Here is a 72,089-nt window from a genome sequence, read left to right as displayed (position 1 = left end):
GGGACAGTGTCTTGCAATGTGTCCCCAAATTCCACAGTCAAAGCATTGTGGACCGGGGGTTCCGGGGCTCGTAGGTCTCCAGGTCCGTGGCTTTGGTATGTCTTCTTGACGCGGCGGTTTCCTCTCAGGCTTGGGAGCCGGGCGGGAATTCTTCTCCTGTTCCCATCCTGGGTTTCGAGGCTGAGCCCGCGCAAACGAGGAGGCCATTTCAATGGCCTGGGCGGCCGTAAGATTATGATGCTGCCTTAGCCACCTCTGGGTGGCATAGGGCAGGGCCTCTAAATACTGCTCCAGATAAATACGGTCCATTATGTCCTCCTTGGAGCTGGTGGAGGGGGTTAGCCATTTGTCTGTGGCCGTCAATTGCTGCTCGGCAACCCATTCGAGCCTTTCCTGACCCTTGGTGAGCTGTTCGATTACTGTTTCCATCTTCTGTACACAGATGGGGTCTATGCCCGCATTCTCCACCACTGTAACCGGGGCGGTTATCACAGGGACAGAGGTGAAAGGCAACAGACGGGTTCGAGTTACAACGGGCTTTATTGATGCCAAAAGGTGATCTAAACAAGTCTTTCGGTTCAGGGTAGAGCGGCGGGGAGATCGACTTCGGGACCTTCTCCTATGTCTGGGCTCGACCTGCAGGTTCCTCCGATAGCCGGTCCGGCTTCGTCGGGGGTTGGTGTCTTCCGGGTCCGTCTTGACTCCTCCTCTCCCCGGGGCCGCCAAGAAAACAAAAGAAAGGCAGAACGTGAGGTGGGGGTCCTGCTAGTAAGGCTAAGACCGGGAAAGGGAGTGAGGGACAAACCAACACGTGCTCCGACTCTATTTACAAGTGTGGGGAGCGAGGGGTGGGTGCACAGGGTAGGTAAACCGGGAACCAGGGACTCCGCTATATTACAACGGGACCGCCCTTTCTTCCCACCCAGCCCCGGATCTTAGTACGCACCTGGGCAAGCCACGCACCTCCCCTGGGTAAGTGGCTGGGCGGTTCGTGGGAACGGTGGCCTCCAGGCTTCTCCTCCACGTACGGGACCTCTTCAGCGGTTTGCAGCTCCTCACTCCAACCTGCTTCCTTCCTTCGCCGTCCTCTCTCCTCGTCTCCAGCTCGGGTGTACAAGCACACCTTGGTTTCCGGTCCTGGGAATTAAAGGGCCAGTCCTTGTCCTCACCTCGGCATGAAGCAGTCTCAGATCCAACCCCTCGATAGTCCATCTGCTGAGGGAGACAAGAGGGGGTGAGTGAAGCATGTCCATCAGTCATGGGGGCGTCACTATGTCCAACGCCGGTAACGGGGAGCATTGTCGGGGAGGCCCCGTTACAGGTGACCTGTTTGTAGAAGGGGTTATGCTATCCTGGGAACATTTAGTAAGCAAAGTGGGCCCCAATCTTTCTAGACTGAAGTACTTACAAATTTCAAGCTGGGCACAAGCACTATCCTCTCGGACGTCTCGCCGCGTCCATTTGCCCATAGGTGGTAGCAGTTATTTGGAATCTTCTCTACTAGATAAAACATCAGGACCAAAGGAGGTTTCTTTCTTCTATAATTTAATCTTGGAGGAAATAGACGGTGAATTCCATCTCCCGGATCAACTTTGGGGTTCCCTGTTGCCATCTGCTAATCTACACGTATTATGGTTAACATCCTGTAATGTTCTCTGGGACTTAGTGAAACCGGCTTGGCTTCGCAGAAATCATCTTTTTACTCTGCATAGGGCATATTACTCCCCCCAAAGATTGTCTAAATTCACAAGAGCGGAGCCGGTTGCGTGTGCCCGATGTGGCCTAGTGGAGGCTTCAGACACACATATGTTCTATGAATGTCCACAGTTAACATCATATTGGCAATCAATAGGTAACAAATTAACATCTCTTACAGGCTCCACCGTAGTAATAGATCTTCGGTTGGTAATATTCGGAGTTGTGGAGCAGAAACGCAGCCTAAATAATAACCTATTGTTCTATTCCATGCTGTTGGCCCAACGAGAAATATGCAAGCGGTGGAAAGAGGCTTCTCCCCCGACTTTCTATGATTGGTGCTCCTCAATGTTACAAACATCAAAGATGGACATGTCCAGGACTGGAAAAACAAATAAAAGGGCATTTTGGCAGATACTAGTCCTATGAGTTTGAGCTGGGGTTTTTTTTTTCCCCCAGTTCCAATGATTACGAAGCCATGATACACTTCTTCTGCTAACACATCTTCGCTCCTTATTCAGCGATCTGGTGGCAAAAGCAATGGTGGTAACTGGCTATTTGTAAATATCTGTCTAACGCAAACATAATGGGGTGTTAAGGTGGAATAGTTTGAGTGACATTGCTGAGGGGTGCTGACGGAATCGTACATCGAATACGGCCCCTTCCAGCCTTTGGCTGAGGCAGCGTGTCAGTTATACTATGAGCCAGACTACCCTGTCCGAATATCTTGACAGATTAGTGCCATGGTGGAGATGAGGAACAAAAAAAAAATGCAAAGGTTGCTTACAAGGGTCTTTATCCCGTTCAGGTTGAGGATTTCTATGGACCATATTCATGTGAATTTGGCAATGAGGATGGCTTTTACTTCCTTTTTAAATGAGGCAGTGGAAGGATTTAGTCTGGTTTCTGAGGGTAAGGCATTCCAGATTCTAGGTGCCATCCCAGAGAAGGTTTGGTTATATGTTTTTTTCCTATTGAATTTTTGTGGTTTCAGTAGTAGTTTTTCTGCATTTCTTGAGGGTCTGATCCCATCTGAGATCGTCAGCTTCTGTTCCAAGTAGCTGGGCGCATTGTGATGCATGGCTTTATGCGTCATGCAAGCTATTTTCAGATGAATTCTGGCTTCCAAGGGTAGCCAGTTCAAGGATTGTAAGTCCGAGGAAATGTGGGAACTTCATTTAGAACCAGTTATGAGTCTTGCTGCTGCATTGATTGAGGCTCGTAATTGAGCCGTCGAAGCTTTGGGTAGGCCGCATAGAGAGACACATCCGTGTTCTACTCTAGGAATAATTAGAGCTTGTACTGCTTGCTTGAAGTCATTGTGTGGTAGGAAGGGTGTCAGTTTCCGCAGTGTGTGTATCTGGAAGTTTGCTCCCCTTGTAGCACTGCTGATATGTTTTTGCATGTTAAGGTTGCTGTCCAATGTTATTCCTAGTGGCCTCGCTGGGTCCACAATGGTGGGTTGAACGTTGAGTGCTGTAATGTGTTTGATCCAATCTTGCATTTTGGGGATTTGTGCAGGTGGAGCTATTAGAAGGAATTCAGTTTTTAGGGCATTCAGTTTGAGAAGATTTTCTGCCAGCCAGGCTTGGGTATTTCTAAGCGTTGTATTAAGCAATTTGATGTCCTCTAGGGTATGGATCTTAAGGTATAGTTATGTGTTGTCTGCGTACATGTGATATTGCACGTTAGAGACTTGTAGAATTTTGGTGAGTGGTTCCATGAAAAGATTAAACAGTGTAGGGGATAGTGAGGACCCTCATGGGACTCCCAAAGTCACTGGGACTGGCTTGGACAGGGATTTATTGACTTTGAATATTTGTGTCCGATTTTGGAGAAATTAGGTAAACCAACTTAGTACTGCCCCTGAAAGACCCATTCTGTGTTCCAGGAGGTTTAACAGGTTCTCATGTTTGACGGTATCAAATGCTGAGGAGAGGTTTAGAAGGATGAGTAAACAGGAACCATTTTGATCGAGGATTTGCTGTGCGTCGTCAATTATGTGTGTCATGGCTGATTCAGTGCTATGACCTGCCCGGAAGCCTGATTGGTGTTTGTTAAGGAGGTCAAAGTGATCAATATGCTTTGTTAGTTGTAGATGCACACATTTTTCCAGGAGCTTGGCCAAGGTGGGAATATTGGAGATAGGGCGATAGTTGTTTAGGTCCGTAGGGTCGGCCGTGGGCTTTTTTAGTATGGGTGATACTTGGCCTACTTTGAGGCAATGTGGAATGCAACCTTGTTGAAGTGAACTGTTTATGATCTTGGACCAGAGAGGTAGAAGCAGAGGAGTTAGGTATTTGACTGCATTTGCAGGAAGCGGGTCAGTGAAGTGATTGGCCGGGTTCAGGGCATTGAGAATTTTTCCAATGTTTTCTTCGGAGTAGGTGGTAAATGAAGACCAGGCTGCAACGTTTTTTTCAGTTAGGCTGTGATGTGAGTTGGCATGGTGCAGTTGGGAGTGCTGGGAGGGTTTGTGGATGCGGTCTCGCCTGTAAGGTTAGATCAATTAGGAGGTCGTTCTTGAGGGTGTCGGTCTTCAGAGTGAAGAAGGTGGAGAACTCTTCGCAGTTTGGCTGCGGGCACGTTATGTCTTGTGGACGATAAGGTGCCTCCTTAGATTGGGTTTTGATAAGTTTGAAAAGTTTTTGGGGACGATTTCTTGCCTGGTCAAGTTGTAGGGTCAAAAGGTCGGCTTTGGTGCGCTTAATCTTTCGGAAATATGCATTTGTCTTTGTTCTGAGAATCTTGAGGTGATTGGCGGATGGCAACGATCTCCAAGCACGTTCAGAAGTTCTGAGTGAACGCCTGTCCTCATTGAGTATTCGGTTGTACCATGGTTTGGAATCTTTTATATAGGGTCTTTTTAATTGAAGAGGAGCGACTGTAGGAAGGTGAATACCTGACTATGGTTACCCCAGATTTTTTGCCTAGTGTTTAGCTGGTTTTTGACTTAGTTGACCTGGGATCCTGCTAATCAGGGCTGCAGGCTATCTGCTCTCTCTTTAAAATGGACTCCATGTACCCTAGGTACATTATCAATTGGATACTGGGTCACCTTATAAGTCCCTGTACAGTGTACTATAGGTACCCAGGGCATAGGTGCATCGAAGGCCTACCAGGGGCTGCAGCATGTATTATGCTACCACTGGCTGGCCATTCACATTGACACAACTGGCTGATCACTCAGCTGTGGCAAGGTCATGTAATCACCCCTTGCTTAGATATAGTATACCTATATCTAACCTTATATCTAGACACATATACACCTATAAGTCACTCCTATGGCAGGCCTTAACATTCCTGGAGGCAGAGTGCTTGGTTTTATGTGAGATGGTGCTCTAGCACGAGCTGAGCCTGTCTGCAGCTTTCGGAACCATGTCCTTATAGCTGTTCTAGGATATTGCCATATCATATACTCTTCAGTGCATTATGAACCTCCCGGTTAAAGGTGCACAGACATAATATCGAGTCCAAAATATCGTTTGGACATAATATCGTGTATTTAATATCGAGTGAACAAAATATCGACAGGACAGAATATCGACTACAAAAATATCGTTATTAAGGTAAGTGAAGTAATATCGACTGTAAAAAATATAGATAGTAAAATATATCGAATTTTTATTAATATATAATTTTTTATAGTGTATTTTTATGTTATCATATGTGTGAACATTGTGTATTTATGTTATAACTAATTATATTTAAAGAATTTTCTTTTAATAATTTTTGCGTAATTTTAATCTGTAGCGGGTTGTGGGTTTATAGGGGAATAGGGTGGGAAGTAATTTAATTATAATTAATTAAACATGTAAATTAATTTATTGATAGTAATTAATTGCTAATTATTTATATTTGTTAATTAATTTAAATAAAATTGTTAATTAATTTAGAGTAATAGATTAATTGTTAATTATGTAAATTAAACTAATTTAATTCTGTAGCGGGTTATGGGTTTATAGGGGAATAGGGTGGGAAGTAATTTATTTATAATTAATTAAATATGTACATTTATTTATTGATAGTAAATAGTAATTAATTGTTAATTAATTTATATTTGTTAATTAATTAATTTAAAATAGTTAATTAATTTATATTAATTGATTAATTGGTAATTATGTAGATGTAACTAATTTAATTTATGTAGCGGGTAGTGGGTTTATAGGGGCATAGGGTGGAAATTAAAATATTAATTAATAATTAAATAATAAAACTAATTACAATTTATTTATTTGGAAATAATTGTAATATTTGTTTAAGTTATAAAATATTTATTTGTTAATGTTTAATTAATTAGTATTAATAGGTGATTAATTTAAATAATTATTGATAATTATTATTTTTTTTTTTTTGTAAATTTTTTTATTTTGCAGACAATAAAAAGAACATCAAACAAAGGGTACCACATTCGGCACACAGATGGGCCCACACAGTGGGAAAGCGTTAAAGTAAGATGAGGCAATGCTGCAACTCCAGAAAGCTAGCGAAGGAGAGGCTTCAGCAATTGTAAATGTCAGTAGTCTCATTCTTATCCCCCAACCGGGGTAGCTCGCAGCCGACAAGGAGTCCAGAATCGCCCTGCCTTCCAAGTAAGCCTCATCTCACCGATACCACTGTGCCAAAGTAGCCCCCAACCCCAGACCCCCCCAACTCCCCCCTCCCTCCCGGGACGGTGCCTCATTCCTCACTCATTCATCCAGCAGGCACACTCTAGAGCTGAAATAGATGTAAATTCCTCAGTGAAGCAGGGCAAACTGCCGAGGGCAAACCTTTAGACAGAAAGGACACCAAGGGACCCCACACGTGTTTGAAATTTTTGTAGTTGCCTAGGAATATGTCCGCCATTCTCTCGAAACTTAGGAGCCTCCACAATCTAGCGTGCCAAAGGGAGATCGCCGGGGCCTCCTTCCGTTTCCAGGCCGAAGCCACCGTGAGCTTGGCCGCGCCGAGACACAGCCACAGGATCTTTTTGTCCGCTCGTGTCTGGTGTTCAAGGCCAGGATCTCTCAAGCCCAGTAGCACGAACTCCGGGGCGACGTCGACCGGGTACTTCAGGATGTCTTTAATATGGGATAAGATCTCGACCCAGAAGGGTTTGATAATTGGGCAGTCCCACCAGATGTGGCGGAAGTCCCCCAGGAGACCGCAGCCCCTCCAGCACCTGTCCGTGACAGCCGGATAAATGCGATGAAGGCGAGCCGGGACCATGTACCACTGCGTAAGGGTTTTAAGATGTGCCTCCCTCAGGAGTACGGAGTGATTGAATTGTGCCATGTCTTTCCAAAGTGCTGACCACTCTCCGTCAGTGATATCCCTCCCTACCATCTCCTCCCATTGCTCCATGTAGCGCGGTCTGGGTGAAAGGGCCGAACGCAGCAGCAATTGGTAGAGAAAGGAGATGGCCCCCTTCATGGTGGATGTCTTCAGGAGAAATGCCTCAAAATCGGACGGAGGTCGCGTCGCAGCCTCCCGCACACCCGGTGACGTGGCCCAATGAAGCAATTGTAAATGCCTGTAGCGTTCCACCGGTTGCACTTGGTAGTCCCGCATGCAGTTCCCAAATGTCAGGGGATCGGGGCCGTGGAACAGGTGAAGTAGCGCCCGGCATCCCCCCTCCCTCCAGGCGTCAAAGGGGCCCTCGGTGAGTGCCGGTGGAAACTCCGGATTGAAATGTAACGGAGTGAATGGGGACGGAAAGGTCGTCCACCTCTCGTCGCCCGCCAGTGTATCCCAGACTTTTAGCGTAGTCCCCGTGGGGGTACTAATATATGCGTTTGCCGGGCGGTCCCTCTTCGGCTTCCAGGCCAGATCCCAAATGGACCGGCCCGCCACACTCCGGTCCATATGCAGCCAGTGTTTGTCGGAAAACTGCTGAGACCATTCCACCATGACTCTGAGTTGGGCAGCCTTGTAATAGAGGTGGAAATCCGGAAGACCGACCCCCCCTTCATTCCGCGGGCGTCGCAAGAGTGCAAACGAAAGGTGCGCTCGACCCCCCTGCCAGACAAATTTCAACATCATGGACTTAAGGTGGCTAAAAAAGGAGGAGTTCAGTGGGATCGGTAGGGCCTGGAAGAGGTACAGATACTTGGGGAGAAGGACCATTTTGACCGCGTGTACCCACCCTAGCCAGGATAGGAATTTCGGTTTCCATTTCTCCAGATCGGCCCGCGACTTGGCCAAGAGGGGCGGGAAGTTGGCCGCGAATAAGCCGCCCACCGTAGGGGTGAGACGGACTCCCAGGTATAGAATGGAGCCCGAGGCCCAGGCCAGTGGTGTCGTGGCTTTCACTCGTGCCACATCGGCCTGAGGCAGGGTCAGGTTCAGGACGTATGACTTGCCGTAATTTACTTTGAAACCGGCCACTGCCTCAAACTCCAGCAATATGTCCCGAACACACGGGAGAGAGGTAGCGGGGTCGGCCACCGATAGTAGGACGTCATCCGCAAAAAGGGTGATTTTGTGCTGGTCTCCTGAGAAGGGGATGCCCTTCACCCCCTCGTGCTCCCGAACCGCCATCGCCAGGGGCTCAATGCTGAGCGCAAACAACAAGGGCGAGAGGGGACATCCCTGCCTGGTGCCTCGTGAGTGCTGGAAGAAGGTCGATAGGTGGCCGTTCACCGCCACCCTCGATCGTGGGCCGCAGAAGTTGGCTCTCACCATAGCGATAAATCGCTCGGAGAAGCCAAACGCCTGTAACGTGTGGAATAAGACGCCCCAGTCCACCCGATCGAAGGCCTTCTCGGCGTCTAGACCCACCAAGACCGCTGGGATGCGGAACTTGTCCGCCTTCTCAATAAGGTGGATCACCCTCCTAGTATTATCGTGCGTCTGGCGGCCTTTAATGAAGCCGGATTGGTCCGCGTGGATAATCGTCGGGAGCAAATCCTGTAGACGACTCGCCAAAATAGCCGAGTAAAGCTTCGCGTCGATGTTGAGAAGGGCTATGGGGCGGTAGGAAGCACATTGCTCCGGATCCTTCCCTGGCTTTGGCAGGACTGCGATCACCGCCTCCGCGAGGGTCCCGGAATTGACCCCAGGGCCAGCCATATCGTTAAAGAGGGCGACCAGAAAGTCACACACCTCAGTCGCATAGGTCTGATAAAAAACTGCAGTGAACCCATCGGGTCCGGGGGCTTTGTGTAATTTCAGGTTTTTGATGGTGGAGAGGACCTCCTCCCTCGTGATCGGTGCGTCGAGTACATCATTCCAGGCCCCGGAGACTTGCGGAAGTGATAGGCGCTGCAGGAACTCCCGTTGTTTAGCAGTATCCAGCTCATCCCCCTTGTACAAAGCGGCGTAAAAGCGGCCAAAGACGTCCGCCTTCTCCCCGTCGCAATGATGGAGCGCACCCGCGAGATCTCTAATCCCCCCTATGTACTCGCGCTCCCTCTTGTCCCTCAGCTGTCGGGCCAAGTGCCTGCCAATCTTGTTGCCACTGGAGTAGGAGTGCCGTCCCAGCCTCAGGAGGGTGAGCTCGGCCCTATTCGTATAGTGTGCCTTCAGCTTGCCCCTCACCGCCGTCAGCGGACGCAGGGTTATTCTCGAGGGATTAGCCTTGTGCTCCCTCTCAAGCGTAAGCACCTCGGCTTCTAGCGCCTCCCTCTCCTTCCTGCGTAGAGCGTTCAATTGCGAGTTGAGGCCCAGACATGTCCCCCTGATCGTCGCCTTGAAGGCGTCCCATGTTGTCATCAGGGACGTGTCCGACGGGGGGTTGCAAGCAAAAAAGTCACGAATGGCCAAACGTAAAGCTTGATGGGACACCTCGTCCCTGGCCACCGAAGCCGGGAAGTACCACTTCCGGTGTGCGGTGTTAGGAGGCGACCAACGAAGCGTGAGCACCATGAGGCTGTGGTCCGACACAGAAATCGGGAGAATGGCGGCATCTAGAACGTTCCCTCTAAGTGATTGACTAAGGAAAACATAGTCTAGCCGGGAGTAGGAGTGGTGCACATGGGAAAAGAACGTGTAGTCTTTCATATCAGGGTGAAAAAACCTCCATCCATCAACTAGTCCCATCTCCTCCACCCCACGCTGCGTAGCCTCAGAAAAGACCCCCGTGTCCGCCCGCCTCCCCCCCGAACTATCCATATCTCTGTCCCAGACCAAATTACAGTCACCCATCATGAACACGAGACCTTCAGCAAAGTCCCCCACCTTAACCAATATTTCCTGCATAAACTTATTCTGACCAGCGTTAGGCAGGTAGAGTACAACAAACGTACAGAGCCTACCCTGAATGTGTCCTTTGACCATCAGCCATCGGCCCTCCCTGTCGCTGCGGACCCCCACTGGTTGAAAATGCAACGCTGCTTTGAACATTAAAGCCACCCCACGATGCTTCGTGGCAGCTGAGGACCTGTATACAATGGGGTACGCCCTATGGCGGAGCCGCATTTCATCCTTTCTCGCCAAGTGAGTTTCTTGCAGCCCTACCACATCAAGGTGATGGTCCACCACGTATTTCAGGACCTTCTGTCGCTTCTGAGGAGAGTTCAAGCCCTTGACGTTCCATGTGCCTATACTAATAGGCATGGCAAGCACAAAACACCATCCCCGCCATCAGTAACACAATTGGCGCCCATTCCACATTCCCCCCCTCCCCCCGGCAATGTGCGCCCAGACGTTTCCAGAACGGTCGCTGAATCATCCCCCCTGCAGCAATGTACTCACTCAACCACACACACTCCGCATGCATCCCCAACGGTCTCCCGTCACGGGCCCCCCCCCCCAACCCCAAGACCCCCCAACCGAACCCCCCCCTAAACAATACAGAACATCGTACAAAAACAGAAAGAAAAGTGCAGTAACAATACTCATCGAGATCAGTAGGCCGAAGTCCGTAGGAGACCACCGATCAAGAGACAGGCCGGAGGAATGAAACCACTATTCCCCTTGACCACAACCGAGGTCGTCTCCTACCAGAGTACTTTCACAACCCTCGATCAGATGGCCCGAGTCTCTCCAGCGCCGATCCGCTATTCCTCGGGGGTCACGCCGCCCCAGAGCTATGCTGCGATTCGGCCAACGTGGCCGAGGCCACCGAAGCGACTGCTGCTCCCCGTTCCTGTAGGCTGGTAGAAAGGTCCGGGCGCTGTCTGGTAGGGGAACCGGTGGGGGAGCGCCCTACCCTGTGCCATGAGTTCGAACGGCGGCGCCGATGAGACGGGGAGGCCGCCGCGGCCTGCGAGGACGGCACATCCTCCAGTCCCAAAAGCTCTTTTGCCGCCTGGAGCGTGCGGATTTGTGCTAGGCGGTTCTGCCACCTAAAGATAATCCTGAAGGGGTGCCCCCAGGAATAGGCGATGCCCTTCTCTCTCAGAAACGATGTAACAGGTCGGAATTCCCTCCGCTTTTGCAGGGTGGAGGCAGCCAAGTCCTGAAACAGTTGTGGTCAGTGTCCCCGGAATTGCAGCTGCTCGATGGTCCGGGCCTTCCGGAGAATCCTCTCCTTAAGCTGGAAATCGTGGACGCACACCAAGATGTCAGGGGGAGGTCCCCCCCCGCGGCGCGGCAATCCCACCCGGTGCACTCTGTCCATCTGTACCTCCTTCGTGTCTGCTTCATCAAGGACCTGGAGAAAGAGCTCCTGGACGTACCCCCGTAGATCCCCCGCCTCACCGTCCCACGGCACCGCCCGTATTCGGATGTTGTTTCTATGGGAGCGGTTTTCAAGGTCCTCCGTGTGTAGTTGGAGGTCCAAATTCTGCTCGGTGAGGCGGACGATGTCCTGCTGGAGCATATGAATATCGGTGGCCACACTCAAATCCTTGTCTTCCAGGGTCGCCACCCTCTCACCAATGCTGTCCATGTCTCTCCGCACCTCTCGCAAGTCGGAGGCTAGTTGTGCCCTGAGTTCGGATATGTCCTCCTTAATTGAGGCAAACAACTCCGACATGAAAGCCTTCGTCGCTGGGGCGTCGTCATCCGAGGACTTCGACGATCCACTCGCCCCAGGGGAGGCCGGCTGCTGAGAGGATTTCGAGGCGTTGTCCTTCCCCTGGTTCCGTTTGCGCTGCACAGTAGACATGGTGGCTCACAGTGCCTTGGGCCGGCGCACGAGGCCGCCTAAAGGAGCGAGGTCTGCAGACGGTCCACGCGCTCGGGAGGGCGCTCGCCGGCGCTACCGAGTACGCCCAGGCACCCGCACACAGGCTCGATCCGCGGGAGTCTCCGGTGCCCGAGGCGGGAACCCCAGGCCGGTGTCCGTATGCCTCAGCTCCCCAGGCCTCCACCCAACACGTATCACAGCACCAGCCGACGGGAGAGTCACTCATTTGTTCCGTCGCAGCCGCGGCTATGCACAGCACCCAGGGGCCGCACTTCGCTGAGCGGTGTGATGGCGGGCCTCGAAAGTCCAACAGGCCGCAGGCGCCAACCGTTAAAGGAGGTACGGGCGGCGTAGAAAGCGGAAATTGCTGCTAGTCCGAACGCCACTGCAGAGCCAAGGGCCGGTGCCCCACCTCTCCCAGGTGCGGTGGGGTATAAGCTGGGTTTCACCGCCAGGACCTCCGCCGCCCAAGCGTAGTTCCGATCAGCCTCCGTTTACTCCAACGCCTGCGTGCGGAGTCAGAGCCCCGCCCTTCGACCGCGCCAGGCCTCGATGTCCGGAGAGCCTGGGGTCTCACAGGCCGCTGGTACGATCGATCCCCAAGGCGCTCCCGGGCCTCAGCGACCCCACCAAAGTCGGCCTCGCCGTCAGGCGGTCCTCCCCACCGCTGTCGGGGCGCGTGGGCACCCCCAAGATCGTGCTTTTAGATGCTTTGCTGGATCAGCGCCGGAGCGGCACGGAAAGGCGTCCTACTCCGCCTCCATCTTGGCCACGCCCCCCGATAATTATTTTTTTTTAATTAATTATTATTAGATATTTTTTTGTAGATTTTTGAATAATATATGAATTAGTTACTTTCCCTAATGTTGTATTCTCTGGAGTGGGAATAGTAATTTTAACCCCTACGCTATCCAACGCTTTCCCTACTGTTGCACCCACTGGAGTGGGAATAGTAATTTTTACCCCTACGCTATCCAATGCTTTCCCTACTGTTGCACCCAATGGAGTGGGAATAGTAATTTTAACCCCTACGCTATCCAACACTTTCCCTACTGTTGCACCCACTGGAGTGGGAATAGTAATTTTTACCCCTACGCTTTCCAACGCTTTCCCTACTGTTGCACCCACTGGAGTTGGATTTCAGAAGTGTACCTGAATTTCCAAGAATTTCCGTAGAAGCAGATGACTTGAAAGAAGGTTCTCGAGGATAATTTCCAAATTCCCCCACTCCCCTGGACCCAGATTTCTCTAAGGCCAGGAGTGAAAGGGAAAGGGGAAGTGGAAGACAAGAGAGATGGCCACACTGGTGTCTTCTGAATCTTCTATTCAGGGAGGTAGCACCTTTTACTTGTGTGGCTTTAGCTTCTCTCCAATATTAATTATCCTTGTCGTTGACAGCTTCGCAATCTTATACAATGCACCAAGGATATTTCTCCAGACACCATTAGATTATAAGTTGGTAAACAGTAGTATTAATCATATGCATATAATCAAATACCCCCATCTACAATTTGCTGCTGAAGACAGTTAGTGGAGCAAGCTGAAGCTTGAAGTAGGCTATACCAATAGTATCACAGAAGTTGCGTCACTCCTTGTAAATACGGATAGTTTATACAGTTCAACACCTGGAACTTGCAAAGGGAATAGTAACTGCAGAAAGCCCAACAAGTCTTTGAAATAATAGTCTTTCAAGCTTCTTATCTATGACTCAGTTTTCAGATAAGTTAGGGCTGCTGAGCATAACTGTTATTCCTCATAGAGTCTTTTCATATCACTAGTATTTCAGAAGCTGTGATTTTGAAGATAAATGTTTTAGAATAAATGCTGTGACTCAGAAAAAATCAGAACAATCCTACTTGACAGCCGCTGAAGAGAAACAGGAACACCAGCCAGCAACTTTCAAAGCAGAATAAACGTTCAGGAATGCATGACTGGATTCTGGGTGACGGGAACTTCAACTCGACGAGAAATGAATGAGCCGTCGAGAATATATCTTGAACCCAAATTAAACTCCAGAAGGCTGGTAAACTGAACAACCTCTAGGAGTTCGAAATTACGAAGAAATGCGGAGTCACAAACGCGCATTTCAAAAGCGCGTCTGTCCGCCGAAGTTAGTCAGTTGAAGTGCGCGGTGCAAGGCACACGCGCACATGAAATGGCCGCAGCCTGCCGGCCACTAGAACGTGAACTGACTAGTGGAATGGCACAACCAGGAACTAACCCAGTCTGAGCCATCCGCTGCCGTGCCACCAATTGACTCCAGCTCAGAACGGGAAGGCATGATGCAGCTGTCATTACGGAGGTGCGCTTGACCCCAGGAGACTGCCTTTTGTACAAAGCTGATCGGATTCTGACAGTACCCCCCACCAAAGTCCCCTCTCTGGGCTTTTGTGGATAAGTCTTGTGAAATTCTGCCACTAATCTTGGAGCATGAACATTAGAACTAGGCTCCCAAGAACGATCCTCTGGACCAAAACCCTTCCAGTCTACCAGATAGAACAGTCTGTTCTTTCTCACTTTGGAGTCCAAAATTCTCTTCACCTCGAACTCTTCAGCCGATTCCACTTGCACTGCTGGAGGAGGGAACTCCCGTCTAAGATTTGGTGGGTTAGACTTAATTAAAGAGACATGGAAAGTTGGATGAATTTTCATTGACCTTGGAAGAGTTACCCTTACACTAACTGGGTTTATCATGCGCTCAACTGGGAAAGGACCTACAAATCTTGGCTGAAACTTACGATTTCCCACTAATCTCATATGACGAGTTGATATCCAAACCAAATCCCCACCTTGAATACTGGACTCTCTCTTCTTTTCTTATCTGCTTGTTTCTTATATCCAGATTTTGCTTTAGAGAGATTAAGAGAAGCTGACTGAAAATTCTTCTGCAAGCTCCGAATCACCTCTTCAGCAGCGGGGACCTCAATCTCCTCCCTTCCCACTGACAGGTTAGGATGTCGACCAGAACTTAAAAAGAAGGGAGAGAAACCTGTTGCAGAATGCATAGAGTTGTTATAAGCAAACTCCGCTGTACTGAGTAAAGAAGGCCATTCCCCTTCCTGATCCATCAAATACAAACGAAGGTACTGTTCTAAATCTTGGTTTACTCTCTCAGTCTGTCCATCAGTCTCGGGATGAAAGCTGGTAGACAGACGAGAATCCACTCCCAGTCCCTTCAGGAAAGACCTCCAAAATCTAGAAACAAACTGTGATCCCCGGTCTGAAATTACCACCCTCGGGATCCCATGAAGCCTGACAATGTGCTGAACAAACAAGGTGGCCAATTGTGGAGCTGTGGGTAATGATTTTAAAGGAATAAAGTGACTCATCTTTGTGAATTGATCAACTACTACCCAGATCACAGAAAAACCTTGACTGGAAGGGAGATCCACAATAAAATCCATCAAAATAGTGTGCCAAGGGGATGGGGCTGTGGGCAAAGGCATGAGTAACCCCTGTGGAGACTGTCTAGAGTTTTTTCCCTTAATACACTGCTCACAAGTGGCTACGTGCTGTCTCACCTGAGATTCCATTCCAGGCCAAAAATAAGTCCTCTTCACCAGTTCCAAAGTTTTGACCCCTCCCTTGTGTCCTGCCAAAGGATGATCATGACACAGTCGAATGACTTCCTTCTGCAAATCCTCACTGGGAACAAACATCTTTCCTTGAACATAAGGTGTTCCATCCTTGACTTCTCGATCCTGACCCTCAGTTAACCAATTTCGGAATTCTTCTCCTTGAAATTCTTCTCTGATTCGGTTTCCTAAATCATCCTCAGCCACAACTGCTGCAACCTTTTCTGGAGGAATGATAAAGCCCTCAGAGTCTTTTTTTTCGTCACCTTCAAAACTGAGACGAGAGAGGGCATCTGCTTTCCCATTAGCAGAACCTGGTTTGTAGGTCAAAACAAAATCATAATCTGCAAAGAACAGAGACCACCGCAATTGGCGAGGAGTAAGGGTCCGTGCTGATTTTAAGAATTGCAGATTGCGGTGGTCGGTGAAAACCGTAATCACATGTCTAGCTCCGAGTAGATAATGCCTCCAGACCTGAAAGGCATCTTTTACCGCCAGTAATTCCTTATCGGCAATTGAATAATTGATTTCTGCAGAAGACAATTTTCGTGAATGATAAGCGACTGGGTGCAACTGTCCCGTCTGCTTATGACGTTGAGAAAGGATTCCCCCGATGGCCAAATTGGATGCATCAGCTTCAATGTAGAAAGGTTCCTTTAAATCTGGATGTCGCAACACCGGGGCTGAAACGAAGGCTTCTTTTAAAGATTGAAAAGCTTCTTCCGAATCTTGTTCCCAGACAAAACGCTCATTCTTCTTTAGCAATCGTGTGATTGGACTTACTTTCTCAGAGAAGTTCTGGATGAACCTTCGATAAAAATTGGCAAATCCCAGAAAACTTTGTATTTCCTTCACGGATCTTGGAGCAGGCCAGGACCTAATTGCTTGCAACTTGGAATCGTCCATATAAACTCCCCTTGGAGACAGAATAAATCCCAAAAATTCCACCTTAGAAGAATGAAAAACGCACTTTTCTAATTTCACAAACAGATGGTTTTCCAACAGACGCTCCAAAATGATTCGAACATGACCAATATGCTCCTCTAGGCTGTTGGAAAAAATCAGGATATCATCTATATACACAACAGCAAAAAGATCCAAAAATTCTCGAAGTACATTGTTTACAAAATGTTGGAAGGCGGCTGGGGCATTGCATAATCCAAATGGCATTACTTGATATTCAAACAATCCCAGCCGCGTCCCAAAAGCTGTCTTCCATTCCTCACCCTCAGCCATTCGCACCAGATGGTATGCTCCTCTCAAATCCAGCTTGGTATAAATGCGAGCATCTTTCACCTGATCGAGAAGTTCCGAAATGAGGGGTAAAGGATAGCGATTCTTCTTGGTCACCAGGTTCAAAGCCCTATAGTCAATACAGGTTCTCAAGGAGCCATCCTTCTTCGGAATGAAGAAAAGGGGTGAGGACACGGGTGACTGGGAGGGTCGAATAAATCCACAGGCTAGACTTTGCTCAATGTATTCTTTCAAATACAAATTCTCAGGTTCGGACAAAGCATATATTCGACTGCATAGTAACGTTGCTCCAGGTTCCAGTTCAATTCGACAGTCGTAATCCCGATGAGGCGGTAATTTCCTTGCTTCTTGTTCATTGAACACCTCGGCAATATCCCGATATTCTTGCGGAATTTCCGGGACCTCAATGGCACAAATCATCTGTACTTGATCTGCTAGACTAGATGACAAAGTAGCCTGAACTCTTTCTGTCCGATCCTGAAAGCAATGCTCCTTACAGAAGGTAGAGTTCATCTCCACGGTGCGTTTTGCCCAGTCGATTTGCGGGTTGTGTTCTGTAAGCCAAGGTAATCCTAGTATCATCTGGAATTGAGGGGCATCAATTAAATTGAAACTTATTTCACTTTGATGTTCTCCAGGACCTTGTACCAAAATGGCCTCAGTATCGAAGGTAATGGGACCAGAGGATAAACTGGTGCCATCCACTGCTCGAACTGGTTCTGGCCAGGGTTTCTTTTCGAACTGAATTTCCAAAGATTTAGCGAACTGGATATCACAGAAATTCCCTGTAGCACCAGAATCCAACATGATGGCGACCTCTTCCACTCGGTTTTCCCCGATACAAATTTTACAAGATAGAATCAGATGTGGGGCTGCTAACTGGAGAGTGTTGGCAAGAGATTGAGGTTTGGGAGTTGACTCGAAAGGAGCTCCCACCAGAGCAACTCCGTCTACTGGTGGAGCCTGTCTTTTACCCACTGCTTGGATTTTGGTTTCTTTGTACATTCTCGGACAAAATGACCAGGTTGCCCACAATACATACAGAGTCTTCCCACTTGACGCTTCTCTCTCTCTTCCTTAGAGAGAGGACCTCTGACAGTGCCTATCTGCATAGGTTCTTCTCCTACACTTCCTTCCGAAGTCTTGACTGGTTCTGTTCTCACCCGGTCTAAGCGAGGAGGGAAAGACTTGAAATCTCTTCTTTTCTCAAAACGACGTTCCGTTTGGCGTTGATCAATTTGCAGCACAAGATCTATGAGTTCAGACACATCTGTAGGTCTCTTTGGAATTTGTGATAACCCATCCTTTAACTCATCCTTGAGACCCCTATAAAAGATTGCGGCTCTCTTCTCCGAAGGCCAGTTGGTTTCCACAATTAGTTTATTAAACTGCGCCAGATATGCCACCAACTCTCTATTGCCCTGATTCAAATCCAACAACTCATTGTCTGTGGCTTGCGAAATAGTTCTGCGATCAAAAATCCGTAAGAATTCGGCCTTGAAATCTTCAAACTTATACAGAACCGGATCATTAGAGGATACCAATGGCATGGACCAAGCAGTGGCGTCTCCACTCAGGTAAGAAAGCACGAAAGCCACCTTAGACTGATCCTCCTTAAACAGAATGGGCTTACAAAGGAAATACAAAGAGCACTGTGTCATAAAAATTTGGGCTTTATTTGGGTCACCTTGGAATATTTCTGGGGCTGCTAAAGGAATTGTGGGGGACATGGCATGCACTACCTGAGTGGTAAGGGCTGATGACGAAGTTGGAGAGGGATCGAAGACTGGCGCTCTTAGACCCCCAAAATTAGGGCTTGGACTTACAGATATCTGGTCTAACCTCTGACGCAGGTAACTTGCTTCCTGATTTGATTTCCTAACCTCTTCCCTAGTTTCACTAAGTTGTTTCTGCAACTCTTCCAAGAAAGAAGCTAACGCCTTAACATCTAAACCTTCTGCCATCATGCTCGGACGGAAGAAACTTCTGGGCACTTCAATCTGTCAGAAGTGTACCTGAATTTCCAAGAATTTCCGTAGAAGCAGATGACTTGAAAGAAGGTTCTCGAGGATAATTTCCAAATTCCCCCACTCCCCTGGACCCAGATTTCTCTAAGGCCAGAAGTGAAAGGGAAAGGGGAAGTGGAAGACAAGAGAGACGGCCACACTGGTGTCTTCTGAATCTTCTATTCAGGGAAGTAGCATCTTTTACTTGTGTGGCTTTAGCTTCTCTCCAATATTAATTATCCTTGTCGTTGACAGCTTCGCAATCTTATACAATGCACTAAGGATATTTCTCCAGACACCATTAGATTATAAGTTGGTAGACAGTAGTATTAATCATATGCATATAATCAAATACCCCCATCTACAATTTGCTGCTGAAGACAGTTAGTGGTGCAAGCTGAAGCTTGAAGTAGGCTATACCAATAGTATCACAGAAGTTGCGTCACTCCTTGTAAATACGGATAGTTTGTACAGTTCAACACCTGGAACTTGCAAAGGGAATAGTAACTGCAGAAAGCCCACCAAGTCTTTGAAATAATAGTCTTTCAAGCTTCTTATCTATGACTCAGTTTTCAGATAAGTTAGGGCTGCTGAACATAACTGTTATTCCTCATAGAGTCTTTTCATATCACTAGTATTTCAGAAGCTGAGATTTTGAAGATAAATGTTTTAGAATATATGCTGTGACTCAGAAAAAATCAGAACAATCCTACATGACAGCCGCTGAAGAGAAACAGGAACACCAGCCATCAACTTTCAAAGCAGAATAAACGTTCAGAAATGCATGACTGGATTCTGGGTGACGGGAACTTCAACTCGACGAGAAATGAATGAGCCGTCGAGAATATATCTTGAACCCAAATTAAACTCCAGAAGGCTGGTAAACTGAACAACCTCTAGGAGTTCGAAATTACGAAGAAATGCGGAGTCACAAACGCGCATTTCAAAAGCGCGTCTGTCCGCCGAAGTTAGTCAGTTGAAGTGCGCGGTGCAAGGCACACGCGCACATGAAATGGCCGCAGCCTGCCGGCCACTAGAACGTGAACTGACTAGTGGAATGGCACAACCAGGAACTAACCCGGTCTGAGCCATCCGCTGCCGTGCCACCAATTGACTCCAGCTCAGAACGGGAAGGCATGATGCAGCTGTCATTACGGAGGTGCGCTTGACCCCAGGAGACTGCCTTTTGTACAAAGCTGATCGGATTCTGACAGTACCCCCCACCAAAGTCCCCTCTCTGGGCTTTTGTGGATAAGTCTTGTGAAATTCTGCCACTAATCTTGGAGCATGAACATTAGAACTAGGCTCCCAAGAACGATCCTCTGGACCAAAACCCTTCCAGTCTACCAGATAGAACAGTCTGTTCTTTCTCACTTTGGAGTCCAAAATTCTCTTCACCTCGAACTCTTCAGCCGATTCCACTTGCACTGCTGGAGGAGGGAACTCCCGTCTAAGATTTGGTGGGTTAGACTTAATTAAAGAGACATGGAAAGTTGGATGAATTTTCATTGACCTTGGAAGAGTTACCCTTACACTAACTGGGTTTATCATGCGCTCAACTGGGAAAGGACCTACAAATCTTGGCTGAAACTTACGATTTCCCACTAATCTCATATGACGAGTTGATATCCAAACCAAATCCCCCGCCTTGAATACTGGACTCTCTCTTCTTTTCTTATCTGCTTGTTTCTTATAACCAGATTTTGCTTTAGAGAGATTAAGAGAAGCTGACTGAAAAGTCTTCTGCAAGCTCCGAATCACCTCTTCAGCAGCGGGGACCTCAATCTCCTCCCTTCCCACTGACAGGTTAGGATGCCGACCAGAATTTAAAAAGAAGGGAGAGAAACCTGTTGCAGAATGCATAGAGTTGGTATAAGCAAACTCCGCTGTACTGAGTAAAGAAGGCCATTCCCCTTCCTGATCCATCAAATACAAACGAAGGTACTGTTCTAAATCTTGGTTTACTCTCTCAGTCTGTCCATCAGTCTCGGGATGAAAGCTGGTAGACAGACGAGAATCCACTCCCAGTCCCTTCAGGAAAGACCTCCAAAATCTAGAAACAAACTTTGATCCCCGGTCTGAAATTACCACCCTCGGGATCCCATGAAGCCTGACAATGTGCTGAACAAACAAGGTGGCCAATTGTGGAGCTGTGGGTAATGATTTTAAAGGAATAAAGTGACTCATGTTTGTGAATTGATCAACTACTACCCAGATCACAGAAAAACCTTGACTGGAAGGGAGATCCACAATAAAATCCATCAAAATAGTGTGCCAAGGGGATGGGGCTGTGGGCAAAGGCATGAGTAACCCCTGTGGAGACGGTCTAGAGTTTTTTCCCTTAATACACTGCTCACAAGTGGCTACGTGCTGTCTCACCTGAGATTCCATTCCAGGCCAAAAATAAGTCCTCTTCACCAGTTCCAAAGTTTTGACCCCTCCCTTGTGTCCTGCCAAAGGATGATCATGACACAGTCGAATGACTTCCTTCTGCAAATCCTCACTGGGAACAAACATCTTTCCTTGAACATAAGGTGTTCCATCCTTGACTTCTCGATCCTGACCCTCAGTTAACCAATTTAGGAATTCTTCTCCTTGAAATTCTTCTCTGATTCGGTTTCCTAAATCATCCTCAGCCACAACTGCTGCAACCTTTTCTGGAGGAATGATAAAGCCCTCAGAGTCTTTTTTTTCGTCACCTTCAAAACTGAGACGAGAGAGGGCATCTGCTTTCCCATTAGCAGAACCTGGTTTGTAGGTCAAAAAAAATCATAATCTGCAAAGAACAGAGACCACCGCAATTGGCGAGGAGTAAGGGTCCGTGCTGATTTTAAGAATTGCAGATTGCGGTGGTCGGTGAAAACCGTAATCACATGTCTAGCTCCGAGTAGATAATGCCTCCAGACCTGAAAGGCATCTTTTACCGCCAGTAATTCCTTATCGGCAATTGAATAATTGATTTCTGCAGAAGACAATTTTCGTGAATGATAAGCGACTGGGTGCAACTGTCCCGTCTGCTTATGACGTTGAGAAAGGATTCCCCCGATGGCCAAATTGGATGCATCAGCTTCAATGTAGAAAGGTTCCTTTAAATCTGGATGTCGCAACACCGGGGCTGAAACGAAGGCTTCTTTTAAAGATTGAAAAGCTTCTTCCGAATCTTGTTCCCAGACAAAACGCTCATTCTTCTTTAGCAATCGTGTGATTGGACTTACTTTCTCAGAGAAGTTCTGGATGAACCTTCGATAAAAATTGGCAAATCCCAGAAAACTTTGTATTTCCTTCATGGATCTTGGAGCAGGCCAGGACCTAATTGCTTGCAACTTGGAATCGTCCATATAAACTCCCCTTGGAGACAGAATAAATCCCAAAAATTCCACCTTAGAAGAATGAAAAACGCACTTTTCTAATTTCACAAACAGATGGTTTTCCAACAGACGCTCCAAAATGATTCGAACATGACCAATATGCTCCTCTAGGCTGTTGGAAAAAATCAGGATATCATCTATATACACAACAGCAAAACGATCCAAAAATTCTCGAAGTACATCGTTTACAAAATGTTGGAAGGCGGCTGGGGCATTGCATAATCCAAATGGCATTACTTGATATTCAAACAATCCCAGCCGCATCCGAAAAGCTGTCTTCCATTCCTCACCCTCAGCCATTCGCACCAGATGGTATGCTCCTCTCAAATCCAGCTTGGTATAAATGCGAGCATCTTTCACCTGATCTAGAAGTTCCGAAATGAGGGGTAAAGGATAGCGATTCTTCTTGGTCACCAGGTTCAAAGCCCTATAGTCAATACAGGTTCTCAAGGAGCCATCCTTCTTCGGAATGAAGAAAAGGGGTGAGGACACGGGTGACTGGGAGGGTCGAATAAATCCACAGGCTAGACTTTGCTCAATGTATTCTTTCAAATACAAATTCTCAGGTTCGGACAAAGCATATATTCGACTGCATGGTAACGTTGCTCCAGGTTCCAGTTCAATTCGAAAGTCGTAATCCCGATGAGGCGGTAATTTCCTTGCTTCTTGTTCATTGAACACCTCGGCGATATTCTTGCGGAATTTCCGGGACCTCAATGGCACAAATCATCTGTACTTGATCTGCTAGACTAGATGACAAAGTAGCCTGAACTCTTTCTGTCCGATCCTGAAAGCAATGCTCCTTACAGAAGGTAGAGTTCATCTCCACGGTGCGTTTTGCCCAGTCGATTTGCGGGTTGTGTTCTGTAAGCCAAGGTAATCCTAGTATCATCTGGAATTGAGGGGCATCAATTAAATTGAAACTTATTTCACTTTGATGTTCTCCAGGACCTTGTACCAAAATGGCCTCAGTATCGAAGGTAATGGGACCAGAGGATAAACTGGTGCCATCCACTGCTCGAACTGGTTCTGGCCAGGGTTTCTTTTCGAATTGAATTTCCAAAGATTTAGCGAACTGGATATCACAGAAATTCCCTGTAGCACCAGAATCCAACATGATGGCGACCTCTTCCACTCGGTTTTCCCCGAAACAAATTTTACAAGATAGAATCAGATGTGGGGCTGCTAACTGAAGAGTGTTGGCAAGAGATTGAGGTTTGGGAGTTGACTCGAAAGGAGCTCCCACCAGAGCAACTCCGTCTACTGGTGGAGCCTGTCTTTTACCCACTGCTTGGATTTTGGTTTCTTTGTACATTCTCGGACAAAATGACCAGGTTGCCCACAATACATACAGAGTCTTCCCACTTGACGCTTCTCTCTCTCTTCCTTAGAGAGAGGACCTCTGACAGTGCCTATCTGCATAGGTTCTTCTCCTACACTTCCTTCCGAAGTCTTGACTGGTTCTGTTCTCACCCGGTCTAAGCGAGGAGGGAAAGGCTTGAAATCTCTTCTTTTCTCAAAACGACGTTCCGTTTGGCGTTGATCAATTTGCAGCACAAGATCTATGAGTTCAGACACATCTGTAGGTCTCTTTGGAATTTGTGATAACCCATCCTTTAACTCATCCTTGAGACCCCTATAAAAGATTGCGGCTCTCTTCTCCGAAGGCCAGTTGGTTTCCACAATTAGTTTATTAAACTGCGCCAGATATGCCACCAACTCTCTATTGCCCTGATTCAAATCCAACAACTCATTGTCTGTGGCTTGCGAAATAGTTCTGCGATCAAAAATCCGTAAGAATTCGGCCTTGAAATCTTCAAACTTATACAGAACCGGATCATTAGAGGATACCAATGGCATGGACCAAGCAGTGGCGTCTCCACTCAGGTAAGAAAGCACGAAAGCCACCTTAGACTGATCCTCCTTAAACAGAATGGGCTTACAAAGGAAATACAAAGAGCACTGTGTCATAAAAATTTGGGCTTTATTTGGGTCACCTTGGAATCTTTCTGGGGCTGCTAAAGGAATTGTGGGGGACATGGCATGCACTACCTGAGTGGTAAGGGCTGATGACGAAGTTGGAGAGGGATCGAAGACTGGCCATCTTAGACCCCCAAAATTAGGGCTTGGAGTTACAGATATCTGGTCTAACCTCTGACGCAGGTAACTTGCTTCCTGATTTGATTTCCTAACCTCTTCCCTAGTTTTACTAAGTTGTTTCTGCAACTCTTCCAAGAAAGAAGCTAACGCCTTAACATCTAAACCTTCTGCCATCATGCTCGGACGGAAGAAACTTTTGGGCACTTCAATCTGTCAGAAGTGTACCTGAATTTCCAAGAATTTCCGTAGAAGCAGATGACTTGAAAGAAGGTTCTCGAGGATAATTTCCAAATTCCCCCACTCCCCTGGACCCAGATTTCTCTAAGGCCAGGAGTGAAAGGGAAAGGGGAAGTGGAAGACAAGAGAGACGGCCACACTGGTGTCTTCTGAATCTTCTATTCAGGGAAGTAGCACCTTTTACTTGTGTGGCTTTAGCTTCTCTCCAATATTAATTATCCTTGTCGTTGACAGCTTCGCAATCTTATACAATGCACCAAGGATATTTCTCCAGACACCATTAGATTATAAGTTGGTAGACAGTAGTATTAATCATATGCATATAATCAAATACCCCCATCTACAATTTGCTGCTGAAGACAGTTAGTGGTGCAAGCTGAAGCTTGAAGTAGGCTATACCAATAGTATCACAGAAGTTGCGTCACTCCTTGTAAATACGGATAGTTTGTACAGTTCAACACCTGGAACTTGCAAAGGGAATAGTAACTGCAGAAAGCCCACCAAGTCTTTGAAATAATAGTCTTTCAAGCTTCTTATCTATGACTCAGTTTTCAGATAAGTTAGGGCTGCTGAACATAACTGTTATTCCTCATAGAGTCTTTTCATATCACTAGTATTTCAGAAGCTGAGATTTTGAAGATAAATGTTTTAGAATAAATGCTGTGACTCAGAAAAAATCAGAACAATCCTACATGACAGCCTCTGAAGAGAAACAGGAACACCAGCCAGCAACTTTCAAAGCAGAATAAACGTTCAGGAATGCATGACTGGATTCTGGGTGACGGGAACTTCAACTCGACGAGAAATGAATGAGCCGTCGAGAATATATCTTGAACCCAAATTAAACTCCAGAAGGCTGGTAAACTGAACAACCTCTAGGAGTTCGAAATTACGAAGAAATGCGGAGTCACAAACGCGCATTTCAAAAGCGCGTCTGTCCGCCGAAGTTAGTCAGTTGAAGTGCGCGGTGCAAGGCACACGCGCACATGAAATGGCTGCAGCTTGCCGGCCACTAGAACGTGAACTGACTAGTGGAATGGCACAACCAGGAACTAACCCGGTCTGAGCCATCCGCTGCCGTGCCACCAATTGACTCCAGCTCAGAACGGGAAGGCGTGATGCAGCTGTCATTACGGAGGTACTTTTGACCCCAGGAGACTGCCTTTTGTACAAAGCTGATCGGATTCTGACATTGGAATAGTAATTTTTACCCCTACGCTATCCAACGCTTTCCCTACTGTTGCACCCGCTGGAGTGGGAATAGTAATTTTAACCCCTACGCTATCCAACACTTTCCCTACTGTTGCACCCACTGGAGTGGGAATAGTAATTTTAACCCCTACGCTATCCAAAACTTTCCCTACTGTTGCACCCACTGGTGTGAGAATAGTAATTTTAACCCCTACGCTATCCAACGCTTTCCCTACTGTTGCACTCTTTGGAGTGGGAATAGTAATTTTAACCCCTACGCTATCCAATGCTTTCCCTACTGTTGCACCCACTGGAGTGGGCATAGTAATTTTTACTCTATTGTTATTGTACGTTAATAATATTGGCTAATATTTAATATATTTTGTTACTATATATATATGTTTTAAGAAATATGATTAAATATTTTTTATTTTTTTACTTTCGTTAATTATTTAATTATCATTAGTTAATTTAAGTATTCTTAAGTATATTATAATACTTAGTTTTTAATATTAATTTAATTTAATATTGTTTTTAGTAAAGTCGATATTTTTTTAAACTATATTTTTGTAAACGATATTTTAAACTCGATATTTTTGTACTTACCTGTTTGTAGATAGAAACTCGATATTTTGTCAGTCGATATTTTTTACACAATATTTTTGTAGGTCGATATTTTGGAATTCGATATTATTTCAGTGATCCCCGGTTAAATGCTAACTCTGGTTTGGGTTTATCAAAACATGTCGAGTAAGGTGTCATACGATTTGGAATACTACCCACTCACCAGTCCTGGTAACGGGGGTAGCATTCCACCCTTCTAGAGGGAGAAGACATGTTGTTCCTACTATTCCCGGTTAAAGTTAACCAGAGCCTCAGCATCACAAAATGGATGCTGCTGCCACAGACACAGGTCTGACCTCCTGCTGCTGGGAGTCCTTCCAGCGGGGGAGGCTTGGACAATAGGTTTCCTGCCTTGGGAGGTGCTAGCACCACCCCAGACAGGATTTTGTGTATTGGGACATGGAGGGCTGAAAGGAATGAGACACTGCATGGGGCACACAAGATGTCCCATGCATGGGCCAGTTCAAACTGCTACTGGGGCACTCCAGCCCCAGCTCTGGCGTGAATCTGGACAAAGGGAAAGGGGTGTGACCACCCCCTTTCCTGGTCCCACCCATAGGAGGGACCTAGCAGGTAATCCAGCCCCTAAGATTGGTATATAGGTAGGAGCTGAGTCCCAAGACTTTAGATTATCCTGGCTGAAACACTGAAACAAAACTCTGGACCTTCATCACTCCTATTTGGAAGAAGACGACTGAAGAATCTCCCTTGTGGTCAAGGAGTGACCACCCTGCACAAGCAGGCACCATCCAGTGATCAACAACTTGCTTTGCTGCCGCCTCCCACCAGAGCCCGAGCCCAGAGCCTGACAAGAACCATATTTCCAGACATCCAACTGCCCGATCCACAGTCCCTGCAAAGCTGAGACCCGTGGAGGCATCGAGAGACGTGGGACCGGCCATCTTGAAAAGTCTATGACCTGCTAAATGTGCAGCTCCTGGGGCCTCCTTGAGACTGTGCAATGGGGATTGAGAAGCCCCAGCCACGAGCAGCATCTGCACCAAAGATCAGCCCTGCACACTCTATGAGTTCTGCGTGGGGCCCTTTTGCATTTTCCTGCTTGATGCGTCTGCCTGGTTACTTGCCCGTTGGCTGGTGGCCATCTTGTCGACGATCCTTTGAAACTACACTGCTGGTCTGGGTGCTCCAGACTGGCCCTTGCTTCCCTCAAAAGAAGCAGCCCCTCAGACCTTGCTGGTCTGAGTAAGAAGCCTACATCATATCCTGCGTGGGTTGCATTTGCCAAGGCTTGTTGACTCCGATCCTGAAGCCGACACCGCCAACAGCGAGAACCTTTGTGGGACAGTCCGTGCCTGACTTCTGGTTATTGTCGACGCCTCCTGGTCTACGTGGCTGCAGAGACAAGCTTCCTATCAGCACATGATTGCTTCTCGACATCGCCTGGTTCCTTCATGGTCACTGGCTAGTGACCCAGACTCTGTCCCCTCTGCTTTCAGGTCCTCTACATCTTCGATCCACCCTTGAATCCAACCGGACTCTTCTCTTCTGGCCGCCTGCAGCATCTTTTCTCCAAGGCTCCATAGATCTCCACGACGAAACCCGACACACTTTGGGACCTATGCACCCGCATCCTGTGGGTTAGGTAACGCGAGTACTACGGTGCTCCTGTAAAGGTTTACACTCCTAGTGTCCTAGTTTCAAGTGGTTATGTTCTAGTCCAGTCGGAAGACTCCCAAACCTTTAACTTTCAACTTTTACCCACCCATTGACTTCTATATGTGCACATGTGTGCCTTTAGACTGCACCCGCATCCTGTGGGCCTCCTGCTCCCTAACCATTGTTAGTCCAGTGTAGCCCCAGCGATTCCCTAGGCCCCAGGCCTTACCATTGTTCGTGATGAGGTACTTATACCACTTTTTTAGTATATGGTTTAGCGGGCCTCCCGGCCCTATCCATAATTGTGTAACTTTTGTATGTTATATTAAGTTACTTGTTTTGCGCTTGTGCTTCTGTGCTCATAAAGAGTTCAGGTGGTTTGTTTAGAAATAAATACATATATATTTTGAATGTACATCCTGTGTGGTGTCCTTTCATTTGGTATTAAAGGGATTGCATATGATAAAACAGCTGGCTTCACATGCCCTCTTGAGTTTAGCCTAAGACTGCTCTGTCCATGCTACCCCTAGGATAGCTGGTTTATAAGGTTGACTTTACAACCATCACCATAAGGGTTGTTTGGACTGGTGCAAGGGGCTCACTCGTATAGTGAACATCATATACCAGGCCAACTTCTCACAGCGACCTCATTTATTATCGAGGTAATGGCAGAAAGGTAATGATTGGTGAGATCATGTACATCGGAAGACCCGGCAGGGGGTAACAGTCAGTTGTAACAGGACGATGGCAGAGTGTTGGGGTTGATTTTTTTCAGGTCTCTTTTCCACACTTTTGGTTTGTGGATTGAGCTGAGTTCAGTTTCACAGTTTTCTTAATGGCAAAGGTGATAATGTGATGGTCTGACCAATCACACGGTTGGATCGACTCTAGTTGAATAGAGTCTCTTTTAGAGATTATTTGGTCCAGGATCGAACCTTTGTCGTGAGTGGGGGAGTTGCAAAATTGGGTTAGGTCTAGGTTAACTAGGAAGTTCTTGAGACTGTTAACCACTGTGTCATTGTGATCATCCCAGTGGAGATTAAAGTCTCTAAGGAATATTTGAGTATTTGGTCGCCCCGTGTTCGAGGATACCATGTCCATGAAGTGTTCTGTGAAAGTGAGGTTCCCGCCTGGTGGGTGATAGATGATATGCAGAGAGCAGATAGGTTTGCTATTACTGGTGATGTCAAGGCATATGTATACAGGACGGGAATGCAGGGGAAATGGATCTGTTTACTGAAATATTACTAGATGTATGCAGGCGATACCTCCCCCCGACTGATCAATTCTGTCTAGTCTGATGATGTTGTAATCAGGTGGTACTAGAATATCAATGATTAGTGTGGAGGATTCCTTTAGCCAGGTTTCAGTTAGCATTAACATGTCTGGTTCTTGTGTGAGGATGAGATCGGCTATGTCTGCTGCATGTCTAGAGGCCGATCTGCAGTTTAGGAGTATACATTTAAGTTTGGGCGAGATGAAGGTGGAGGAAGGTTCCTGGGTGATTGGGACTCTTCTGAGGTTATTGTCTATGACTCCTCTAGTGTTTGGTTTAGTGGTTCTATGCGGGTTGGGGGGATAGTAGGGATCAGCGATGAGGCGGGAATGAGTGGTTTCATGGGGGTGGGATCATATGAACACACCAGAGAGAGTAAATCATTCTCCGAGAGCGGTTTGGAGCTTCTGATTGGTCGGGAAGAGTTATTATAGGAGGGGATTGAGGGCCAGGTGGGGTGATGGAGATTCGCGTTGGATGTTAATTGGTTCCTTGACCAGCTAGATTTAAGGTATCTTGTAGCTCTAGCTCCCTAAAATTGTCCCGAGAAACGATCATTGAGAGCTTGGAGTTCTTCTTAATTTGATTTAATGAGATCCTGATCTCATCAAGTCTAGGGTTTTGTGCTGGTACGAGTGGGGTATGAGGCTGTGTTATGGACGTGGATGTAGATGCATGCAATGAAGTCTGGCCTGGTGTGAGGTTTGTGGCGGGTGTGAGTGGGGTTGGGAGGGGTGTAAATGTGTTAGATGAGTGGGCTGTCAGGGTGGATTTGAGTGGGGTATGGGGCTGTGTTATGGGTGTTGGTGCATGCAGGGAAGTCTGGTCTGGTATGTGGTTTGGCGCAACTGTGCATGGGGAAGGTGGGAGTGCTGCAGGTGTGAGTATGTGTGATGGGTGGGCTGTGGGGGTGGATGGCTGGGATGTGGGTGTAGGAAGAATTGTGGATGTGGGAAGGTAGACTGTGGGAAAGTGGGGGTGGGTGGGTGGGATGTAGGTTTAGGAAGAGAACTTGGGGCCAAGGTGTTATCAGAGAGCTGCATGTCTTCTATGTGGTAGTGGGGTGTCTTATTATGCCTTAAGATCTGAAATACGGATGATGGTCTAGGTTTGGGGAGTGCTTACTATGAGTGTCGATGTTCAGCAAGGTTGAGGTGGCGTGCGTGTTAGTGATGGAAGGTAGGGGGTTAGCCAAAGGGGCCTCTATTATTGCAGGTAAGGGGTGTTCGATATTTACTGGGGGTGCATAGGAAGCTGTAGCTATGTTGGGTAGGTGAGTTGTGTGGATTTCCGGCGTAAGGGTGATGGAATGTGTCTCCATTGAGATTATTGGAGGGAGTAGTGGAGATAAGGAGTTGTCGGCTGGGTTTGATGAGGTGGTTTGAAGTGTGTTAGTGTAGGGGGTAGCCAGGGGGGGAGTGGCAAATGGGTCATATGCTGGTATTTGTCGGAAAGGGTTGTTGTTGTTGATGGCATGGCTGAACCGTGTGCTATTTTGAGTATTAGCAAAGGGAATGCGTTCCTCTGTCCAATTCCAAAGAGGCTGGAATCCCGAATCGAGGGACAAGTTCCCTCAATAACAGCTTAGCTACTGTAAGTGTGTCGCACCTGCGGGTCGGGTATACCTCCACTTACCTTGAAAGCACACACACTACTACCAAGATGTACCTCAAGTGGTTGCACCTAGACATTTCAATGAAGTCCAATTGCATTCTCTTGAAGGGCCCCCTGACCTCCCAATGTGACTCAGGGTAACTGCAGTCATCTTTCTGACATTCATTTGTTGACACGTAACACATCTCTGACATACAGCTTCTGCCACTGCACGAAACCGTGGGTTGTACCATGTCTGACGGAACACTCGCACCATCGCATCTCTTTCTAAATGTACTGCATCATGAATCTGTCTTGCCATCGGACTAAGCAACTCATCCGGTAACACTGCTCTTCCATCACCAGACACCCAAATGTCCACATCCCCTTTCACTCAGCCTGAATTAATCCACACATTCTTCTCGTGGTCTGTAACCTGTTCTTGCAAACACTTGAACTCATCCCAAGTATCTGCCATGGCCAGCATCATGTTAAAATCAGGTCTTTCTTCTCCCCCTACAACATGCTTCTCAGTGAAGATATAACCTTGTTTGACACAGAATCATGCAACCTCGTCCTCATAGCGGTTTCAGAGTGACACAAAATCTGTCCCTTTGCCATGAGCCGTGCACTTTACAACAGCAATTTCTTTGGTACATTGCATGGCCTCTAAAAGCAACCTCACGAACTCCCCATTGCGGATGGGCGATCCTGATGATGTTATATAACCTCTCTGGGACCATAACTGTCCGAAGTCATGAACCGCACCAAACCCATATTGGCTGTCAGTGTAGATGGTAATCCGAATCTGATCTGCTGCTATGCAAGCATGTGTCAAAGCAATTATCTCAGCCACCTGAGCGAAGTATACTCTTTCCAGGCATCCAGCTTCAACTACTCCTCTAATGGTACATACAGCAAAGGCTGCTCTCAACTGACCAACACTGTCCCTTAAACATGAACCATCAACGAAAAAAATGTCATCAGGGTCAACCAATGGTTCATCGACAATGTCAGGTCTCAGTTTGGTACATAGTTCAGTCACATCAAGACAATCGTGGTCCGCACAATCTTCATCAAGGGTGTTTGGCAACAGCATCAAGGTAGCAGGATTCAAAACAGAACACCTCTTAATGATCACATTCTCCGCAGCAAGTATAACTTGCTCGTAAACTGTGTGAGCTGATTGTTCGTCAGGTGCTGTGTCTTGGTCCTGGTCATTAGCAGCTCAACAGAGTGTGGAACATGTACAATCAAAGGGTGACCCATCACAATACTCTCATACCTTTCAATGATGACACCTGTTGCAGCAACCGATTTGAGGCAACGCTGAAGCTACTGTTGAGACGTAAGCAACTGGTCTACGGACACCTCCATGATCTTGTACTAGTACTGCCGAAGCGCAGACCTCACATTCACAGCAAAATAGTGAAAAAGGCTAATTGTAATCTGGCATTCCCAGTGCCGGAGCACGAAAAAGATCCTCTCGCAACTCAAGGAAAGCCTTCATACATTTGTTGTACCATGGTACCATATCACTCACATCCTTGTGCATCAGTCTCTACAAAGGTTTTGCCTTCAATGAAAAATTGGCGATCCATTGGCGACAGTAGCCAACCATCCCTTAAAACATTCTGACCTCTTTTTGAGTAGAAGGCACCATCCTACCCATAATCGCCTCTATCCTGTCGGGTGACACCTTCCTCTTGCCTTTTTCTATTTGGTGACCCAAGTACTGCACCTTATTCAAACAGTACTGTAACTTGTTTGGTGACACCTTGTGTCCGTTCTCTGCCAAATGATTCAATATGGCAATGGTATCAATCCTGCTTGCAGCCTCAGTCTCTGACGCGACAAGGAGGTCGTCAATGTACTGTACAAGAAGCAAATTCTACGGCAGTTCAAGACTCTCAAGATTCTTCTTCAAGATCTGATTAAAGATCGATGGACTCTCTGTGCACCCTTGAGGGATACGACACCATGTTAAAACACGTTTTTTCCGCTTAAAAGCAAAAGGAAATTGGCTCTCTTCATGCAAAGGGATTGAGAAGAAAGCCTGACACAGATCAATCACGGTAAACCACTCAGCTAGGCACGGAATTTGAAACAATATCACAGATGGATTTGGTACCACTGGACAGCAGGGAACAACTATGTTGTTTACCCGGCGCAGGTCCTGCACAATTCTGAACTTCCCGCTCGGTTTCTGCAATCCCATAATAGGCGAGTTACATGGACTGTCCATTACTTCCTTCAGGATCCCTTGCTTGATCATGGACTCAATCACAGGTTTTATCCCTGCAATTGTTTCTGGAGTTAGATTATACTGAGGCTTTCTTGGGAATTCAGCATTCTGCTTGACCTGAATCTTAACTGGCTCAACTCCTTTAATCAATCCTATGTCCTCTCCAGTAAAGTCCCACACTTCCTGCGAGACTGAATCTCTCAAGTCTAGTGGAAGCTCTTCCACTGTCAAAACAGGATACATCTCGATTCAACATGCTGATTCACGATCTTAAAGGTAGCATCATCATCATTCATTTGTAGTTCCACTCCTTTGGGGGTACAATAGGTGGTGCAAATAAGTTTACACAGGAGATCCCTCCCTAGTAAACACACAGGACTCGAGTCGCACACCACAAACTGGTGTCTGTCACGAAACGATCCTATCCTCACATGAATCGGTTCTGTCAAGGGATTTGTCATCTTCCTATTTGCAACACCTACAACTTGGATTGTCTGTCCCGAGAGAGGTAGGTTGGGGACTACTGTAGGTCTCACAGTAGAACTGGTAGCACCAGTATCAACCAGAAAAGGTGGTAGGGTAACCATCAACATCTGCTTCCACAAATGGTCCCCTCTGGTCTACCTACAAGACTGCCCCAAGAGTGCAGTCTTCCTCCCCTCTTAGGCACCGAAATGCCAATGGGTCTAAGTAACAATCATCACTCTCATCAAAAAGAGGCATCTGCTGGTCTGTCCGAGTCCCTGACCGGATCCTTGGTGGGTGGGGAACCTGTACTCACGGAGCTGGAGTCCCCCATTTCACAGTTTTGGGCTTTGACACAGTTGTTGTCACCTGTGCCACCTGTACCTGTTCTACCCCTTCCTCCTGCTCAACCTGATTTGCAGGATTAAAGGGACACTTGCGTCTCCAGTGTCCAATCTGGTGACACTGGTGGCAGGCAGTAGTCTTTTTCAACGTGGCTAGATCTACTCTCGGCTTGGAATCCTCTACATTTCCCTTTATCTTGTTCTGACCATTCTGCTTCCTGCCAGCGTACCTCCTCCAGACCGCACCTGACCGTTATCAGCCGCCTGCATCTGAACCAGCATCAGCTTGTCCTTAAGCTTTTTGTTTTTTTTCAAGTCTATTTCATCACTACAGTACCTTGCATACCTCAAGATTTCGTCCAGCGGCTTGTTCTGCCAACAAATCAAATGCTGCTGGATCATAAGGCAGATATCAGGTCTCAATCACAGGACAAACTTGAAAACATACTGTCCCATGTCCTTTGGATCCATTGCATCCAACCCACTGTCCTGCTTAAAGACTTGCAACAGTCTTTCGTAATATTCATGCCCTGTCTCTTTTGGTTCCTGAACTGTCCGATCTATCTTCACCCAGTCAACATCCTGTGGGGATACCTTAGACTTTAGCCATGTGATCGCCTGTTCATATAACCTCATGACCAAAGGCGATGGCCCGCTTGTGACAACATCGCGGTCTGGTTCAGCAGTAGGCCACTCAATCGCAACCTTGCATGCAACCCACAAATCACCTGGAACTACAATGTCGAATAAGGTATTCAAGTTGATCCACAACACCTTGGAAATCTTAACCAACCTTTCAACTTGCTTGTATTATTCAACTGGGTTCTCTCTCAACTTGGGAAACTAGTTTGTGAATGCTGCCAAATCTCCTCGACTCCAAGGTACATGCACATATCCTCCACTGGCCACTTCCCGTAAAGGGTATGTCCCAACTCCTGGTATACCCCCTCCTGGATTGGGTGTCTGTCACACTCCTTCTAACGCTCTTTTTCTTTGACCACCGTTCTTCCCGATTGTCGAGCCTGCTCCAGGCTCGTATTCCTATGATCAGCTCTCTAATGTGAGTCTTTAAGCCAATTACCCTCTTCTCTTCTAGGTCTTGATCAGTGTATTGCAACCTATGATTTCCCTGCAACATTTTTTTCCTGGACAAGTCCACATCATATTTATTTGCCAATTCAGTCAGTTTCTCATGTGTCGACCTTGGTTTGCGGGTCACATCTTTTGCTACAAACAGCAACTCGTCTGGCTCATAGAGCTCTACTCTCTCTACGGGTAAATTTCCCTCTACTATCTCGTCTACTACTGCTTTGAGTCTCATTACGTCTAGGTTTTTTGCTCTCACGGCTGCTGACAGAGTACTTCTGCTAGCTACATCACTCAATTCCCTACAAGCACTGTCCTGTTCTCGACACCTATTATTTTCGGGTGTTTCCCTAAAACTCATCCTGTTCTCCGCACTCCCATGGTACCACTCCTTTCTTGGCCCCTCGCTTTGAGCCCCTTCAATAGTCTCCCATGTCCTTAAATTGGGCCGCAGCTCGCCAAGAGATTTTGGCCTCGGCCCCCTCAGATCCATCAATCCTCTAGACGAATCTGCAGTAGCCGGCAATGGAACGCTCGATTCCACAGGCCTTGGCATTTGGCTCAACCCACCTACTACACTGCTCCTTACATCACTGATGCTCCCTTCCATTCCCATCTGTGATGGAGTTACATTTCTCACTGACTCAGGGTTGTACAATGACACTATAGGACCAATGGTAACCAGCACCTTAAGGGCATCCGGCAACATCTCTGGACTAGTACTTCCTATGTTCTGCATCTCCCCTGCTGAGAGCTTTCCCACTACTTCCACACTAGGCAGAACTTGTTGTTCTCCAACTCCTTCTATTGGGGCTGACTTCTCCCCCTCTGACTCTGGATTGTATGGAGGTGGTCTCTCCAATAACATCCTTTCTAACAAGCTATCATCCGTGTCACTGTCATCTTCTTCATCATTCCTTTTCTGGCCATTCCCTGTCTTTACCAACAGCGGATACAACCTGTCTCCCTCAATAGTCTGTACTCTCCATCTTTTCACCAATGCATCCCACCTCGCATCCTGAAATGCTCTGACTGACCGTTTCACTCTTTCCTGTCTCCTGTCCCTGTTTCTCTTGTGTGCCTCCCTAATCCACGCATTCAATGCCTTAAACTGTGTTGTTCTAGGCAACGGACGCAAAGAAGCCATAATCGACTTCAACTGATATAACACTTCCAATCTGCAAGTTCCGTATCTGGGGAAAGTCAACTCTTCATTTCCATCAGTCATCTTTGCCCAATTCTCAAGCCACAATATAGTATGCAACCCTACATTCGTAGACATATAATGAGCTGGAGTATCCTTGGGCGGAGCTTCTTCTCCCCCCAGGGTTCTAATCTCTTTTCTCTTTTGAACATTTCTCGCAACACTTTGAAACCTTTCATGATGAAAACCAACTTCTCTCTTTTCGTAGGGCTCCTCTATTTCCTGATGACAATACCAGAGTGGCTTCACACCAACCGCCCTATCCCAGCGTGGCACCTTCTGACGTCACTCGCCTCCGCTTCGCAGCAGTTCCCCTCCTTTACAATTCAGCTCTCACTCACGCATACGTCCCAGTCACACACTGAAATGATCACTTACGACCAAGCAATCACTTCGCTGACTGTACGTCCACAGTCTGACTGTATGTCCACAGTCGAGTAATTGTCACCAAACTGGCAACTGTCTGTCCACAAAATGACAGGACAATCACCTCAACTGATAGGTTACAAACACTTAGCAACCCACGACCAGCGCCAGTTACTCACGCACTCGTTCGCCCTATCTCGGTCCAGCGGGCGTTCAATGGTACCTCATGATCCCCTTAACAATGGTCGACAATTACTCTGGGTGTTCGATACATCCAAACCACTTAAGCTACTCCTTGAGCCTAAGATTTTCCCGGGCTGCGCGCGGTCACAGCCTGATCCAGTTTCATACAACAGGCATTCCAACTCCGCAAGACATCACAATACAACACAAACACCGCAATCTAACAACATAAAACGCTATTCATACTCACTCTCCCACAAACTGCTGCTGCCTTTGCCGCACCGTCACTCTCCGTCGCTTTCCATGAAACGCCGTATTCCGCCGACAATCCACTTGGCAATTATCACCTAATTTCTATGGGCCTTAGAACTCTTATCCTAATCTAGATCTCCCCTCAATCTAGAGACAACCCTCCTACTCTGCTACCAACTGAAGGGGCTGGGATTCTTAGCTAGATTTTTACCTTATCAATTCTCCAGAATCCCAGAACAGGTCGACTGGACCTTTTTGTCTGCTAAGAAGTGTAGATGGAAGGTTTCCAAACTCATAATTAAACAGCTTTGCAAATAGACAATCAAATTCAATTTAAAGAACCACTGACTACGAACTGAAGTTAAGAATTTGTTACAAAGCCAAAATTAATTGGACATACAAGCACCTCAACAAGAGGTTCAAGAAATAGACTGGCACTAATACAAACATAATCCTACGAAGGAATCTCAGACGACTCAGAATGAACAGCAAAGTCAATTCTAGGAACATCAGGCATCCAATTACCATCCCTATTTGAAGTCTGGACTGCATTTACAAAAGGAAAGAAAAGGTTAATCTGTCCCTACACTACCACCAAGGTGACATCCCTACCTAACAATTCCCTTTAGGCAAGAGTAAAGGTGTCAGCCGTGAAGACTCCCTAAGAAGTGCATTCACGTTTCTCAAATGAGTAGACTAACCACTGAGCTCGTTCTAAGTTGCTCCTTCCTACACCCCACTCTGCCCTAAGTTCCCTCAACATTGTCTAAAGTGCCTACATCCTGCTATAGCAACCTCCTGGCAAGATCTGCTCTCCACCCTCTGGGTCTGTCCCTAATACAAAACTCCCAATATCGTAGATGCGCCCAAGGCATGCCCCTCTGGGCAGGTGTTGGTATTCAGATTTTTCCAGCATGGCATCCTTCCATCCAGCATCTGTTGGGGTGTCCTTGGATCCAAGGCACCTTCTCGCCAAATGTTGCAGATGAACATTCCTCTGGCACCTACTCGTCCTCACTCCTACCGGCCTAACTTCCAAACATTGGATCTTTCTACCTAACAAACTCCGTGGCCTTGCACCTGCAACTGAAATACATGAGAAGCAGCCTTGTGCACATCCAAAGTTACAATTCAATATTTGCTGAAAACAGCACCCAACCCAACAAGCAGCTATTTCACAAGAATAACCAATGCTAACTAAAGAAATTACAGTTAGGAGGCCTCTACTGGCTTTTCTTCATTTCCCAGGCCTTTACGCGTTTAAATGCATTTCTAAATTATTCTACATTATAAGCAGAGCACTCTATTCCATTACAAAGACATCATTACATTTCATCTGTAAACGTAAGTTCTTTTCCCCATTAAAGAGTCACATTCTATCTCCTACACGTGCAACTCTTAATAGGGCATGTTTATTAATCCTACAATACACACGTTTAGTAGCATTCCTACCTCCTATAAAGCATTACACTCCTGTTAAGGCTCTACATTAATTTGCATTGTTATGAATACATCGATTACACAATGTACTTGTTCCCAACCTACTGTTATATCTCTAACAACACACATTATTATACCCTCTAAATATGCGGGTGCTGACTAGGGGAGATATGGTGCACCCCTACAATTTTCAAAATGACAGGGCGCTCTCTCAGTTGGTACCAGCCCACTGGGGTGTAATTTACGGACTTCCAGCCCCAAAGTGCATAATTGATAAAGGTATTCACCTGTGATTGATTATGATGATAATAAATATGGGAGAAAGACTGGATGGTCTGTTTGTTAGCAGTCATTTAAGAGCAGACAGCCTGTGAGGAAGGGTGGAAGACCCGAAATGCGCCAGGCCACTGCTGATGCCGAGTGTGCCTTTCTTTTCTACCCTGGAGCATGCCGAATAGTGAGTGCGCCCGCCTTTGGGGCAAATGTGGAATCGTATATATATATATATATATATATATATATACAGCCCTGCGGGGGGAAAAAGGAATGCATATATATATATATATATATATATATATATATATATATATATATATATATATATATATATATATATATATATATATATATATATATATATATATATATATATATATATATATATATATTTACTCTCTCCTCCAGTGCCGGTATGTGCAATTTGGGCTGTCGTGGCGCGGTCCTGGTTAGGCCACCGACAGGCCTGCAATATGTACACCAATTACCTCCAAGGTTGTAAAGTAAGCCAGGACACACGGAGTTCGTTGCAAAATTTAATGGCAGAAAAAATGCGACGCGTTTCGCCGATAAGGCTTGCTCATGCAAGCGTGAGCAAGCCTTATCGGCGAAACGCGTCGCATTTTTTCTGCCATTAAATTTTGCAACGAACTCCGTGTGTCCTGGCTTACTTCACAACCTTGGAGGTAATTGGTGTACATATATATATATATATATATATATATATATATATATATATATATATATATATATATATATATATATATATATATATATTACCTACTGGCGGTCGCCAGTAGGTAGTTATAGTTAGGATTTTTTTCAATGTTAAATCTCAAAATTCTATTTGGAATAACTTTGGCACAGGTTGACGAATCTGCTTGAAAATTTCCTCAAAATGGCCTCGTCAAGCTCCGGTCCTTCCCTGAAAGTTTGGGGGGGATTCGTCAAGCGGGGGCCGAGATAAAAGGGGGGTCCCAAAACGCGTTTTCCCCATGTTAATTTTCATAGGGCGGTCGATTTCACTTTTAGCCCGAACGGCTGAATGTATTTCCACCAAATTTGGCAAAATTGTAGGGACTGGTAGCCCGATGTGCCTTTGCTATGTCTCAAGATATGTGCTCCAGTGGATTTTGAGTAATTTAGGTTCAAAAAAATATATATATCTAGAGCCGCGCCCCGGTACGCGCGCAGGGGAGCGCTCAAAGCGCGCCACGCGACTTGCGTACGGAAAGCTGATTGGCTCTCGGGTGTCTGTAAACATTCGAAACAGTCCGCAGCGGCCGCCATCTTGTACCTCGGTAGGATTGAGGTGGTAAAAATCAAAGGGGGAAATAAGCAAAAGAGGGCAGGGTACACCCCCCCTGACCCCCTAGGTTTGATGTGGGGGTCAGAAAAAAGCCGTACGGGGCCCCCCAAATTTTTTTTTTTTAATTTGCGCCGAGGGAGCGCCTGGTACGCGCACCGGTGAGCGTACGATTGAGAAAAAGAATGACACTTTTTTTAAAAAAAAAATAGCATTTTTTTATAAATTGGAGGTAGTTCTGAAAAGAACTTTTTTTTTGTTTTTGTTGTTTTATATTTTTTTTATACTTTTTGAAACGATTTTATATTTTTTTTGGATTTTTTCAGGGGAAAAACAAAAACAGGGATTCAAAAAATGCTCAACAGGAGCAAAAAAATGAGAAAATTTAGGGACGGGGAGAGCATTGGTGTTCCTGTTTCTTTATTGCAATGAGTTCAACGCTCTGCTCCCCGTAACAGAGTAGTTCGTCACAGTCCTTGCATAAAAATTTTATTCCTGCAAATACCGGCTGGATGTTAGGGACCATTCTTGCACGTGTTGAACCTGAAGGTGTTGCTCCACCAGTGGAGGTGCTGCTGCCATCTCTTCGTGCCTTCTCTGCCAGCTCCCTGACACTCTCCCTGGAGTAATTGTTGGGGTGTCTTCTTTTGACATGCCTAATTAAATTGGCTTTTCCAAAGCTGTATTTTTTTTAGAGGATTGCCTCTGGATAAAATACTTCCACATATTTTACAAGTTACTTTACTTGCATTAACTTTTTTTTGTCCTTCAGGGATGTCATAAAATTTCCAGATGAAGTGGTTCTTTGTTTTCTGGTGAGGAGGGTCCTCTTGCACAAATCCATCTGAATCACTGCTGGAGGACTCCCTTGCAGTCATTGTTGTAGATCAGGAAAGTATGAGTTCAAAATTCACAAAACACCTCTTGCTTTCTCCAAGTGCAAATCAATAGTGAGAGAAATGGGTGGGTTTCTCTAAATTTAGAAAAAAATAATTATTGAACCAATGAAAAGTGTTATTTACAGGTCACATGACCATGGGCTTCATCATTATGAAACCAAAACTGTTATGAACCAATGAAAAGTGTTATTTTCTGGTCACATGACCCGACGCGCTTACGCGACGCGCCGCGGGGCGCGGCCAGAGGCGCGCCGCGTAAGCGTGTCAGACGCCTACGTTGCACGATCGTATTCGCTCGAGTACTTCCGGGTGCGCTTACGCCGTGCGTATCACGCGGTCGCGGCTACGCGATACGTCACGATCATGTTTTCGTTTGCGATATTGGCGCTCACGGGACGCTCCCCGGAGCGCGCCAGGGGGCGCTTTTCAGAAATACGCTTTTCGGGGCGCACTCCGGGGCGCGCTCTGGGAGCGCTCCCCCCAAAAATTAAAAAAAAAAAAATGGGATAATTGTAGGGACAGGTAGCCCTATTCTGAAGTGGTTTGTAAAAAAATTAACTTTATAAAAATATGTATTGTGCTACATTGGGCTTAATATATGTTAGAGCCAAAATGTAGCCCAAATGTAGCCCAAAGTAGCCCAATGTAGCCCAAAGATGGCCACCAGAGACCAAAAATTGTAAATGTAGCCCAAATTTCAACTAGATGTAGCCCAACTGTAGCCCAATGACAGAATGTACCAGAGTGTTAAAAAGAACAACTAGAGTGCTAACAGTCTTATTTATAAAGTGAAACTTATAGTTAGGAATTAGCATTAATAAAACCTATGAAATTCACTGAAAAAAACATAGGTTTCACACCAGTTATAGTTAGGAATTAGCATTTAAATAACCTATGAAATTCACTGAAAAAACCATAGGTTTCACACCGGTTATAGTTAGGAATTTTTCAGGGGAAAAACAAAAACAGGGATTCAAAAAATGCTCAACAGGAGCAAAAAAATGAGAAAATTTAGGGACGGGGAGAGCATTGGTGTTCCTGTTTCTTTATTGCAATGAGTTCAACGCTCTGCTCCCCGTAACAGAGTAGTTCGTCACAGTCCTTGCATAAAAATTTTATTCCTGCAAATACCGGCTGGATGTTAGGGACCATTCTTGCACGTGTTGAACCTGAAGGTGTTGCTCCACCAGTGGAGGTGCTGCTGCCATCTCTTCGTGCCTTCTCTGCCAGCTCCCTGACACTCTCCCTGGAGTAATTGTTGGGGTGTCTTCTTTTGACATGCCTAATTAAATTGGCTTTTCCAAAGCTGTATTTTTTTTAGAGGATTGCCTCTGGATAAAATACTTCCACATATTTTACAAGTTACTTTACTTGCATTAACTTTTTTTTGTCCTTCAGGGATGTCATAAAATTTCCAGATGAAGTGGTTCTTTGTTTTCTGGTGAGGAGGGTCCTCTTGCACAAATCCATCTGAATCACTGCTGGAGGACTCCCTTGCAGTCATTGTTGTAGATCAGGAAAGTATGAGTTCAAAATTCACAAAACACCTCTTGCTTTCTCCAAGTGCAAATCAATAGTGAGAGAAATGGGTGGGTTTCTCTAAATTTAGAAAAAAATAATTATTGAACCAATGAAAAGTGTTATTTACAGGTCACATGACCATGGGCTTCATCATTATGAAACCAAAACTGTTATGAACCAATGAAAAGTGTTATTTTCTGGTCACATGACCCGACGCGCTTACGCGACGCGCCGCGGGGCGCGGCCAGAGGCGCGCCGCGTAAGCGTGTCAGACGCCTACGTTGCACGATCGTATTCGCTCGAGTACTTCCGGGTGCGCTTACGCCGTGCGTATCACGCGGTCGCGGCTACGCGATACGTCACGATCATGTTTTCGTTTGCGATATTGGCGCTCACGGGACGCTCCCCGGAGCGCGCCAGGGGGCGCTTTTCAGAAATACGCTTTTCGGGGCGCACTCCGGGGCGCGCTCTGGGAGTAGCCCAATGTAGCCCAAAGATGGCCACCAGAGACCAAAAATTGTAAATGTAGCCCAAATTTCAACTAGATGTAGCCCAACTGTAGCCCAATGACAGAATGTACCAGAGTGTTAAAAAGAACAACTAGAGTGCTAACAGTCTTATTTATAAAGTGAAACTTATAGTTAGGAATTAGCATTAATAAAACCTATGAAATTCACTGAAAAAAACATAGGTTTCACACCAGTTATAGTTAGGAATTAGCATTTAAATAACCTATGAAATTCACTGAAAAAACCATAGGTTTCACACCGGTTATAGTTAGGAATTAGCATTTAAAAAACCTATTAAATTCACTGAAAAAACCATAGGTTTCACACCAGTTATAGTTAGCTGGAAATTTTACTGACATAAAACCATTGAAATTCCCACGTTATAGTTAGTCGGACTCACTATAACTTGCGCGTGCAATGCACTGCTGATGACATCACATATTACATCACTCATGACATGGTGAGTGACATCACTCATGACATCACTGATGACACCATCCTTGTGACACAGTGACAGACCTCCTCTCAGTGTAAAGTAACCCTTGAGACACATATTCAAAAATAGAAACTGAAATTTTTTAAAAATGGACATACCTATATCAGTTACAACAAGCAATTCTGTACTTCCACTATCTATATACACATCCACTCATTCACCAACAGTTCTATATAGTCACTCATACATATACTCACTCATCATATGAAGAGATACACCTATACATCCTGTTACACACCGACATTCATCCAAAAGTTACTCACACACATATTCACACGTGCAAATAAACTATTGAACAACAATTTATTTGAATATAGAGTTATACACACACTTCCACCTTACTTCTATTGAAAATTACACATATTTATTCTCTTAAACAATCACTTATAGAAACACATACTTATTTAAACAGGAACTCTTACAATCTCTTACTCTCACATATACTCACTTATATACATCAATATTCATATATACTAGATTAAAACATATGTAGTTACTGATAAAGACACTAGTGAGACAGTCATTCACTCACTAACAAACACATATAGACACTCATCCTCCCATACAGTCCTGTACATATGCTGTCTTCAAAACACATACAAACAAAGAGTCAGTCACTCATGCATCTATGTGCTAAGTAATACCCCCACCAAACCATATAGACACTCAAACTGATACTAATAAAAATATCAAATAACCCATATACATACGCATGTAGCTACTTATCAACACATGTAGCCACTTATACACAAAGTGAAACACTAATATATGTATTTAAATATTTAAACATAACTCACTAATATTTATTTTTCAGAAAGACACATTCACTGGATGGTGTCATCAGTGATGTCATGAGTGATGTCACTCACCATGTCATGAGTGATGTAATATGTGATGTCATCAGCAGTGCATTGCACGCGCAAGTTATAGTGAGTCCGACTAACTATAACGTGGGAATTTCAATGGTTTTATGTCAGTAAAATTTCCAGCTAACTATAACTGGTGTGAAACCTATGGTTTTTTCAGTGAATATATATATATATATATATATATATATATATATATATATATATATATATGCATTCCTTTTTCCCCGAAGGGCTCCCTCGTGCATTCCCGGATATCAATCAGAGTTATAAACAGCAAAGTTGTAGTTCAGATTCTTTTATTCATTCCAGCCCAGCCAGCAGCAAACTCTACGCGCTTCGCTCTCTACTGAGACCTTGCTCACGAGACTGACAAGAAACCACGTTTTTTTGCGTGCAATTAAATAACATTCAAACTTAGTGTGACATCACATCCTATGCAGGGCAGCTAGGCATTCTGGTTAATTCAGTCCTACAGTATCCTAAAGGTTCCCCTAAAGTTTATGCATTGTTTAGCTTGTGATTTATGTTTGCAATTATGTTACCATCATTGCTTCATTTATAACGTGTGGCCTTGAACTGGAATAGTGTATTAAATATACAATTATGTTTTTTCACTGTAACCTCTAACTATAAAGCGTTGTTTACTATGTTCTTGGGCATATTTCAGGTCTAAATTTGTGCTACATATTCTTCTGACTCTCAACATCTCTCTGTATGGTGTACTGTGGATGAGATGTTGAGTATGATGGCTGGTAGGTGTAATACACTATTATCTGCGGTGTCCTTGCGGTGTAGCCTAGTTTCAATATGTTGCTTATGTATAAAGACCTCAACATCGCAGAAATTGACAGAATGTTGACTGATTGTGGCTGTGAAGCGTAAGTTTAGATTGTTGATGTTAATCGATTTTATAAACTCACATGCCATTGTTTATGTCCCCCGCCAGATAATAAATAAGGCATCTATATACATAAGCCAGGCAACCACATGATTTTGCATCATCTCGCTGTGGTTTGTTTTTAGTATCATTTCCTCCCACCAACCCATGTGGAGGCAAAAGTAGCTGGGAGAAAAACATGCCCCCAAAGGTACTCCTCTGGGTTGCTGGTATCCTTGATTTAAAATATTGAAAAAAATTGTTTTCCAGACAGAAACTTATCATGTTGATCAACATTCGGTTATGATTAAATAAAATCAAAGGTCTTTTGCCCAAGTAGTATTCAATTGCTTTTATGTCATCTATGTGATGGATACTGGTATACAGTGAAGTCACATCTAAAGATATGAGCTGATAGTCCGGGCACCACTTGCATTTGGACAACCGTTTCAGGAAATCTCCTATGTCCCGTATATAGAATGGCAACTCGCGGACAAATTCCTGCAAGAAGAAGTCTATGTATTTTGAGGTATTTTCCAATAGGCTTCCTCATGCTGATATTATTGGTCTGCCAAGAGGTTTAGTCAAGTGTTTATGTACTTTAGGGATGAAATATATATTCGGCATGGTGGGATGGTTGTTTTTTAAAAACTTAAGTTCATCCATGCTGAGCAATCCTGCACTGCGCCATGCCATGAGCATGGAATAAAATTCCATCCACGATGTTTGAACTGCTTGAATGTTGCTCTTGTTATAGCAGTTTGTGTCGTTCAGTTGGTTTGTTGCCTCTTTCATGTATTCTGTTCTTGCCCATAACACTATATTTCCTCCCTTGTCTGAATTAATGACAATCACTTGGTCATTCAGTTGTAATTTTCTCATTATTTTTGATGTATGTATCATGTCGATAATCATGTTTTTTAATTCATCTGGCAGTTTGATGATATATTTGTTTTATGTCCGTGGTAATCAATTCATTAAATACATCAATGCCATCTCTTGGCATGATTGGTTGAAATAATGATTTGGCTGTGAAATTTGTACCGTAAGCGATATTGTCAGGACTGCCGACACCTTTGCGTCTGAGTTCTCATTTTGTAGCTGTGAAGATCGCTGAGTAGTTCAGTGAGTGTAGTTGTGCAGGGCCGGCTCTAGGCATGTGCAAGCTGTGCACCTGCACAGGGCCACCAAACCCCAGGGGCCACCACGCCAATATATATCCTTAATATATTAATCCTCTGAGGATGGATACATATTTGCGTGGTGGCCCCTGGCAGGGATTTGGCGGCCTCTGGCTCTGTTCCACTTCTAAACTCCCTGACCCCCTCACCTCTTTACTGGCCTGCGCACTCCGCCCCGCCCGGACCGCCTCATCCGGGCCCCCTACCTACGCTCCCTGCCCAGTGCCACCATGAGCCTAGAGCCGGCCCTGAGTTGTGGAGTCGTCATCCGTTCGTGGTGTATTACTAGATTCTTTCCGGTTCTTGGGGCTTGATAAATGTATTCGATGGAATTTGCGCAACTTTAACTTCCGTATAAATGTAAACACATCGACGCGTGTCTGTACGTAGTCAAAATTGCTCCCTGGGCAGTGTGACAGTCCAAGTGAGAGCAATTGAATTTCTCCTTCAACAGGTGTTTAATTGATCACAGTTCTGTTGTTTGCCTCTACACAGTTTGTTGCGTTTTCCATTTTTTTGTTGTTGTTCCGTGGTTTGCACGTTTCTCCTCTTGTGGAGTTTGCGCCTTTCCCTCCGGTTGGATTTGTGTCTTTATTTGCTTGTGGGGTTTGTTTCCTTGGCCGGAGTGTTTGTCGCCTGTCTTGTCTGAGGCAGTTTACTTCCACTGCCAGGGAAAACTTTTGAAACCCCAACTGCGTTGTCATTCTACCTTGCGCATTATCGACTCACTTTCGAAAGCCAAATACATCAGATCTGTAATTTGCTGCCAGCTTTCAGCACGTCATATTTCTTGACAAAGGAATATATTCTTCCTCGCTCATAATCTTGTTTATCACGTTGAAATTTGAATGTTTTTCTTTGTTTAATTATTTCTTCTTCTTTATGCAGCCTTATTGTCATTTCTTCCCGATATTTGGTAGTAGTTTAGTTGTTTTCGATTTTACTTATTTCCACAATGAGTGCATCGATTTATGCTTGTAATCCGATCCTATTGCTCTTTGCATACTTTACAAGGATTTTAATCAGACTCTTTGACGAATCAAGATTGCTTTCTGCCCACTCACGTAACATTCTGGGGTCCGGATTTTCGTACCTTGGGACAATCATGATGCATAAACCCCTGGGAACACGCCCAACTTCCAGATACCTATTGAAAGACTTGTGCTCCCACCATTTGCATTGTTCCGCTTTCATTACTTTTTCCAATTTCTTATACATGTATTTAATATTTGTATTTTCCCTATTAGATGGACCAGCTTGAGACCTAGCTTGTTGTAGGAAAGTGCATCATCGAACATTACGTCTGCTGCTGCCTCTCTGCTCCTAGGCGCGTCTGCAGTCATGGTGAAAGTTTGTATCATAGGCAATTTAAAGCAGCAAACTGTTGATACAGTATCACACGTGTGTTGCTTGCACGCCTCCCCTCCGGAAACTTCCCTTGTTCTCCTACCTCTTGTTGACAATCATTAATGAAAAATGGGGTAACCCAAAGGATAAGGACCTGGGTATAATGCGGTAAAAGTGAACAATGGTCCAGAACCTATTTCTTTAAGAAAGCCGAGTAGATCAGCACATATTCAAACATTTTCAAATTCAGGGGAGTTTCTCATATATCCACCCAAAATCATAAATGAACTCAGTTGCTTAGAGTAACAAGAAGAAAATATCACTACAGCACCAATATGTCAAAAAGGGAAAACCAATATTTAATTCATTGTTTCTAATCATAAAACTGATATTTTTTACAATTTTAGCAATGCTTTCAAATGAAAGGTTGCCCAAAAGGAGCGTGCACAAAAAGAAGTGATCAAAAGGGGTTGCAGTGAATCAAGAAAGAAGAGGAAAATTCAAAAAGATAAACAAGATAATTTCATTAATTTTCTATAATTACGGTTTTACAATTTCCGTAATGCAACAACCTGGCCCACATAGAATTTTATTATCAACTAATCTCTTAATCATACAGACATAATAGTCATATCAATTGTGTGCACTTTTTGCAGAAGTTGGGTCCAAGGTGAGATTAGTATCGTCGACGTTTCGACTCGACTTATGGTCAACCGGTAAGTTAGACCTGGACCTTGCGAGTCTTCATCAGGACATTAATAGTTGGGCAACCAAGGGTTGGAGATGACCCTACGAAATATAAAAAAGGGGAAGTTACCCCGCTGTAGTAATATGGTGTCAAAAAATTAAAACTGCTAAGGGTTAATCGCTTACCCAAAGGTGTAAGGCTACACTGCGTATGCCTCGTATTCAATCAAGACCGGATCCTGCAAGACATAATGATGCAGGATATGGACTAATGGTATTAATACACCCCATGCGTTTGCACAATAATGCCGGTGTACACGAGATATTACCTTATTTCTTTAGTAATGATGGTGAATCAATCATCCATTGGAGTTCCTTTATTCAATATAATCATATTGAGATAGACTCCTTAGTCCGTCTTAGTTGTGGCAGGTCAATTCTAAAACAACAGGGGGGGGGGCAGGATTATAATAACCCAATATTCTCACAAAATTGCCAAATATTATTGCTATTCTCAATTTGGAGGGTATTACCTTAAAATCTGTAGTCTCAGATTCCACCGCTCCTGTCCTCCAGGGATCAGGTAGCTGCTACAAGGGGGGAAAAAACGAGGTCTCTTTAAGTCAGAGGTTCAATGAAATTACACCCTCCCTCCTAACGAGTACGATTCTGACATATCCCGGTAAGGGAGCCTGTTCTTGCCTGCGAGGGAGCCTGTTTCTGCCGTATCCCGGTAAGGGAGCCTGTTCTTGCCTGCGAGGGAGCCTGTTTCTGCCGTGAGCGACCCCTCGCTGGACCCGCTCCGCGGGTCCCGCAGCGCGGCTTGCAGCTGTGCTTGGAAAATCGACAAGGGGGCCGATCTACACTGACCGGCAGGGCTGCGAGCATTTGCGGGGACTCCAAGGACCAGGAGTCCCTGCGCGCCCCTGGACCAGCTGGGCTGCTCTCCCTGCCGGCCCCGCCCACCAGCCATCAGCGACAAAAAGCTGCTACACCGGGTACACAGCGGATTCCTTATCTATAACGCCGAGGACTCTGCCATATCCCGGTAAGGGAGCCTGTTCTTGCCTGCAAGGGAGCCTGTTTCTGCCGTATCCCGGTAAGGGAGCCTGTTCTTGCCTGCGAGGGAGCCTGTTTCTGCCGTGAGCGACACCTCGCCGGACCCGCTCCGCGGGTCCCGCAGCGCGGCTTGCAGCTGTGCTTGGAAAATCGACAAGGGGGCCAATCTACACTGACCGGCAGGGCTGCGAGCATTTGCGGGGACTCCAAGGACCAGGAGTCCCTGCGCGCCCCTGGACCAGCTGGGCTGCTCTCCCTGCCGGCCCCGCCCACCAGCCATCAGCGACAAAAAGCTGCTACACCGGGAACACAGCGGATTCCTTATCTATAACGCCGAGGACTCTGCCATATCCCGGTAAGGGAGCCTGTTCTTGCCTGCGAGGGAGCCTGTTTCTGCCGTATCCCGGTAAGGGAGCCTGTTCTTGCCTGCGAGGGAGCCTGTTTCTGCCGTGAGCGACGCCTCGCCGGACCCGCTCCGCGGGTCCCGCAGCGCGGCTTGCAGCTGTGCTTGGAAAATCGACAAGGGGGCCAATCTACACTGACCGGCAGGGCTGCGAGCATTTGCGGGGACTCCAAGGACCAGGAGTCCCTGCGCGGCCCTGGACCAGCTGGGCTGCTCTCCCTGCCGGCCCCGCCCACCAGCCATCAGCGACAAAAAGCTGCTACACCGAGTACACAGCGGATTCCTTATCTATGACGCCGAGGACTCTGCCATATCCCGGTAAGGGAGCCTGTTCTTGCCTGCGAGGGAGCCTGTTTCTGCCATATCCCGGTAAGGGAGCCTGTTTTTGCCTGCGAGGGAGCCTGTTTCTGCCGTATCCCGGTAAGGGAGCCTGTTCTTGCCTGCGAGGGAGCCTGTTTCTGCCGTGAGCGACGCCTCGCCGGACCCGCTCCGCGGGTCCCGCAGCGCGGCTTGCAGCTGTGCTTGGAAAATCGACAAGGGGGCCGATCTACACTGACCGGCAGGGCTGCGAGCATTTGCGGGGACTCCAAGGACCAGGAGTCCCTGCGCGCCCCTGGACCAGCTGGGCTGCTCTCCCTGCCGGCCCCGCCCACCAGCCATCAGCGACAAAAAGCTGCTACACCGGGTACACAGCGGATTCCTTATCTATAACGCCGAGGACTCTGCCATATCCCGGTAAGGGAGCCTGTTCTTGCCTGCGAGGGAGCCTGTTTCTGCTGTATCCCGGTAAGGGAGCCTGTTCTTGCCTGCGAGGGAGCCTGTTTCTGCCGTGAGCGACGCCTCGCCGGACCCGCTCCGTGGGTCCCGCAGCGCGGCTTGCAGCTGTGCTTGGAAAATCGACAAGGGGGCCAATCTACACTGACCGGCAGGGCTGCGAGCATTTGCGGGGACTCCAACGACCAGGAGTCCCTGCGCGCCCCTGGACCAGCTGGGTTGCTCTCCCTGCCGGCCCCGCCCACCAGCCATCAGCGACAAAAAGCTGCTACACCGGGTACTCAGCGGATTCCTTATCTATAACGCCGAGGACTCTGCCATATCCCGGTAAGGGAGCCTGTTCTTGCCTGCGAGGGAGCCTGTTTCTGCCGTATCCCGGTAAGGGAGCCTGTTCTTGCCTGCGAGGGAGCCTGTTTCTGCCGTGAGCAACGCCTCGCCGGACCCGCTCCGCGGGTCCCGCAGCGCGGCTTGCAGCTGTGCTTGGAAAATCGACAAGGGGGCCAATCTACACTGACCGGCAGGGCTGCGAGCATTTGCGGGGACTCCAAGGACCAGGAGTCTCTGCGCGCCCATGGACCAGCTGGGCTGCTCTCCCTGCCAGCCCCGCCCACCCGCTAGTTAACTGGTCAGCTACATAAAGGAGGTATCGCCCCCGCTGCGCGGGAGGGCGCCGGGAGAAGCCCGGGACAAGGGCGGGACCGTCTATGGCCGTCTGTGGTCGGACAAGGTTGGGTTGGGCCAAGAATCCTGGTAAAAAAAAAAAAAAACTTTTTCAGTTCGATTAATCTATTTCCAAAGTGTCCACAGGTACTCTTGTACTAACTGCCCCCACAAGGGAGGGGGACATACTGCATCAAAATCGCAGTGGAAACTTTTACCCTCTCACTTAAACATTTAACCATGCCACTGAGATCAGGGAGAGAACGGTTAGTTCACATTCAAACATCTAAGGGAGTAGTCTCTGGCCCTTTGGACGCCTTTATCACTAGGGCTACTGGAATATTGGAAAAAGAGATAGAAATGGTGGAAAAAAGGCTATCTATCGATCTTGTCACAGGAAAGCGCTCATAATTGGGTACCCTAGCATCAGCAAAAAGCCCTGCCCCTCATGCAGCTTTTAATTGCATCTCTACAATCGAGACTGAGGCAATTGTCCATATGGATGGAGATGGAGTAAATCGCCAACCCTCCCTAAACTACCAAGCCCAGACACCCAACGACAACCAGTCAGGGGACAATGATGTAAGCCAGAATACAGGGGATGACGAACACAGTATGGTCAACTCACCTCAATCCCTTGATTCCATACCACCTAAATTGTTTGAGTCGACCAAAACAAGCCCAAAACTGACATCCAGGAAGCGAAAACACATTTCAAGTCCACAGGGGGATAAAGTTCTTAAACAGCCCAAATTGAACGACAACAGCAATGTGAGTTATCCACCCCAACCCCCTCAAGGTTTCCCAATTGTGTACTGTCCATCCTTAGCTTCCCTGGGGTCTTCTAACCCCTGTCCCACATGCCTTAATAGTGACGACACATTGTTTGTCAAAATCGAGGCTTTGTTAAAGACCATATTGCTCCCAGTCCTGGAACGAACTAGGTTGATGACCGCTAAAATAGACGCTCTAGAAACAGCAGTTAACACCAATCTGGGCCTATTGAAAAACCTTGTATCATCATCTAGCCCCGGGGTGGGGGCTCGTAACTTGAACCAGGTTCAAAAACAACAATCAAATCACTCCTCTACGACTCAGGCAACCAAGCCGGTACTGCCTGGAGCAGTTGCAGGGATAAAGTCCAATGCCACCAAAACCAATGCTAGCAGAGGTCTCCCAAATAATCCACCTAGGGTGACCAACCCAATCAAATCCAGCTCAGCTAAAGCGACCAAGCCATTATCTAAAGGCTTGGCTACGCACTCTAATACCACCCCCGCTCAACTACCCAGCAGTGGTACTATCAAACCCCAATCCCCTAGGACACAGCCGGTGAGCAAACAAAAATTGCGCCCCACTCCTCGAGTCAATCTACCCCCAGAATCATCCCAATATACTATTGTTTTAACCGGTGTAGCTCCCCTACGGGATGGTATTAAGGAGACCCAAGGGGAACTGCGGAACAAAGTAATATATTGGCTAAACAAGAATCGCCCCCTTCCCCCATCATCCCCCACAGAAATCCTATATGTAAGGAGAGTAGACTGGGTGGGTAAAGGCACTAAAGATCTGGAAGGGGACTGTATCTTGATAACTTTTAAAGACCCCTGGGTGGTTAACTTAATACGACGAAAAGCAAGATTTGCCCGGCAGGGCGACGTCCAGACTTTGGACCTCGCTTACTTTTATCCCCATTCATATACCAACCATTCTCTAGGACCACACCATTGGAGAGTGAGTGAGGGGAGGTTTAGAGGGCCCAGAACACCCCAATTACAACAGTATCCTCCCCTCTTCAATCATTTTGGAGCGCTATCTGATTTGGAGCTAGTGGATTGACTGTGTCCTCTATCCTCACTGACTAATCATATCACTGACTCCAGGGAAGAATTACAATCCCCCTTTAAATGTGCGTCACCTCCAACGGGTAATCAGCCCATGCCACTTAAAAAGGTAATAACGAGGGTCTTTGCTGAGGGGGGAAGTGTGGAAAAGATTGATACCGTAGAAAAAGGGGTTAGAAATATGCCAAAAAGCACCACCCGTACCTCCCTCCCCTCCCAAGCCCACTTAGGCACTAATCATGCTGATTCCACCGTAGCAACACTTAATATCATGTCATGGAATGTCGCTGGAGTGAAGGCACGTATAGACTCTGAGGATTGGTTGGAGTTTATTGATAAATTTGACATAGTATTACTGCAAGAGACCTGCGCAACTACACATACACATAGAGTTGGTTATATAAACTTTTTCAAACCCGCAGTTAAGAGTAACAAAGGGCGTGCTTCAGGGGGTCTGATTACATGGGTTAAACAGGACTGGGGATACATAATTACAGACCTTTATGTGGATCATCCCGACATCCTGGCAACCAAGTTGAGCAAGGAAGGGGGCTAGGATATGCTCATCATCAACATCTACTCCCGTGGTCTCCCTGGTGGCCGCTGTCCGCCGTTGGTGGGTGTTCTGGACAATCTTTTGGCAGGGTGGAACAGGGGTTCATTGATCCTTCTAGCCGGCGACTTAAATTGCACAATTGAGCCGCTCTATTCAGCAGGGGATAGCTGGGGGCAGGAAGAGGATGCCACTTGGAATATACCGGATCTAAAGATGAGTAAACCGGTCAAAGCAACGGAGGCTGCCCTGATCTGGACTGCTTTTTGTCTTACCTGGGGCTTAAGGGCTGCAAATGGTCGTACTCCATCTGACCTTGGAGCAAAATATACCTTCGACAATGGCATGAGGAAAAGCCGCATAGACTATGTCCTTCTTAAAATGGATTTTTGGAACCTGTTGGTTGATATGGAAATTGTCCCCCGTCCAGAAAGCGACCATAACCCTCTATCCCTAAAACTAAAAGTGCACGGTGTGGTAAGACTGGAAGCTCAAATCAATAAGGGGTTTGGAGTTGTAACCATATCAAATGATCGAAGGAGACTGAAGTGGTCCAATATATCAGCCGACGAAACCATGCAGACCAACATAGCTAAAGTGGTGATGCTCGCATCAGATAAAATGATGCCCAAGGGCATAGAGAGGGGTACCATGGATCCCAACAAAATTATGGACTTACACGCCCAATGTTTCTCTGAACTCAAGTTACTTACTTCCAAACCATGTCAGAGGGGTGTTGGGCAATTACCTGCCATCCGGGCCAAGTGGTACAACAAAGACTGTAGGGAGGCCCATCGCATCCTAGTCGAAAAAGTTAAATCCAGAAATATGCCTGATGTTAAGGAGGCCAGGAAACGGTACAAAAGAGTACAGTGGGAAGCTAAGAGGGAGTGGGAGGATGATTACTGGGCTGATCTTTTGGATGCCACCAAGTCAAACAACCAGACTAAATTTTGGGACATAGTAAAATGGGGGAAGGATGGTGATTCCCGTACCCCAACCAATCATGTGTCCCCAGAAGCCTGGATAACCCACTACTCAACTCAATTTAGCTCAGTAGGCATTGATTCCCCCCCCACTCCGAATAACCCGTATGTAATGCCCCTTAATGAACCTACTCTGATCTTCTCTAACACCGAGACAGAACTAGCCCTTGGTCTAACCCAACGAGGGAAAGCTCCTGGTCTAGACCAAATACCAGCTGACTTGTTTAAATCAAACCCAGCTCTATGGGTACCATATATAACAAATATTGCTAACGCCATAGCAAAGGGCGCACGTATTCCCAAAACATGGAAGGGGGCTGAGATTCTCCCTATATATAAAAAAGGAGACAGATCTAATCCGGGCAACTACCGCCCTATTAGCTTAATCGACTGCCTCCAAAAGGTCATAGCCCGTATGATCTTGGCCAGAGTGCAGGGGTGGATGGTCACCGAAAACATACTTTCTCCCATGCAGGCTGGCTTCAGAGCCGGCACGAGCACCATTGATCAGGTGCTACGATTCTGTATGATCTTTTGGAAGGTGCTCTTGCTAGGCGGTGGTACCATCTTTGCCGCATTTATAGGTCTGAAGTCAGCCTTCGATCTGGTACCCAGGGGTAAATTGTGGCAGGTATTGAGGGATCTGGGAATGCCTGGGGCTCTACTGGAGCTGATCATTAGACTGCACGAAGAGAATTATGCTAGGGTAAGGTGGGGAGGACAGGGACAACATACGGATTCCTTCCCTGTAACCCGAGGAGTCCGACAGGGGTGCGTTCTCGCGCCCACTCTCTTCCTGCTTTTTATAGACCAAGTGGTAAAATTCTTCTCGGCCACCCACACTGATGCCCCGATTTTGGTAGGGACCAAATTCCCCATGCTTATCTTCGCTGACGACACCCTACTCCTATCCAAGACCCGCTCAGGCCTACAGCGGGCCTTGAACCGTTTTGAGGAGTTCTGTGCGATAAATGACCTCCAGATAAATGTGGGTAAAACCAAGTTTATGGTTTTAACTAGGAACAACCTCATACGCAGTAACGTTCAGTTGAGCGGGGCCAACTTGGAACAAGTTGAAACCATGACTTATCTGGGGGTCAATTTGGACCGCCGTTTGTCGTGGAAAGACCAAATTGCGAAGCAGCACTTAAAATTTGCCCAGTTGACTGGTTGTCTTCTGCGCGAGCAGGAGAAATCTATCACCAAACAGGTCATCCCAGCCCTGAGAATTTACGACATTGAAATAAATGCTGCCATACTCTATGGGGCTGAGCTATGGGGGTACATGGACCTTTCCAGTCTTTATAAAATCCAGTGTAAATTGTTACGGAATTTGGTAGGGCTACCGCAGTCTTCCCCATCAATACCCCTTTGTCACGATATGGGCTGCCAACCGATCACAGATTTAGCGAGATTCCGAGTAGTGGCCACTTGGAGGCGTTTATGGACCTGCCCGGATCTCAAACTATTTGCTAAAGAGTTAGCTGAGGTGAGGTCCATGGGGGGCTCAGAACGAATCCCTTGGCTTCGTTCGGTGAAAAAGAGCCTGCACGACATGGGTCTACAGCATCTGTGGGTCTCCCCAGGGACCAACACCTTTCCATCAAAAAAAGAATTCAAAGAACTCTTTTGGGCTTCAACCCGCCACTCTTTGGTAACTGCTTCCAGCTCTGGTAACCTCACGGGGCGATTCTTAAGTTTTAAGACGGACCCTTCCCGTGAGGCTTACTGGGATATCATCACCAGGCCACTGGACAAGAAACTCTATCATCAGTTCCGTGTGGGTGCCCTACCTTTGAATTCATTTACATCATCCTGGGGTAAAACCGCTTCCAGTTTTTGTAGCTGGTGCCCAGATCATAATGAAACAGAAGGTCATTTATTGTTTGCCTGTCCGCAGTATTCCGTGCCTCGTTCCACTTGGCTAAAACCCCTGTTCAAATGTCTTCCATGCAGAAGGTCATCCGAGGCAATTTGGATGTTAAAAACTAACACCTCGGAAATTTTCGTGATATCTCTGGCCAAATTTTTAGGGTGGGCATGGGCAATTAGGACTAGAAGGAATCCATCTCCTGGACTCGCTCCTGCACGGTCGCTCCCCTCGAACCTGGAAGGAGCGCTGGTATCGTTAATTGCTCATTTCTATCCTACATAGCGCTGCAAGCATTAACTGAATACTGCGCTACTGCACTGTAGTATCTGCTGCCTGCTGCACATTTAATATAACATAGCGCTTCTGCACGCAATTACATGTAGCATTTACATGCGAGCTGCCTGACATTTGTTTTGTTAGCGCTTCTGGCCGGTCCCACCTGTGGTGTTTAATTTTGTGGCAATAGCTCCGGCTTGACTCGGACTGTGCCCCGGTTTCGTTTTCATTCAGCCCGCCACCATCTTGTTGTTGTTGTCTGCTCTCCTGGCCCGCCTCTACCTCCCCGAAACCGCCTCCCAGCGGCCCCTCCCACCCACGAACAGCAATCTAGCCTCCTCCCTGGTGCAGCTGTGACCTCCTGGACTCGCTCCTGCACGGTCGCTCCCCTCGCTCCCTCGAACCTGGAAGGAGCGCTGGTATCGTTAATTGCTCATTTCTATCCTACATAGCGCTGCAAGCATTAACTGAATACTGCGCTACTGCACTGTAGTATCTGCTGCCTGCTGCACATTTAATATAACATAGCGCTTCTGCACGCAATTACATGTAGCATTTACATGCGAGCTGCCTGACATTTGTTTTGTTAGCGCTTCTGGCCGGTCCCACCTGTGGTGTTTAATTTTGTGGCAATAGCTCAGGCTTGACTCGGACTGTGCCCCGGTTTCGTTTTCATTCAGCCCGCCATCATCTTGTTGTTGTTGTTGTATGCTCTCCTGGCTACCCTCTACCTCCCCGAGACCGCCTCCCAGCGGCCCCTCCCACCCTCCGCCCCCCTCCTCTCTCAATTTATGTCAGATGTCCCAACGCGCAGCGTCCACGTGCCCCTGTTGCGCCGAAGGTGCGCCAAAGGTAAGCCCGTCTACGCCCGTCCGCGCCTGGACCGCGCCCAGCTCCATTCCCCCTGGCCCTCGCTTTGCCCAGCCCTCCCGCATTACCTACGATGCCACCACCCTCCTAGCCCTCAACCCCGGCCGCTCCACCAACTGCGTCCAAGCCGCTCCTGGACACACCCATGGACCTTTCTCATGCTACTCCTGCAAATTCATCGGTACCGTCACCAACTCCGCTACGCTCACACCTCGGATTCCCGACCCTACCCGCCTACAATGCATCCTTCTCAACACCCGATCGGTCCACAGGCACGCCATTGACCTATGGAATCTACTAGACACCATCTCTCCAGACGTCGCCTTCCTAACAGAAACATGGATGAACGCTTCCTCCGCCCAAGACATCACCATTGCCATCCCTGAAGACTATAAGATCACACGCAAGGACCGTACCGGCCACACAGGAGGAGGAATCGCTATCGTCCATAAAAAATCAATCCACATCTCAACCAGCTCAGACGTCAATCTCGCCAACTCTGAACACCTTCACTTCCAGATCCACATCGACCCCAAGACCACACTCAGAGGCACCCTCCTATACAGACCACCAGGACCCCGCGCACAATTCAGTGAAGACATCACGGACTTCATCACTCCACACGCGCTCCCCTCCAAAGATTACATCCTTCTGGGACACCTCAACTTTCACCTTGAGAAGAACAACGACCGCAACTCCACCACCCTGCTGGACAACCTCGCCAACCTCGGACTTAAACAACTGGTCACTTCCCCCACCCACATCGCAGGTCATACTCTCGACCCTATCTTCACTTCCAGCAATCACGTCTCCTTCAGCCACACTTCGGCTCTCCTTTGGACTGACCACAGCTGCGTTCACTTTACCTACAACAAGCCTAAACCCATCAACCACCCCCAACCAACTCTGCAAAGAAACTGGAACAAAATCACCATCGACCAGATCTCCTCATCGCTCCTTCTAAACACCCCAGCCCACTCTTCTAACCCAGACCAAGCCGCCACCAACTTCACCCTATGGTTATCCAACAGCGCCGACATCCTAGCACCACTGAAAAAACGTCAAAGCAAACCTGGCAGCAAGAAGGCCTCATGGTTCAACGATGATCTTAAGAAGTCCAAGAAACTCTGCCGCTCCCTTGAAAAGGCCTGGAAAAAAGACCCAACCACTAACACCAAGGACGCCTTCAAAAACGCCACCCGCATACATCATCAACTAATCTGAAAGGCCAAGAAAACAGCATTCAAGGATCGACTAGATAACAACGCCCACAACAGCAAGGAACTTTTCAACATCGTCAAGGAATTTACCAATCCCTCTGCCAACTCCAACGACATCACCCCCTCTCAAGCCCTCTGCAACTCCCTAGCTTCATTCTTCCACAACAAAATTGCAGACATCCACAACAGCTTCGACAACCAACCCGGAGATCAACCCATCCAACCATATGCTGAACATTCACCCCCCTTGAACACCCTTAACGACTGGAACCCAATCTCCACTGAGGACACCATCCGCCTGATGAACTCCATCCACTCAGGATCCCCCACAGACCCATGTCCTCACCACATCTTCAACAAAGCAGACTCCGTCATAGCACCGCACCTCCGAGACATCATCAACTGCTCCTTCAACTCCGCCACCTTCCCGGAAAGCTGGAAACACGCCGAACTCAGCGCCCTTCTGAAAAAACCCACAGCGGACCCCACCGAACTCAAAAATTACCGCCCCATCTCGCTCCTTCCATTCCCGGCCAAAGTCATCGAGAAAGCTGTCAACAACCAGCTCGCCGCTTTCCTCGAAGCCAACAAATCCCTCGACTCCTCACAATCTGGCTTCAGAGCAAAACACAGCACTGAGACCGCCCTCATCGCAGCAACAGACGACATTCGAACTCTACTGGGCAATGGAGACACAGTCGCCCTCATCCTCCTCGACCTCTCTGCAGCCTTCGACACAGTCTGCCACAGCACCCTTTTACAACGCCTCAGAAACATCGGAATACAAGGAAGAGCACTTGAATGGATCACCTCGTTCCTCACCGGAAGAACCCAGAGAGTCCGCCTTCCACCATTCAAGTCCGAGGCCACTGAAGTCATCTGTGGCGTACCACAAGGATCCTCACTCAGTCCCACCCTCTTCAACGTATACATGAGCCCCCTCGCGGCCATCGCCCGCCAACACAACCTCAACATCATCTCCTACGCGGATGACACTCAACTGATCCTTTCACTCACCAATGACCCTAGCACCGCCAAAACTAACCTACACGAAGGAATGAAAGAAGTTGCCGAATGGATGAAACACAGCCGTCTGAAACTGAACTCAGATAAAATAGAAGTCCTCATCTTAGGTACATCCCCCTCTGCTTGGGACGACTCTTGGTGGCCGGAAGCCCTTGGAAAAGCACCCATCCCGACACACCACGCACGGAACCTGGGCGTTATCCTGGATTCTTCACTTTCAATGAACAGACAAGTCAGCGCCGTCTCCTCATCCTGCTTCAATATTCTTCGCATGCTCAAAAAAACATTTCGCTGGATCCCCACCGAAACCAGGAAAACAGTCACCCACGCTCTGGTCACGAGCCGACTGGACTACGGAAACACCCTCTACCCAGGTACTACCGCTAAACTCCAGAAAAAACTCCAACGAATCCAAAACGCCTCAGCCAGGATCATATTAGACATCCCGCGTAACGAACACATCTCTGGTCACCTAAAAAACCTCCACTGGCTACCCGTCAATAAGAGGATTACTTTCTGTCTCCTAACCCACGCACACAAAGCACTCTACGAAATCGGACCAGAATGCCTCAACTCACGACTGTCCTTCTACACCCCCTCCCGCCAACTACGATCTTCCAGCCAAGCCCTCGCCACTGTACCTCGCATCAACAAGACCACCATGGGAGGTAGATCCTTCTCATACCTGGCAGCTAAAACATGGAACTCACTTCCCACTTACCTTCGCCTTACCCAGAACCACCTAGCATTCAGAAAGCAACTTAAAAAGTGGATATTTGACAAGTAATCCTCCTCCCCTCCCTAAGCGCCTTGAGACCCTCTGGGTATGTAGTGCGCTATATAAATTTTATGACTTGACTGACTTGACATCTTAACTGTACCATGTTCTTTGCTTTTTTAGTTATGGGTTTACATATGTCCTGTATAAATAACTAAATTTAATAATCTGTTTTAGCTTGAAAAGTGTTTTTTACGTTTTTTTTTTACTTATGTTTTTTTCTTTGCCAAAATTTTGTAATGTTTCCTACTCTTGTCTTTTATGATTTTATTATCGAAATAAAGACATTAAAACCCGAAACCCGACTATTCCCACTCCAGTGAGTATAACGGTAGGGTAAGTGTTGGATAGTGGAGGGGTAAAAATTACTATTCCCACACCAGCCAGTGCAACAGTACGGAGATTGTTGGAAATCAGAGATGTAAAAATTAATATTACCACTCCAATAATTATAAAACTAGGGAAAGTGTTGAATAGCGGCGGGGTAAAAATTACTATTCCCACTCCAGTGAGTGCAACAGTAAGGAAAGTGTTGGATAACAGAGAGGAGAGGTAAAAATTAGTATTCCCACTCCAGTGAGTGCAACAGTAGAGAAAGTGTTGGATAGCGGAGGGGTAAAAATAACTATTCCCACTCCATTCAGTTCAACAGTAGGGTAAGTGTTGGATAGCGGAGGGAAAAAAATAATATTCCCACTCCAGTCAAAATAACAGAAAGGAAAGTGTTGGCTAGCGGAGGGGTAAAAATCTAAAAAAAAAACATTTTAACAACAAAAGTATTTAAAAAAAACAAAGACATTAAAAAAGATATTGATATGTTAAAAATTAAAATACAAATATATTTAAAATGAAATAAAAATATGACAAACACCCAAAAATATAATATTAAATAAAAGAAAAAATAATTTCCAAATACATTTTTTTATTAGAAATTATTTAGTACTAAAAACATCAATTATTACATAAATTAACATTTTCTATTTCCTACCCTATAACACCACACAATTCACAATCCACGTCTACATTAAAAAAAATGTAATTCCTTAATTAACATATTTAATTACAAATTAAAGAAATATAATTAATTAAAAAACTAATTAAAACTCATAAATATTATTTAACTTCCCATACTTTACCCCTATGATCGCCACAACCCACAAGTAAAATGAAACTGTAAAAACATTTATTACACAATTAAAATCTATTTTCAATGAAACAACTAATAATATTTAACAACTAATTATATAGTAAGTGAAATTAATACACTCTCCACGCTGCACGCCTACAACAATATAAAACACACAAAAATATAAACAAGTACCCTAATTGAATATAAATTAATGAATTAATATTAATGATCAAATAATTTTAAATGTATTATACATAAATTACTTCCCACCCTTTAACCCTATAAATCCCACAACCCACACCTAAAATTAATTACAGAAATTGAATATTTAATTTTCAATTAATTAATTATTAATTAACAACAACTTTTTAATTAATTAAACATAAATGACTTCCCACCCTTTACCCCATAAACCCTACAACCCACACCTAAAACAAATCACACAATTACCATAATTAATTATCAATTCATTAGTTAATATAAATGAACAACTAATTATAAATTCACTAAATATAAATTACTTCCCACCCTTTACGCCATACACACCACAACCCACACCTAAAACGAATTACACAATAACCATAATTAATTATCAATGAATTACTTAATATTAATTTACAACCAATTACTGATTAATTACAAATAAATTACTTCCCTTAATTAACACTATAAAATCCAAATTAAATAAAAAATAATCATTCATTTGTTATAATGAAAATACTTCCCACCTTATTCCCCTATAAACCCACAACCCGATACGGAACAAAAAAAAAATGTAATTAAAATAAAATTCATAACTACTAAATATTTAACACATATAAAAAAAACATAAACAATACTTATACAAAAAAAATATTACATACGTTTAAAAATTTAAACTAAAATACATAACACTAATTAAAAATCAATATTTTAAACAACTATATTTTTGCAAACAATATTAATGACTTCTATATTTTTTTAAACAATATTTCTTACCTTAAATTCGATATTCTTGACCACGATATTCTTGATGTCGATATTTCTGAATGACGATATTTCCAACTCGCTATTTGTGTAAGTGTTGTGTAAGTGTTAGATATTTTCTAATGAATTGCTGCCTCCTTGAATGCGCTGCCTCCAGAAAATCCAGGTTTTTCTGGAGGCAGCGCCAGCACAAGTCTTGCTAGAGGAGAAACGCTGCAGTAGGCACCCTTGCCCTTCCAATTAACTTGCTGAAGTGTGAAAACATCACATACAAGGTACAATGAGACCTTCATGAAACTAAAGAGAACAGGTCACATTACTCCTTTTTCTTTATCTTTATAATTAGAAAATATCTATTATAAGACACTCACCATTTACTACGCACCTTGGTCCTGAAGAATGCCCGATAGACCTACCTAGGTTATAGGGGCAGAAACATGTCGACCACTTTTAATTACCCGTATACGTGCATTTGAATTCCTAATAATTCACAAAATGCCCAACTTTTTCATTAACGGGCTATCCGAATCCAGACTGAATAAAGTATAGAATCTGGCTGTCCGGATATTTTAATTCCATATTGCGCACTGTCACATCACTTATCACTACTGCTTTTAACCATGGGTAAGAACCTCCGGGTGGAGGCTGCATAACAAACCAACCCAATGATTATGCACACACGTGTATGAAGAGCGGAGAAACAAGATCTACCGCTACCTCGACCTTTCCAACACGTGCATGAGGGTTTTTTTTTTGGGACTTTCCTGGTAGTCAAGGACAGGTTTAATAGGGACAATACCTTTGGCCCAGTTACTGGAAGGCTCATTTTGAACACTCCTGGAGGACAAGGATCCTCTGGAGACCCCGATTCAACTTAAGCTGTTATGTACGCTGAGTCATTGGGATCAAGGGCAGGCAAGGTCTAAAAGTGGAAAGGGACAAGGGCTTAGGCGGGTACTACCTATTTCCCTAATGATGTCTTGGATTTTAACTAGGAAGAATTCTTGAATTTTCTCACAGTCTTCCTGACTGGTGAACGCCCTATGTTCTTTCCTATGGCTCAGCTCTTTCAGTACTCTGAAAATCTCTTGTGAATATTTATAGCCTCCTTGATCTTTAATTCAAAGTACCCAGATTTAGTTGTAGTGGTTAGATCTTTGTAGGAGGATAATTTTATTTTATATTTCACATACGCTTCTGCATTGTAACGCTTCCGCCACTGCCTTTCACATTGGCGAAGGGCCTGTTTTTCCGTCTTAATTCTTCCGAGTGGCATGGGGCACGGTTAGTTCTATTCATTATTCTATCCCTCCGAACAGGGGCCACAATATCAATAGCAATCCTCAGCCATTGAGTGAGTTTCTCGTACTCCTGATCTGGGTCACTGACCTGAGTCCCTGAGTGGGCTGTCTCACACAGTGCAGCCCTTAGACTGGTGTCCTCTATCTTATGCCAGTTTCACACTGTTCTCCACATTGAGGGTAGGTAAGCTGGTTTACCATGTACCAAGATTTCAAAATGAATGTGATTAAGACCTGACCAGCTAAAAGGTCTACACTCTGTCAGTGATGCAGCTGAGGACATAGTCCAGATGAGGTCTAAAGTATGGCCTTTCTCATGGGTAGGGAGCTCCACAATTTGATTCAGCCCCAACATGGTCATGGTCTCTTCAAACCTCTTGGCCACATAATCTATAGGCATCAGATCCCAGTGGTAGTTAAAATCCCCTACCACAAGGATCTGTTGATACCTTGAGCCGAGGTCGCTCATCACTTCATGAAACAAACCATTAAACAGTGGGGTTGACTGCAGTGGGCGGTATACCACCACCACTATTAAACAGGATGAGTTAAGCCCCAGTCTAATCCCTAGAACTTCAGCCCCATCAAGACTTTCCTCGATTATCTTCTTGGCAGTCATGACCCTGGGGTAAAACACTGCAACCCCACCTCCCTTCTGCTCCCCTGCAGATTATAAGTAAGGACGTCATAGTCAGGGGGTAGGGAGGCCACTATGACGGGCCCGGAGTTATCATCAAGCCAAGTCCCTGTTAGGGCGATAATATCCTCCTCCTGAAGCAGTGAAAACATTTCTAAATTATGTTTGTGGAAGGACCGGGTATTTAGCAGAGTGGCTGTTAGGCTTGTGATGTCATCCGACCCTATATCTCTAATCCTATGGCCCTGCATAGCATTATCATCTAGCAAGTTGTATGAGAGGAGCTTCCTTCCTAACGATTCCGGGAGGGAGGTTAGGTGAGCTGGGTGATTCAGTTCGAGGAACTTTCCTGTAGAATACACATATTTTTGGCCAGGGTCCATGGCCCCTGGTCCCGTTCGGGTGCAAACGGGCTTGCCTGGGGCACGCCTTTGGGGTGCCAGGGGCGCGCCCGCTGCACGCGTCCATGCAGCGCCCTGCTTTATGCACATGTGAGGCTCGCTAGGGCGCGTCAGAGGGAAGTGCCGACTACTGAGAGCGCCGAGGGACCTGCCCGTACTGGCAGTCACCTCTCTCTGGTGAGTTTCCAGCCCAATGACACTAATGTCAATAATTAGTTTCAAATAGCAGCAGGTACTTTGTGCACAGCAGCAGTACAATTAAAAACCTTAAAATCATTTCCCTTTAAACAAGTCCCCCGCTAAGCAAAATTCCCCAAATGTGCAAATTCAGCAGCAGCAACGGTTTACAACATTTCCCTTTTTTAAAAAGGAGTCCCCCATTAAACAAAGTTCCCAAAATGTGCTAATTCAGCAGCAGCAAGGTATTTAAATCGGAGTCAAGTCGGGCGTGTCCGCTCAGTGACCTGCTTTATGCGCATGTGAGGCTCCCTAGAGTGCGTCAGAGTGAAGCGCCGACTACGAAGAGTGCCGAGGGACCTGCCTGTACTGGCAGTCACCTCTCTCTGGTGAGTTTCCAGCTCAATAGTTCCTTGGGGTCCCAGCACTTCTATGTCCTCTAGACAGTGACTTGACTTGAGTCGTGGTTCTTATACCACTTTCTTAGTATATGGTTTGGTCCTCCCCGGGGCCACTGCGTATTTCGTGCTATTTACTGTTACTTTGCTTAAGTATTGTGTGCATTGTGTTTATCTCTGTGTTGGAGATATTAGATCGAACTAGAGAGTATTATACAATAAATACATATTTTTATAAATACTTGTGTTGTTCTTTTTAACTTAATCTATACTATAAGATTGCATTCTGGTAAAACAAACTGTTTTACACTCCTTCTGGACTAAGCCTGAAGGCTGCTTTCCACAGCTACCACTTAGAGAGCTTTCTAAGGATGTCTAAGACCTCTTAAATCACCATAAGGGTTGTCTGGACTGGTGCAAGGTGCCCACTTACGTATGTGGACATCATATACCAGGTCAGCTTCTCACATTGGTGTGCATCGGTTTGGACACAAGCTTGCATCCTTTTACCAGATACATCTTTGTACCCTTTAATTGAAAAACCATCACTACTGCTAGCCACATATAATATACGCTTAGAATAAGCAAGTTATACTGAACTTGGGTTTGGGTAAGTCAAGGGTCTAGCACATCCTCTCTCCAACCTAAGAGAGTTTAGTTCCCACTAGGTTAGGTAGGTGCGACACTACACACACTTATTTCTTCTAAAGGAGATGCCAGTGTCTCTCTGACTGCTAGATAAAATGAACTTTCATTCCAAGAACTGAAAGCACTGTGTGCCTCTAGAAAGTTAAAGACAAGGAAAGGAGACACTACTAAACGCCTCTTAGACGTGTTACTGTTAGATGACCTCAGGAAAACCTCAGGGTCAAATGAATAGGAAGGAGTGGGTGGGGCACGAGCAGAAGATAGGCCAGGGGGGGACTACACTTTGACCTAGAATCTAACCCTGACCAGGTGGAGCCTGATGAGTTCCACCTGGACAACTCAGACCTCCCAGAGGATCCTGCAGGTGGTCTTGAGGAGGCCCCCTCTGTTCCTCCCGGGAGAGTGCAGAGTAGACCTAGGATGTCTAGATCCTCCTCAAGGAAATCCAATACCTCAGGACATTCAGTCGGGACCTCCACATCTAGTAAGAGGGACCAATCTTTTGATAGGGAATACCAACTTCCTGAGCCTGAGAAAGCTAGGCTTAGGCTCAGGCAAGAGCAGTTGGCCCTTGACAAAGAGTCCCTAGAAGTCCAGAGAGCTAGGAAAAAGTTGGGACTAGAGTTCCATGGTGGTAGCAACAAGGTCCCTAGAGTTAGAGAAACTTATTTTGACCATAGGAAACTGAGAAAGATATTCCTTCTCTAACATGTTGGGGATGACATCCACAAATGGAGAACTGCTTTGACAAGGGCCTGTAAAATTAAGAAGGCCCCCAAGAGCAGTGGGCAGCTATCTTGTGGCTCTCCTTTGGTGACAAAGGTAGAGATAAGTTCCTCTGTGTTAGAGAAGGGGATGCTGATAAATACTTAGAGGGTCATTACGAAGGCGGGCGGACTGGAGTCCGCCTGCCATCGGTGCGGTGGTTGGGATCGTCAATCAAATTACTGGCGGGTGCATTCCGGGGCATTAACATTTCGAATGGTGCTGCTGGCTGCTGCACCGTTCGCAATGTTAAAATGACATGCAGTGCATTTCCCTGCACTACGTGGCAGGCACCATGCAGGGCCTGCCCCTTAGTGCAGGGAAATGTTGGGGGGTACTATGGGTATCCCCCCTGTGCACCATACCCCCAAAACGCAACGGTCCCTTGAATCCAATCTCAGCCAGCCTTTCAATACCGGTTTCCCTACCATGAAAAGGCTGGCTGAAGCCAGCATTGTAGTCTGGCGGACCGTGCCTGCTAGGCACTACCATTTTGCAGTTCCTGACTGCTCCGCCAGGCAATCATGACGATTGCCTGTGGCAGAAGCGTGGCTAGCAGTCTTTGAGCCACCCTGCTTGCGGAACGATTTCCCCCACCATAGTAATGTGGCGGGGGAATTTGGCAGTCAGATGGCGGAGGGCCATCCACCACACGGCTGGCGGTGGTGGGCCTTCTGCCATCAAAATGACCCCGTTAGTTTTGAAAAGTGCTCTCATGGATGGGTATGGCTTAACCACTGAACAATACAGGACTAAGTTCAGAGACACCCAGAAATTACAGACCCATGACTGGGTAGACTTTGTGGGTAGTGCTATTAAGGCTCTGGAAGGCTGGCTGCTATGCAGCAAAGTGCATGACTACTAAGTATTATATAATTTGATTATGAGGGAGAAGATCCTTAATAATTATCAGAAACTATCTTTTACGTCAGCACCTGGTAAACTGAGATCTGACTTCTCCCCAAGAATTGGGAACGAAGGCAGATACGTGGGTCAGAACCAAGGTGAAGCAGAAAACCCAGAACAATAGAGGTGACCAGAAGAAGCAAGATTCTTCAAAAACTTAATCTAAGGGTGGGCACAAGGGCAAAGACAAGAAAGAATCTTCTCAAGGGCCTCAAAAACCTGCATCTGGGGAGTCACAATCCAACAAGAAAGGCAAAAAGAAATCTGTAAATAGAAGAGCAATTGGACAAGAGATGCTGGTTGTCCAAAGGCCAAGGAAACTACAAAAACCACTGCCCCCAAGCAAACTGCACCCCTAGCTCCAGTACAAGTGGTAGTACAGCAACCAGGGGATTAGTAGGGGTAACCTTGGGCTCTAAGGGGGGGTTCTGACTTAGTCAGAACTCCAGCTCAGGCTGTTCTAGTCTGTGATGGTGGCATAGATCTTGCCACCTTACCTGTCAGTCCCAGTAACCTGGGCAAGTACAGACAACAGCCTTTAATCAATGGACAAGAGGCCATGGCCTACAGGGACACAGGAGCCAGTTTCACAATGGTGACAGAGAAACTTGTGTCTCCTGACCAGATCATACTTGGACAAATATACCAAGCGACCAATGCTAACAATGTCAGAACTGATCATTCCTTGGCAGTTATTAATTTCAGCTGGGGAGGGGAAACAGGACCAAAAAAGGTTGTGGTATCTTCAATCAATCAATCAATCAAAGCATTTATATAGCGCACTTCTCACCCAGAGGGTCTCAAGGCGCTAGGGGAGGGGGGTCCGCTACTGCTCGAACAGCCAGGTCTTGAGTTGCTTCCTGAAGGCGAGGTGGTCCTGGGTCAGGCGGAGGTGGGTCGGGAGGGAGTTCCATGTCTTGGCGGCGAGGTAGGAGAAGGACCGTCCCCCTGTGGTGGCTCTTCGGATGCGGGGGACGGTGGCGAGGGCGTGGCTGGTCGATCGAAGCTGGCGTTTGGGAGCGTAGAAGTTGAGGCGGCTGTTGAGGTATCCTGGTCCTTGGTTGTGTATGGCTTTGTGTGCGTGGGTGAGGAGTCGGAAGGTGATTCTTTTGTTGACCGGGAGCCAGTGCAGGTCTCTCAGGTGTCCGGAGATGTGGCTGCGGCGAGGGATGTCCAGGATGAGTCGTGCTGAGGCGTTCTGGATCCGCTGAAGTCTTTTCTGGAGTTTGGCGGTGGTGCCGGCGTAGAGGGAGTTGCTGTAGTCCAGACGGCTGGTGACGAGGGCCTGGGTGACCGTCTTCCTGGTCTAGGTAGGGATCCACCGGAAGATCTTACGTAGCATGTGCAGGATGTTGAAGCACGACGAGGAGACGGCGTTGACTTGTCTGGTCATGGAGAGGGTGGAGTCCAGGATGAAGCCCAGGTTGCGTGCGTGGTCTGTTGGTTTGGGTGCGCTGCCTAGGGCGGGGGGCCACCAGGAGTCGTCCCAGGCGGAGGGTGAGGATCCCAGGATGAGGACTTCTTCTTGTCCGAATTCAATTTCAGGCGGCTGTTCTTCATCCATTCGGCTACCTCTTTCATCCCTTCGTGGAGGTTGGCTCTGGCGGTGGCGGGGTTATTGGTGAGGGAGAGAATCAGCTGGGTGTCGTCGGCGTAGGAGATGATGTTGAGGTTGTGCTGGCGTGCGATGTCTGCGAGGGGGCTCATGTACACATTGAAGAGGGTTGGGCTGAGCGAGGAGCCTTGAGGAACGCCGCAGATGACTTCGGTGGCTTCAGATCTGAACGGGGGGAGGCGGACTCTCTGTGTCCTACCGGCGAGGAAGGAGATGATCCACTCCAGTGCTTTCTCCTGGATTCCGACGTTGCTGAGTCGCTGCACTAGTGTACGGTGGCAGACAGTGTCGAAGGCCGCGGAGAGGTCTAGGAGGATGAGGGCCGCTGTTTCTCCGTTGTCAAGCAGAGCTCGGATGTCATCGGTGGCTGCGATCAGGGCGGTCTCGGTGCTGTGGTTGGCCCGGAAGCCAGACTGCGAGAGGTCGAGGGATCCGTTCGTCTCGAGGAAGGCGGCCAGCTGCTTGTTGACGGTCTTCTCGATGACTTTTGCAGGAAATGGGAGCAGCGAGATGGGGCGGTAGTTCTTGAGGCCGGTGGGGTCGGCTGATGGCTTCTTTAGTAGAGCGCTGAGTTCGGCGTGCTTCCAGCTCTCCGGGAAGGTAGCGGTGTCGAAAGAGGTGTTGATGATGTCCCGCAGGTGGGGTGCGATGACGGCGTCGGCCTTGTTGAAGACGTGGTGAGGGCAGGGGTCGGTAGGAGATCCGGAGTGGATGGAGTTCATTGTGCGGACGGTGTCTTCGGTGCTGATCGGGGTCCAGGCGCGGAGGGTGGTGGTGGGGGGCAGTGGTTCGGTCATGGCGTGCGTCGGTTGAGTGCTGAAGCTGTTGTGTATGTCCGCGATCTTGTTGTGGAAGTAGGAGGCGAGGGAGTTGCAGAGGTCTTGCGAAGGGGTGATGTCTTCAGACCTCCCTGAGGATTGTTTGTTGGGCAATGATTTAGAAACTTCAGCCTGGGAAGAAGTGGAGCTAATGACTCATGCAGAAATGTTGGGCATCTCTGCAAGTGTGTTTGCTGTGACGAGGTCACAAGCAAAACAGCGGTCCACTGAACAGGCCCTGGATCCTGGAACAATGGACCAGATGCCTTCCAAGAAGAGGTGCAGAAGAGGCAAGACCGGGCCTACCCCTGAGGCTCAGAGTGAGGATCATTCTCTTGAGGGAGTGATCTTGGGTCCTGTGAAGGAACTGCCCCAGATGAACTTGAACCTGATCAAGTTTATTTCTTGGGGGCAGGGGGCCGTTCCAGAGCAGCAGGCCTGTCCCTCTCTTGAACCCCTCAGACAGCAAGCTGCAGCTGAGGCTGCTGGAAATGTCAGTGCTTCCCATAGGATCTATTGGGAGTAATGACTTCTGTACTCAGAGGTTAGAGACCCCAAACCTGGTGCCACCAGGAGGTTGGTTATACCCCAGACATTTAGAGGTTTCCTGCTTACCCTTGCACATAATATTCCCCTAGTAGGATACTTAGGGCAAAGTAAGACATGGGACAGGCTTGTCCCTCACTTTCACTGGCCCGCATGTCTGAGGACACAAAGGAGTTTTGTCGCTCCTGTGCCACCTGCCAAGCCAGTGGCAAGTCAGGTGGCATCACAAAGGCCCCCTTGATCCCACTTACAGTGGTTGGGGTTACTTTTTAGATGGTTGGCATTGATAAAATTTGTTCCATGAACCCTCCAACTGCATCTGGGCACAGTTACCTTCTAGTGGTGTTGGGCCATGCCACTAGGTACCCGGAGGCCATAACCCTTAGGACCACCACAGATCCTTTGATGGCAAGGGCCCTCTTAGGATTGTTTCCAGAGTGGGCTTCCCTAAGGAGGTCTTAACTGACAGAGGTACACATTTCATGTCAAGTTATATTTCTGCAATGTAGAAAGAGTGTGGAGTGAATTACAAATTCACAACCCTACCATCCTCAATGCTATGGGTTAGTTAAAAGATTCAACAAAACCCTAAAGAGTTTGATCGTGGGCCTCTCAGACATGCTTACGTGAAAACGGGATGTCCCTTTGACCTGCCTTCTCTTTGCATACAGAGAGGTCCCTAGGAATTGGGTTGGCTACAGCCCTTTTGAACTTCTGTTTGGGCATCCAGTTAGGGGTCACTAGTGTTTGGTGAAGGAAGGATGGGAGTTACCTCTCAAACCTCCCAAACAGGACATAGTGGACTATGTACTTGGTCTGAGTACATGAAGTAGGCTTGCAAAAACCTTGAGGCAATCCATGAACTCCAAAAAGCTTGGCATGACCAAAAGGCTGTCTCGACTGTTTATCAGCCAGGCTAGAAGGTGTGGGTGTTGGATCCTGTGGCCCCAGCAGCTCTCCAAGACAAATGGAGTGGACCCCACATCATACTTGAATAAAAGGGTTAGGTCACCTATCTGGTAGACCTTGGCACTCCCAGAAGTCCCCATAGGGTACGTCATGTAAACAGGCTTAAACCTTTTGTTGACAGGGCTGACATGGGCTTGCTCATGGCAACTGATGAGGGACAGGAGGAAGAGAGTGACCCTCTCCCTGATTTCCGATCACAAAACCCTTATGATGGATCAGTTGAAGGAGTAGCCTTGGCAGGAAGCCTCCCTGATCAGCAGCAGATTGATTGCAGGAAGGTCCTCAATCAATTCAGACATATTTTCTACCTGACTCCAAGTCAAACCACCTGTTGTACACATGAAGTGG

Source organism: Lissotriton vulgaris, chromosome 9 (assembly GCF_964263255.1).
Source record: "Lissotriton vulgaris chromosome 9, aLisVul1.2, whole genome shotgun sequence".
NCBI lineage: Eukaryota > Metazoa > Chordata > Amphibia > Caudata > Salamandridae > Lissotriton > Lissotriton vulgaris.
Note: the sequence above shows the minus strand (reverse complement) of the source record.